This window comes from Adiantum capillus-veneris, chromosome 19 (genome assembly GCF_014529385.1).
Source record: "Adiantum capillus-veneris isolate H3 chromosome 19, ASM1452938v2, whole genome shotgun sequence".
Lineage (NCBI taxonomy): Eukaryota > Viridiplantae > Streptophyta > Polypodiopsida > Polypodiales > Pteridaceae > Adiantum > Adiantum capillus-veneris.
In genome coordinates, this window is record NC_140949.1 from 78,379,797 (window position 1) to 78,451,885 (window position 72,089).

Consider the following 72,089-nt stretch of genomic DNA (forward strand, 5'->3'; position numbering starts at 1 on the left):
TCTAAAAATCAGATCTACCATTAGAGGCCTACCATTAGGTGAAATTTTAACTCACAAAGGGGCCCTTTAAGGAGTTTGACTTTACCTCTCTCTACCAAAACGGGCGAAGGTAGGGATAGAGAAGGAGAGAAAGAGAGGGAGGTAGGGGGAGAGGTAGAGAAGGCATGGGAAGAGGAGAGAGGTCGAGAAATAAGTAAAGAAGGTAGAGGGATAGAGAAAGAGGTAGAGAAGGTAGAGGGAGAGGAGAGAGGTAGAGGGTGGAGGAAGAGGTAAAGATAGAGAGGGAGGTAGCTATATATAGATGTGTGTGTGTGCGCGTGCGTGAATGTATATATGTATTGTATGTAATTAAGTTCACTTTTGTATATATGTATGTATATATGTGTGCGGAGAAGATCAACAAAGTATGAAAAAATAGACATCCAAGGAGAGAGGTAGGGGGAGAGAAGGAGGACATGGAAAATAAAGATAGAGAAAAATAAGGAGATAAAGGGAGAGAGGTAGAGGGATGGATATGAGTATATATATAGAGGGAAATAGAGAGAGAGAGAGAGAGAGAGAGAGAGAGAGAGAGAGAGAGAGAGAGAGAGAGAGAGAGAGAGAGAGAGAGAGAGAGAGAGAGAGAGAGAGAGAGATTGTATATATGTTCTAATACCTCTAAACGCATCACTTGGTGTATATATATGTATGTGTGTGTTTTGAATGTATACATAAGTGCATGTGCATGTATGTAGACATTAAGCCAGGGAGCATAGCACTCAATGGTCGAACGTTGTCTCTTGGATATAGTCCCTTGTTAATTGTGGTGTTGCGTTTTTGATCCACTAATGCATGGATTACCGCATCGTATCCTTGGTTTTACCACAATTGAGAGTGTGATGACATTTAAAGAGGGTGCTATAGACTGTTGGTACTACTAGCCCCTACTTAGGTCTAATATTACATGTGTATGTATGTATATATTTATATGTGTGTTTATATATGCTAAAACTTGTATGTAAACATATAGGTAGGTATGTAGACAAGGTATATAAATCCCTAAACCCCTAAACGTATCTTTTGTAGATGTCGGGTGAAAGACCATCTAGTGAGGAGCATCCATCACATTCCTCCTTTAGTTGGTTCATGTCCCACATGGGCGCTCATCCAGGGTATTCATCACCTCCATTGGACCCTAGTTTTGAGGCAGTATGCCATCACAATGTTCTAAAGTTTATTTGTAATTAGTTTTTTGTGAGCAAGGGTATATATTTATTTTTTTTAATTTGCAAGCATGGCTCTCATATAACTATGGGATTGCTGGCCCATCCACACAAGACCCCCCCCACAATCGATACATGATCTAGATTACAATGTGTATTGTCTCTACGCGAGGAGTACGTGCGTTCGACACAGGGATTGTTTGGTCACTATAGTGCACATCAGCTTACGACCATGGGTCTTCCGCAGGGGTCCACGCCATCATGGGGGAGCCAAGGAGGGACTCTGTGGTCCAAAGCATCCCACCGACGGCACCTCCTTTTATCTTGGCTTCCTATCATCCCACTTCCTTCCATGTGAGGGCCCTACACCATTACAGGGATCCACCCCCCTCGCATCTCAGTGCCATACACCATTACAGTCGGCTCCTGCTTTGCCCGAGCATCGCCGAAAGTCCGCAAGTGGTTAGCGAGGGTCTTCTAGTAGCACAAGACGGCATTCATCTCAGGGTAGCGCTGGTAGGTGGAGCGGCGGGGGGTCTTGTTGCGAAGCTTGTTTTGGTGGGGGAGAGCGAACTCACTTGTTTTGGAGCGTGCCTCTCCAACTGCAAAGAACGAGGATATGGATACGCCTGTGCTAGAAACGCATGGGCTATTCTACAAGGTAAAATATGGTGGAGAGGTTGACTTTGCGACTGCACAAGGTAGGACATTTCGGTGTCACCTACAGATTCTTATACACTCGACGTTGGAGAGGGGGAATGGGGGAACTCGCCTGGCACAAACACAAGGGACTCTCCATAGCTCAGGGTATCCACAACACCCCTATCCTCTCGGAAAACACCTTCAAAAATACTCTTTACACTAGCAGACCAGCGCCTGCACAATTTCCACTATTCACACACTCCACAAACCCACCACACAAAGCATACCTACTGCCACGGTCTGTCTCCACCCTTAGACACGCTCACAGCCGCTCAATCTCACTCTCTCACGCAAAACACCGTCGATCCGGGGGGGTACACACTTCCACACTGTCGGCACCGAGAGGAAACATAAAAGCAGGAGAAAGAGAAGGGGGGAAGGGGAAACAACAGCAAAGGGGGCAACGGTGGCTTGATTGCACTTCAAAAGGCATGTACACTGGTTTGCTCTGCCATCACCATGGCCATTTTCAAGAAAAAGTTACAAAGGGGTTAGCTTGTCAGAGAACTCCGCTTTGCAGGCTTCAAACGGCACCAAAAAAGCCCCTAATTTGATTAAAATTTTGACTTTTATGGGGGGGACTTTCAACTTTAGAAACTATACTTCAATTGGTCCATTTGGCACCTTGATTTGGCATCTTTTGGAAGGGGTAGCCGCTTTGCTTTTTTCCTCTGCTCTCTCTTTCTCTCTTTGCACTTGGGGGGGGGGGGCATTAGCGAGCTTGCTAGCCCCTAGGCTTTTTTATTTTTATTTTTTCCTCATTAGTTTTACTCCTTTGGGGCTACCCAAACTTTGCACTACCCTTTTGGCTCCTCTTAGACCCTTGGCCACCTTTTGTCCGGCTCGGTTGACCTACCCTTCACCAACCTCTTCTCTCTCTATTTCTCTCTCCCCTCCTTCTTCTTAGTCCGGCTTCCACCAGTCCACCTAGCTTCTTTTTGGTCCTACCATGCCCGACCTTGGAAAGGATTGCTTGACTTTGCACCTGGCGTCCCTTTAGGCATGCTTGCCTTTGCCTTTGCTTTTGCTCACCCACCAAATTGCCCTCTCTTGGCCGGGTTTGAAATGGGGCCCGCCCTTTTCACTTGCCCCTTGTACTCCTGGCAGCTCTTGGGCTTTCTCTCTCTTTCTCTCTATGCGGGACTGACCCCTTAACCATGCACCAAAGAGGGGGGCCATTAGCGAGGTCGCTATTGCCTCCCCCATATAGCCTTCAAAAAGAACCCTCCAAGGGTCGTGGGAACGGGCCCCCGTCGGGCGGCCACGTCATCATCCCGATCACCACCATTCGCGCGAGCGGGCGCTACCGTGCACCACCCACTAGGCCAAAACACCGTCGGCCTTCTCCCTCGCGGCTCTGTGCGCCATCCAGCCCCACCAACGCAGAGCCACAGCAGCGCCCGCCACTGTCACGGGGTGAGGGAACTCTCCTCTGTCTCCCCCTTTGTGTCCTAATGGGGGCTCACGGCCCAGTTTATAAAGTGCACGCCATTCAGGCCTTGCTGTGCATGTGGAACCATAAAGCCTGCCACATGGCATCTGGTTGGAGTTTGACCTTTGAAGGCTTCCAACTTCCTCAAAAACCCCCCCATTTTAACTAAAAAACACCTCTTTTTTGCTTGCATTGAATGGTCTGCCATATCCTGCTCAGTTGGCTTATGCACCGGCCGTCGAACTTGACCAAAAACCTGCGTTACAATCTTCAAGCTCACATACCAACCCCGCAAGGGGACTTTAACCCGACCTCGATCAGTGCACCCCAAACTGGGAAAAAGCATATGACTCTAATTTTTGTTATTTATATTTTCCAAAATACAATTCATCTCTGATTTATTTTGTGCAAGACAAAAATAAAGGTGCTCAATATTTTGGGTGGCCCAAATGAACACCTTTATTTTTGTAAAGGTGTTGGGCGATAATATCAGCAGGCAGTAATAATCGCAATAATATTGTTGGGATTCAGGCCAGCTGGCCGAACATCACACTTACTACTAACCCATCTACTAACTTAACTATATATATACTTATTCTTTAATATAAGTGAATAAGGAGCTGCAACAAGATAACATTGTTGTGCGCTCCACCCAACAGGAGGTCTCTTTCTCTCTCTCAGCTCTGGCACTTGCACTCACACACGTTTCTAGTCGGCACCTTCAACTAGTATTAGAGCAAGGTAATCTGATTCAAATCTAAAACGATTCAGTTCTGTGCTTGCCGTTTTTGCGTCCGCACATGCACGCACTTTCAAGAGTGCAAACATGGTTCCGACTTCAACATCAGCAAATTCAACATTCCGAGAGCATTTCCAGTAGATATCATGAAGTTTTACCCCCCTTTTGAAGTTGTTCGTGCAGTCAAAATCTTCATCCGAGCTATAGTTCAGGAGCTGTATTTTTTAGCTCTACTTTTGCTATAGGTACAGGTACAGGTATAGGACACAGGTTCAGGTTGTTCAAAAGCTATTTTGGGATTGTATATAGTCGTTTCATGGCTGTTATGTGCTATTGAGATGGTGTTTATGGGCTGATTAGGAGCACTTTCCGGCATCGACATTGTCTCGAGTTTGTCAGGCATCCATCTCCTCACAGGTTCTTGCATACATACAGGACATCCAGGTTCCTTACAGATTGTAGTGTCTTGCATCACACCGGTGAGAGTATTTTATGTGTATGTGCATTTCTTGGCACTTTTGACAGTGCTTGGGCTCTTTTGAGAGCAGTTTTTCTCCCCGCAGGAATCCGATTGCTTCTTACAGATATGTTGGCGCCTGTTTTGAGCGCATATACTGCATCTTGCAGTATTTTTATACATTGTAAGTACGTTGAGCTGAGGATACTACCATATGTACCTTCTTGTGGAGCCGATTAGGCTTGATTTTGGCAGTCCCGACCGTTTTTGAGACTCGGTTCGGAGGCCCTTTCTGAGATTGGGCTAGTTTTTTGAGTCTGCATAGCCTACTATGAGGGTCGTGGTGAGGTTTTATTGAGCTAGGGGATTCTTAGATCTTGAGATCCTTTCGGTGATGCAGGTTACTCGAGTACCCATTTTGTATCCTCGCCATAGGTTATGTATAGAGTGGGGTATGTGCTTATTGACTCCGTGTTGGCAGTTAATGGTTAGTAGGTGACTAGTTTATGCACAGTTTGTGTTTTCTATGCGTCTATCTTATGCTCTGAGAGCGTTATCTTGACACCTTTTGGATAATATTTGTTGTTCCTCGTGCAAAGGAGACTCTACCGGATTTTCTCGGGAGTCTATTTTATGCGTTATTGGTCTCTGGTGACAGTTTTGGATTGACATTCTATTAGTTTTTCTGGGGAAACTTTGCCGAATTTTTCCCAGAATTGCCAGTGTTTATCGTCATATAGTCTTTGGCTTGTAACTATGTCATCCAGCGGCCGTGAGAAGGATATTTATAACATCCAAAAATTTGATGGGACAAACTTTGATATCTAGAACGAGAAAATTCAAGATTTTCTCATATACAAAGGCCAGGTGGATCCTATCATGGAGCGCCAAGAGGGCGAGTATACAAATATTGAGTGGTAGAAGCTTGATGCTAATCTACCATTCGTTTTCATTTAACTGATCTGTGTACTTAACTATAGTTGGAAAGAGGACTGCTAGAGATGTATGGGATAAGTTATGTTCTAGCTATGAGAACAAAAGTACCACTAATAAGGTTTTCTTGATGAAGAAGGTGTTTGACCTTTTTATGAAGGAAGAGGGCACTATTTCTACTCACATTAATGAGTTCAATATCATTTTCACTCAGTTGACCACTCCGGGTTTGGTCTTCGGTGAGGAAATTAAATGTATCTTTTTGCTATGCAGTTTACCCTCATCTTGGGATACATTTTGTACTGCGATTAGCAACTTAGCACCTAGTACTAGTCTAGTGTACAATGACGTCCTTGGGAGTCTATTTACTGAGGAGATTTGCAAGAAATCCCTCAAAGGCAAGAAGGATGGTGATGCGTATGTTGCTAGTGATAGACAGAGGGGTCGCACTCAAAGTCGTGCCAAAATCAAGGACCGTGGGGGCTCACGCAGTAAGTTTCGGGGTTCTATGCACAATGTTGAGTGCTATCACAACCATTAAAAAGGGCATGTGAAGAAGGATTGCAAGAAATGGCAGCAAAGCAAAAAGGATAAACAATAGAGTGACACTTCTAAGTCTGATGATTCAAACAAGAGCAAAGCAAAGTTGGAGGAGATCAATGTAATTGAGTCTCCAAATGCTCCTATTGTAGAGACTCTTCCAACAATTGATAGACCACTTGCCTATGATGTATTGGTCTTCATAGCAGATCTACCTATCGAGGCTCTTGTTATACATGATGCACAATATGCACATAATTGGATTGTGGATTCTGGTGCGAGTTTCCATGTGACACCGCATAGAGAATGGTTCTCTTCTTACTCTTATTCTCATGGCAAGTTTGTTGGAATCAGGGTTGCAGAGAAATGTACACAGCTTGGAGAAGACAAAGGAAGCTCAAGGCACACAATAGAGAGTGTGTTACTTAGTGTGAAATGGAAAGATAGATAGCCCTAGAGTGATGGCCGTATATACAATGCTCGGGGGGAAAAACCTCCTAAAGAGGGAAAAAATGCCCCAACGGTCCTAGTGTGTTCTCACACATCACTACCACATATATATGGTAACAAATCCCCCTGGAGTGATGCGGTGAATGAGAGCTGGCACATGAGTAAAGGGAAGTGCCATACCTAGAGGAAACGATTAGTCCACAAAGGGGAGTAAGCCCAAAGCTTTGCGGAAAGCTTCAAGCTTCTCACGAGACAATGCCTTTGTGAAAATATTTGCAAGGTTGTCCTGTGTTGGCACATAAGCCAAGCTCATCTCTCTTGCTGAGAGCCTCTCCTTGACATAGAGGTAATGCACCTCAATGTACTTTGTGCGAGCATGAAAAATTGGGTTCCTCGCAACTGCCAATGACTGACTTTCAGTGTAGATAGTGTTGGCAGTGTCTTGTCCAACACCCAAATCAACCATAAGGCGTCTAAGACATACACACTCAACCATAGCTGCGAAGACTGCCTTGTACTCAGCCTCACAAAAACTGAAGTGGCCATAGTAGGTTGCTTCTTGCTCAACTATGATCTACATGAGCTGCCAAGCATGAAACAAAACCAACCCAATCTGAGTCCGAAAAAGCATGTAAGTCTGGCGGCAATGATCCCCCCTTGGCATAAAACAAGCCAAGATGTAAAGTGCCACTAAGGTAGCGAAAAATCCTCTTGACAGCCTGCCAATGCTTAGACCCTGGGCTATGCATAAATCTGCTGACATGTGAGACTGCAAACTGAATATCTGGCCTCGTGTTGCATACATAAATGAGGCATCCAATAGAAGTTTGGTAAAGAGTGACATTTGCAGGATCACCAGCATCATGTAGACTCAATTTCAAACGTGTTTCCATGGGAGTGGCAATAGGTTTGCAATCCTAAAGTTCAAACTTACATAGCAATGTCTTTATGTAACTTTTCTGACACAAGGCAATACCAACATCACACTGCTTAAATTGTATGCCCAAGTAATGATGCAACAGCCCCAAATCTTTCATCTTGAAAGTAGCATTCAAATCAGTCTTAAATTCAGCAATATGTCTCTCATTTGGTCCAGTGATCAGCAAATCATCTACATAAAGAACCACAATGAGAAGTACATCACCCTCATGCTTTACATACAATGTGCTTTCTGTTGGACTGTTACGAAAGCCTTGTTTGACCAAATGAGTGCCAGCTTTCTCATACCAAGCACAAGGAGATTGCTTCAGCCCATACAAAACCTTGTTACATTTGCACACTTTGTCCTCTTGTCCTTTTATGACAAAACCGTGAGGCTGCGTTACATAAACTTCCTCAAATATTTCACCATTCAAGAAAGCAGTAACAATGTTTGATTGATGTACATCCAACCAAAATGAGCTGCCAATGCACATAGAAAACGCACAGTAGTCATACGACCAGTGGGAGAAAAAGTCTCTTCATAATCTATGTATTTTTGCTGTGAATAACCCATTGCAACAAGTCGAGCCTTATGGCGATTGATCTCACCATCCAGCTTGTGTTTCAACTTGTAAACCCACTTCGTACCAATGGCCTTTTTTCCAAGAGGAAAATCACATAAAGTCCATGTGTCATTTTCCATAAGTGCATCATATTTTGATTGCATGGCAGGCATCCAATTTTTGGAATTTTGTGTTTCATCGAATGACAGAGGTTCCTCAACATCATGTAAGCTAGACACAGCCAAAGAATAACAATCTGATGCATAAGATGCATGGCGAGATCCTGAACGAGTACGACTAGACAAAGGTGCATCCAATTTACTATCACGCAAAGTGTGCACCAGCCATTTTGGCATACCTCTAGCCTGCTCATTTTCAACCCTTTCCTCATTAAGTACATCATGTACATTGGCATCAATAATAGGCTGATCTATAACATTTTCGAAAACCCCCATAGGTTGTACAAATGTGGTAAAGCTTGACTCTTGACCATACATCTTGCCATTTCCGTAACAGACCTGTTTTTCCTCTCAGCAACACCATTTTGCTGAGGTGCATACGACACCGTACATTAGTGTTTTATCAGACGACTAGCCAGAAATGCATTAAATTCATGAGACAAATACTCCCCCCCTTGATCGGAATGGAGGGTGCCCATAGTACATTTCGATACATTTTCAGCCATAGCAAGAAATTGATTGAAGCACATAAAAACTTTGAGCTTCGCTTTAAGCAAAAATACCCATGCATGCCTGGAGTAATCATCAATGAAAGTCACGAAGTACAAGTAATTACCCAAGGATGGAGTTTGCATGGGCTCACAAACATCACTATGCACAAGGTGCAACCTGCATGTGGCCCTAACTGAACCATCCTTTAAAAACATAGAACGCTGTATTTTACCCAAAATACAACCTTCACAAACATGTTTGATAGGTGCTTCAAGAGGCGTCAAAGAAGCAACCATATCAGATTTTTGCAAACGGAGCAAACTGACAAAATTCAGATGCCCAAAACGTGCATGCCAAAGTTTTGTATCTGAAATAGCCCTTGAATCTGCAACTGCATTTGCAAAATTTTGTCCACACTTATCATACAAAGTGAGATTATATAGCCCACGACATAAAAGGCCAGATGCAACAATTTCATCACCAAAACTGAGATCATGAACTGTACATCTGTCATCCACAAATTTGACTACAAGTCCAAGTCTAGCAAGTGCAGATACATACAAAAGATTCTTCTTGATCCCAGGTACATAAAGTGCATCAACAAGTCTGAAAGAACTGCCATATGCAGCAATAAGCAATAACAGACAAAAGATTCTTCTTGATCCCAGGTACATAAAGTGCATCAACAAGTCTGAAAGAACTGCCATCTGCAGCAATAAGCACAATCTTTCCAACCCCCTGAACCAGATAAGAGGCATTGTTGGCACAAGTGTCTGAATTCCCATGAGGGATAGACTCAAGAGAAGTGAACAATTCACGATGTGAGGTAATGTGCTTCGTAGCACCGTTGTCAAAATACCACACATATGAATCTGCAGCAACTAACAAGCATGCATCAAGATTGTAAGTGCACTCTACACTAAAAGCCCATTTTGCATCAACATCAGCCTCACAATCTCCTTTTACAAAAGACTCAACAATGGCTGCATTTGTAGTGGAACCAGCATTTGCAGTGGCACCACCCTCTTTCTTCTTAGACTCTTTGGCCTTCAACTTAGGACACTGCTTGATCAAATGATAATTAGCTCTACAATAATGGCAACGCATCTTCTTTTTGCCTTTATCACCAAAATTTCCAAATGAATTTTTGCCAGCAGAAGCATTAGGAACAAAAGTTTTGCCACTCGCAGCAGAGCCATAAGAAGTGGCTGCATTGCTGTTACCACCCTTTCTTTAAGAAGCAATAAAAGCATGTTCAATTGCACGCTGCCTAGTCTTGTGTTTTTTGGAAAGTGACTCTTGGAACAGCAATGTGCATAATGCATCAAACTTGACAATTTTAGGATTTCCTTGGGTCATTAGGCTCCAAGTACTAGCAAAATTCTATTATGAATCTAGTAAGGCATCAAGAACAGTTTGCACAAGGGAACTGTTTGAAATGACTTCACCTGCAGAAATAAATTGCTCATTGATATCCTTGACACCAGCAAGGAAAGTGTCCATATCATCTTTCTCATGCATAATCTTTGATTCCAGCTCTTTACGTAGCAAAGCAATTTTAGCCTCCCATTGCCGCTTGCATAAAGACCTGCTAGAATATCCCAAGCCTGTTTTGTAGATTTTGCTGAACGAATGTGAGGAACAATGGTGCGCTTCACAGACAATGTAAGCAATGCATGAGCCTGTGCATCCTTTACATCTCAACAAGCTTGTTCTGCCGTAGGCAAAACAACTCTAATAGCAGCAATCCTTGCAGCAAGACCTGCAACATCCTTAACATTGCCCGACATCCTCAGAACCAGGACGTACATCAATGCCCTGCACAATATTCCAAACGCCCTTTGACACAACAACATGTTGCATTATGTAAGCCCATATAGGGTAATTGTCCCCATCCAACCTGTCCTCAGTAGCAAACATCTTGAACACATCCGTGTTGTTGTCAGCCATGGTAAATGCTGCACCTGATGTGAAAACTACCCGAAAAGAGGAGAAAGAAAGTGGGAACAACACTTGCTATATAGCACAAACCGTAGAAGACTGTAAGGCACTTGTTATGCAAAAAAAGACACTGGCGGAAATTCTGCACAAAATGACAAAATAGCCTGTGTAATACTGCATATAGTGGAAACGGAGGCCGAAATGAGCCCAAATCAGAAATCTGAGCAAACTAAGCTCTATGAGCCTCCCGGAAATTTTTTTTGACCTGTGAATGCTCGCCAAAGCTCACTGAAATGGGAGAAAGTGAGCAGGCGTGTGCTAGAGATGCTGGCGACTAAGCCCGGGAGGACGCAACCTTCTCTAATACCAATTGTTGGAATTAGGGTTGTAGAGAAACGCACACAGCTTGGAGAAGACCAAGGAAGCTCAAGGCACACAATAGAGAGTGTGTTACTTAGTGTGCAATGGAAAGATAGATAGCCCTAGAGTAATGGGTGTATATATAATGCTCGGGGAAAAAAACCTCTTAAAAAGGAAAAAAATGCCCCGGCGGTCCTAGTGTGTTCACACACATCACTACCACATGTATATGGTAACAAAGGTGAGACTTGGTGATGCTTATGAACTAGACATTGAGGGTGTCAGAAACGTGAAATTGTATCTGAAGAATGGCACGCAATTTACTTTATGCAATGTCAGACATGTGCCCAAGTTGACTAAGAGCTTGACATTTGTTGGCCAGCTTGATGATTTGGGCTACAACACCACATCTGGAAATGGTTCGTGGATAGTACACAAAGGTAATCTTGTTGTACTCAGAGGTCATAAGCATGATACCTTGTATTCCATGCATGCGTCAAATGTCGGTCATGATTACATTTCTATAGCCGAGCTGTCGTCTACTGAGTTGTGGCATTGCTGGCTAGGTCATATTAGCCAAAAAGGAATGAGAACCCTGACTCGCTTTGGCTACTTGCGTGTCTTGTCGCATGGTGACTTTCCTACTTGTGAACACTGTATTTATGGAGAACAAACTAGGTATATGCACTTACCATTAGGTCAAAAGAGAATTGAACCTCTAGATTTAGTACATAGTGCTGTTTGTGGTCCTATGTCAACTAGATCGATCTCTAGGGGGGGGCTAGTTACTTTGGGACATTCATAGATGACTCTAATAGAAAGGTGTGGGAATATCCTTTGAAACATAAGGATCAAGTTCTCTCTGTTTTCTAGAAAGTATTGGCGCTCGTTGAGAATCAGACTGGCAAGAAACGCAAGAGGTTGCGGACTGACAAAAGTGGAGAGTATGCCTCCAAGGAGTTTGAGAATTTCTGTGCACGAAGGGGGATTAAGAGGCAGTTTACTACACCATACACACCAACTCAGAATGGAGTTGCTGAGTGCATGAATCATACGATTCAAGAGAGAGTCACAACCATGCTTTCTATGGCTAATCTTACACATGGCTTTTGGGAAGAAGCGGTCTTGACAACAGTGCACATCATAAATCCTTCACCTAATACGCCATTGAATAATGAGATTCTAGAAGATTTATGGTCTGAACGTAAGTCCCACTATGACCATCTACGTGTCTTTGGTTGTGAAGCTTATGCTCACGTGCCCAAACAACTTAGGCAGAAGTTAGAGCCAAAGTCAGAGAAATGATCTTCATTGGATATGGTGCAGATGGAGAGATGGGATATCGCCTCTGGCACCTAGAATCTTGTAAAGTCATCCGTAGTTCACATGTAATCTTCAATGAGTCAAAAATGCATAAGAAACCTATCAAAGAAATAGAGGTTTGCAAAGTTACTTTTGAGGATGTTGCCTGAGAGACAGTGAAATCAAAGCAGGGTGCTAGTGATGAACCTTCCACTAGCAACGCTCCAGGGGGGGTGGATAGTAGTAGTCAAGGACTAAGACGATCTACTAGAGTCTCTCGTCCACCTAAGAGTTTCAAACCAGGTGTTTATTACATGAGCCAAACTGCTACCAAGAGGCTATGATGGCGAATGACAAGCTGAAGTGGGACCAAGCTATGCAGTCTAAGTATACCTCGATTATGGCTAATGACACTTGGGACTTGGTAGAACTATCGAATGATGCAAAAGCTTTACCTTGAAAATGGGTTTACAAGAAGAAGTTTACCTCAGGTGATCCCAATCCGAAGTACAAGGCTAGACTTGTAGCCAAAGGGTTCAAGCAGCAAAAGGGAGTCGATTTTGATGAAATCTTCTCACCTGTGCTCAAGATGACGACGCTTTGAACCATACTTGGTCTTGTGGCGATTGAGGACATGGAGCTTGTCCAAATGGATGTGAAGACAACTTTCCTTCATGGGGATCTAGATGAGGATGTTTTACATGCAGCAGCCTTCCTGAAGGGTTTATTCAGGAGGATGCAAGACGTTAGGAGCTAGTTTCTAGGCTCAAGAAGGCACTTTGTGGCTTAAAGCAGGGTTCAAGGCAGTGATATCATAATTTTGATGCATGTATGAGGTCTCAAGGGTATAAGAGGAGCGAAGAGGATCACTGATTGTACACAAGACAGCTAGATGATGGTTCGATGATCATTCTAGTTCTTTACGCTGATGACATGCTTATAGCTGGGAAATCCACTTAGGAGATTGCCAACTTGAAGAAAACACTTTGCAACAATTTTGCAATGAAATATTTGGGGGATGCTAAACACTTTCTTGGCATACAAATTGAACGGGATCGCAAGGGTCGTATTCTTGAGTTATGTCGGGAAACATACATCAATAAATTTTTGCAGGGTTTCAATATGCAAGGGGGAAAAGCATTGAATACCCCAATGTAGACATTCTTGAAACTTAACAAGGAAGATGCACCCAAATTTGATGCCGAGCTAATAGAAATGGTTAAGGTACGATATTCCTCGGTAGTGGGTAGTCTCATGTATGCTATGGTGGCCACAAGGCCAGACATTGCTTTTGCAGTGGGAGTGGTGAGCCGATATATGGAAAATCATGGAAGGAAGCATTGGGAAGCAGTGAAGCACATTCTTAGGTACCTCAAAGGTACGGTCGGCAAGTGTTTACGCTTCAGAACGGTGATGCATCCACCGTGGGCTATGCGGATGCAGACTCTGCGGATTGCGTCGACAATAGGAGATCGACATCTGGCTATGTCTTCATATTTGCTAGAGCAGCAGTATCTTGGAGGTCATGTCTTCAAGATTGTACGTCGTCTTCCACTACAAAAGCTGAATACGTTGCGTTGTCTGATGTAAGCAAACAGGCTGTATGGTTATCTTGCTTGGTCAAAATCTTGGGATTGATGAGACTCCAGCAATATATTGTGATAGTCAGAGTGCTCTTGCATTGGCAAGGAAGCCCATGTTTCACTCCAAATCGAAACACATTGAAGTCAGGTATCATCTCGTGAGAGATTTCTTGGCCAAAAAACTCATTAATTTGATCAAGGTACACACTGACGACGACAACCCAACATATGCTTTGATGAAAGGCTTAGCTTTGGAGTGGTTTACACGTTGCAGTGAGTTGATGGGTATAGGCTGAAGCTTAGATTGCTTCACGGTTATACATACAAGGTCACTTGGGTTGCGTTGGCCTTCAACTGGGAGTTTGTTGGGATTCAAGCCAACTGGCCGGACATCCCACTTATTAGTAACCCATCTACTAACTTAACTATATATACTTATTCTTTAATATAAGTGAATAAGGAGCTGCAATGGGATAATGTTGTCGTGCGCTCCACCCAACCCGAGGTCTCTCTCTCTCTCTCTCTCAGCTCTCTCGCACTTGCACTCGCACACGCTTTCCATCGGCACCTTCAAATATTACCGAAGATATTACCGTTACTATTGCTCATGAACCATTGCCGCGCCTGTACCCGGTCTTATTACTGCTCCCGACTTTTTTTCTTTCTCTATTTTGGCAATATAGGTGGTTCTAGAGTTTTTCTCTTATAGTGAAAGTGAAGGAGGAGGTGTTGACGATGTTGCCCAGGATGCAAAAACCTGCTTTAATAGTGAAAATGAAAGAGGAGGTGTTGGCGATGTTGCCCAGGATGCAAAAATTGTTGGAATTAGGGTTACAGAGAAACACACACAGCTTGGAGAAGATGAAGGAAGCTCAAGGCACACAATAGAGAGTGTGTTACTTACTGTGCTATGGAAAGATAGATAGCACTAGAGTGATGGCCATATATACAATGCTCGGGGGGAAAACCCTCCTAAAGAGGGAAAAAATGCCCCGACGGTCCTAGTTTGTTCACACACATCACTACCACATTTATATGGTAACAAATCCCCCCTAGAGTGATGCGGTGAACGAGAGCTGGCATATGAGTAAAGGAAAGTGCCATGCCCTGAGGACATGACCAGTCCACAAAGGGGAGTAAGCCAAAAGCTTTGCGGAAAGCTTCAAGCTTCTCATGAGACAATGCCTTTGTGAAAAGATCTGCAAGGTTGTCCTGTGTTGGCACATAAGCCAAGCTGATATCTCTTGCTACCCTGACATAGTGGTAATGCACCTCAATGTGCTTTGTGTGAGCAGGAAAAACTGGGTTCCTCGCAACTACCAATGCGCTCTGATTGTTAGTGTAGATAGTGTTGGTAGTGTCCTGTTCAACACCCAAATCAGCCATAAGGCGTCTGAGCCATACACACTCAATCGTAGCTGTGAAGACTGCCCTGTACTCAGCCTCACAACTCGAAGTGGCCACAATAGGTTTCTTCTTGCTCAACCATGATACATGAACTGCCAAGCATGAAACAAAAACCACTTGTGGACACTCGCGTGTCAAAACAACCAGCACAATCGGAGTCCGAAAAAGCATGTAAGTTTGGCGGCAATGATCCCCCCTTGGGATAAAACAAGCCAAGATATAGTGCCACTAAGGTAGCGGAAAATCCTCTTGATAGCCTGCCAATGCTTAGACCTTGGGCTATGCATAAATCTGCTGACCTGTGAGACTGCAAACAGAATATCTGGAGGGAACTAACAACAGTTTGGTAAAGAGTGACATCAGCAGGATCGCCAGCATCATGTAGGCTCAACTTCAAACCTGTTTCCATGGGAGTGGCAATAGGTTTGCAATCCTCAAGTCCAAACTTACATAGCAATGTCTCTATGTAACTTTTTTGACACAAGGCAATACCACCATCACACTGCTTAAATTGTATGCCCAAATAATGATGCAACAACCCCAAATCTTTCATCTTGAAAGTAGCATTCAAATCAGCCTTGAATTTAGCAATATGTCTCTCATTTCGTCCAGTGATCGGCAAATCATCTACATAAAGAACCACAATGAGACGTACATCACCCTCACGCTTTACACACAATGTGCTTTCTATTGGACTGTTATGAAAACCTTGTTTGACCAAATGAGTGTGAGCTTTCTCATACCAAGCATGAGGAGATTGCTTCAACCCATACAAAGACTTGTTACATTTGCGCACTTTGTCCTCTTGTCCTTTTTTGACAAAACCATGAGGTTGTGTTACATAAACTTCCTCAAATATGTCACCATTCAAGAAAGCAGTAACAATGTCTGATTGATATACATCCCAACCAAAATGACCTGCCAATGCACATAGAAAACGCACAGTAGTCATACGACAAGTGGGAGCAAAAGTCTCTTCATAATCTATGCCTTTTTGCTGTGCATAACCCTTTGCAACAAGTCGAGCCTTATGGTGATCGATCTCACCATCCGGCTTGCGTTTCAACTTATTAACCCACTTCTTACCAATGGCCTTTTTTCCAGGAGGCAAATCACATAAAGTCCATGTGTCATTTTCTATAAGTGCATCATATTCTGATTGCATGGCAGCCATCCAATTTTTTGAATTCTGTGCTTCATCAGAGGACAGAGGCTCCTCAACATCATGTAAGCTAGACATAGCCAAAGCATAACAATCTGATGCATAAGATGCATGGCGAGAGCTTGAACGAGTACGACTAGGCAAAGGTGCATTTAATTTACTGTCACGCGAAGTGTGCACCAGCCATTTTGGCATACATCTAGCCTGTTCATCTTCAGCCCTTTCCTCATCAAGTACATCATGTACATCTGCATCAGTCATAGGCTGATCTAAAACATTTCCAGAAACCCCCATAGGCTGTACATTTGCCTCATTGGAACTTACATTCGTATTTCCACCACTGAAAAGAGGCAACACAGTGTCATAAATGTCGTGTGAGCTTACATTATTGTCTCTAGTACATGACAGCAAGGGCTGAACAGAATCTTCCACAAACACTACATCCTTGTAACCTTTGCTTTCAGCACTATAACCAACAAAAATACATTTGACAGCCTTATCATCCAATTTTCTGCGCTGTGTTTGTGGCACCAAAGCATATGCCAAACAACCAAAAACACGCATGTGCTCAATAGAAGGCTTTCTATCATGCCATGCTTCATATGGAGTAATAGACTGCAAAGCTTTCATAGGACACCTGTTTAGTACATAAGTGGAACACATGATGGCCTCAAGCCAAAAAGAATGTAGCAAAGCGTGACTTTTGACCATACATCATGCCATTTCCGTAAGTGACTAGTTTTTACTCTCAGCAACACCATTTTGCTGAGGTGTATAAGGCACTGTACATTGGTGTTTTATCCCACGACTAGCCAGAAATGAATTGAATTCATGAGACACCTCCCCCCTCTATCCGAACGGAGGGTGCCCATAATACATTTCGAGACATTTTCAGCCATAGCCAGAAATTGTTTGAAGTACATAAAAACTTCGGACTTCGCTTTAAGCGGAAATACTCATGCATGCCTGGAACAATCATCAATGAAAGTCGCGAAGTAAAGGTAATTACCCAAGGATGGAGTTTGCATGGGCCCACAAACATCACTATGCACAAGCTGCAACTTGTATGTGGCCGGAACGGAACCATCCTTTGGAAACTTAGAACGTTGCATCTTACCCAAAATGCAGCCTTCCCGAACATGTTTGACAGGTGCTTCAAGAGGCGGCAAAGAAGCAACCATAGAAGATTTCTGCAAACGCAGCAAGCTGGCAAAATTCAGATGACCAAAACGTGCATGCCAAAGTTTTGCATCTGAAATAGCCCTTGAATCTGCAACAGCATTTGCAAAATTTTGTCCACACTTGTCATACAAAGTGAGCTTATACAACCCACGGTAGAAAAGGCCAGATGCAACAATTTCATCACCAAAACTAAGATCATGAAATGTACATCTGTCATCCACAAATTTGACTACAAGTCCAAGTCTAGCAAGTGCGGATACAGACAAGAGATTCTTCTTGATCCTAGGTACATAAAGTGCATCAACAAGTGTGAAGGAACTGCCATTTGCAGCAGTAAGCACAATCTTTCCAACTCCCTAAACCGGATAAGAGGCATTGTTGGCACAAGTGACTGAATTCCCATGAGAGACAGACTCGAGAGAGGTGAACAATTCACGATGTGAGGTAATGTGCTTTGATTAAGTACTACACTAATGCAACAATAAGAAGAAGGACTTGGTCGGATGAGAATGTTCTCTAAAAGCTCATTGACTCAACTTTACATATCAAAATATTTAGATTTTTTACACACTTGAAAGTTTAATATTTGTAGAGACATCCCTCTCTCTTGTAAAGATCGAGAATGCACAAACACACTTGTTTAGTTATATCTTCATAGAGATGTGACATGCAACAAGGCCAAAGAACATGGTGCATCGTCAAAAGAAGACGTGTATCTTGAAGACGCTCTAAAGGAAAACATTGTGGTATAATGACACACATGGACAAATATTGCATGACCAAATGTCAAACACCAACATATGTATCAACTCAATATAGCATACATGGACAATATATAACCAAGTGCCATATTGAGATGATGCCCTTTCACCTAGATTATCCACGCATATAATATAACGCCACAAAAGATAACACATTCCCTTAACACGACATAGTAAGTCAAATTAATGACCTAATGCCGAGGGAATACACACACACACACACACACACACACAAACACATAATGTAGTTTGATTAAACAATTCAATTTTTTCATCTTCAACACACACATATACACGCAGAGAGAGAGAGAGAGAGAGAGAGAGAGAGAGAGGGAGAGAGATTTGGTCATCAAGGGGTTGAGTAAAGAGGGACCACTTGAAAATTTTAAAATGACGACCTTATATGAGATTGATATAGCATCAAGAAGATTGATTTCATTTCAAAAACACTTTCGATTTTATGTAAGATAGAGAGAGAGAGAGAGAGAGAGAGAGAGAGAGAGAGAGGATTTTCATCATGGTGTTGATGACATGAGTTGGATATAGCATTCCAAAAATCTTGAGAATACTTTTGAATTCTATTTAGAAGAAATTTTAGAGAGAGAGAGAGAGAGAGAGAGAGAGAGAGAGAGAGAGAGAGAGAGAGAGAGACATATTTTCAAACAAAGGAAGAACAGGGAGAGATCAAGATACAAATTTTTATCTTTCAAGCATTATGAGCTTCGAAGTGCTGCAAAGGTCACAATGGTGGAAAGAAACCTACGTCTAATCCCACATACATTTTTTTAGAGGTTTTTTTTTTTTAAAGTGAGAAACATACAAATGCTAGAGACTTTCAACGTAAAAAACTAAAAAAAAATTCAATTTAAACTATCACGCATGGCAGCTCACCACTGCTTCACGAAAGACCTAGGTATGAAATCCCACCTACTCTTTTTTTTTTGTAAGGTGATAAAACACACGGCCTGCACCTTGCTTTAAATTAAACGCTTCTAAAGAGAAACTTCATCAATAATCATGGGTCCATAATCCGTTGCATTAATCTCAACTATTTAAATATAAATTAATTTTACTTCACTGCTTTAGAACGCCAACGCGGCTCTACACCTTGTTTAAAAATGACATCGTCTACACATCTAAACTAATTTAGTGCCATCCCCATCCTTCGGTATCTTCTAACTAGATTGTGTGTGTGTGTGTGTGTGTGTGTGTGTGCACGCGCGTGCTAGGGCTATAGAAATACATTTTCCCTAACGGAACAAAACAAGAGCAAACTTGAAATTCTACTGTTTTTCACGTCAAAATGTGAAGCTTTTGCAAGTATTTACACTAAAATGTGTGTGTAGGTTATAATATATATATATATATATATATATATATATATATATATAGAGAGAGAGAGAGAGAGAGAGAGAGAGAGAGAGAGACAAGAAGAAGAAGAGAGTTTTAACGTAGTAGGAAAATATAGTGAGAGAGAAAGAGAGAGAAATACATTTTCCCTAACGGAAGAAAACAAGAGCAAACTTGAAATTCTAATGTTTTTTCAAGTCAAAATGTGAAGCTTTTGCAAGTGGGGGTACCAGCTGGGATAAATTCAAAAAATATCCCGTTAGCTCAAGGGGGTAAAAAGAGAAGGAAAAGGGAACTGAAAGGAAAGGACAAGGGAGGGCATGTGGAGGTCATGTGCGTCTGTTGCCTTCTCTCTCTCTCTCTCTCTCTCTCTCTCTCTCTCTCTCTCTCTCACACACACACACACACACACACACACACACATGCGGACCTGCGGTTATCCCCCAGAGCCTCAGACAACTCTCTCTCTCTCTCTCTCTCTCTCTCTCGGCCTATTTGCTGGTTCTGTGTGCGCCAAGCAAGGTTGCAACCCCGCCAAGGCCTCTCGATCTCTGTCTGTGTGAAGCCTTGCTGGTGGCTCTAACCGCTTGAGGAAAGCCCGTAGCTATGCAAGTCGACTCTCTGAGGCAGGGGGTAGAGAGAAAGAGTGGGAGAGTCGGGACATGGTCGTTGACTGGTTGCTCCCCAAGGGTAATAGAGGAAGTGGAATATGGTGGGGTAATAAGGGATTTTATTTAAACGGGTGCCAGTAGGACTAGTAGATAGCAAGTATCTACACTAAAATTTGTGTGCAAGTTAAAATATTTTCACGTCAAAATGTGAAGCTTTTGCAAGTATCTACACTAAAATTTGTGTGCAGGTTATATATATATATATATATATATAGAGAGAGAGAGAGAGAGAGAGAGAGAGAGAGAGAGAGAGAGAGAGGGGACCTTCAGCTGAAACTGCTTTGTCGACCTGGCTTGGGGATAGAACGGCCGCCCTTCTTGTCTCCTACCTCTTGATTCACAGGGAGAATCTTTGGCATTGGCTCCACAACCTCTTCCTCTTTATCTTCTCTTTATCTTGCTTGTATTCTAGCACCCGTGACCCGACTCCCCCTCCTCTCTCTCTCTCTCTCTCTCTCTCTCTCTCTGGTTCTGCGTAGCAGGTTTCTCTGTCTCTCTCTCAAAGCGCAGCAGGTCTCTCTCTCTCTCTCTCTCTCTCTCGCAGCGTGCAGGAACGCTCTCGCTGTCTCTCGCTCTCGCATCGTGCAGGAACGCAGCGCTGCTCTCCTTAATACCGCTCTGCTCAGGGAATATCGTCGGAGGGGTGGTTGCAGCTCGGCGGTCGCTGAGTTGGCGGCGACGGCGGCGACTGAGCAGGGAGAGATGGAGGAGAGGACACGTGTCCCTCGCTCCACCCGCCTTAAAGAAGGTATTAGATAGACTAGATTAGATATTAGATATTAGATAGATAGCTTGCTAACTGTGGTGGCCCGTGGGCGTCCTTCTGTGCGCAGCTTGCTTTCACCCTTTTCCAAGCAGTGCAACCCCCAGCGATTCTCAGCGGATGGCAGCTTTGCAGGTACCACCGTAACTTGAGCTCATTGTTTTAAAGCATGTTTAGGTCCCTGCTCACGACCAAGGACAGGTAAATTTGTGTGCAGAAAAGAGAAGCAAAACAGGCCAGAGCATCTCTGCGACATTTGCATAAACTGTAATTGGTTCAAAAAGGCTTAATCCAATGAGAAGCGCCATAGGCTAGAAAGTAATTATTGGAATCTAGGCATTACCAGACTCCAGCAATGGGATGGGGAGCGGAGGGGAGGAGGATGGGGAGCCCTCTGAGGGTGGCCTTGCTTTTCATGACTGCCAGAAGCCCCAGACCTCAGAGAATCGGATGATGAAAATTTGAAAGCCAGAAGCGAAAATGGTGAGCATGAGCGGTTTCATGTGCGGCTTCATGGTGAGCATGAGCAATCATGTATTCAGTATGTTTAAGGTTTCATGGTTTCATGTGCGGCTTTGATTACCTAGCGTAACCTCGCCTGTGACACCTTGCCCATTACAAGCTTACATACTCTTGTCTTTTCTTTTGTTGTCTGCTAAACACTGCAAGCTGTTGCTTGCGTGCCAGGTGAGTTATCGTGAAAGCAAAAGCTCTAGCAATGGGGACCTTGCTATTGCTAATTGCGGTGCCAATTCCTCCTGCGCAGAGCCTGTCTGTATGTTTTCTCAAGCCCGTGCAATCTCAGGGAAAGGGCACACGCAGCAGCTTGATATCCTCATGCAACAAGGGCAGACCCAGATGCTGACCATGAGGAACACCTGGAAGCCTTAAGTGGGAGCTTTAAAGCAACAAGCTACAAGCTGGCTTGCACCCCCTCCTGTCTCATTAGGTCTGTCTCTGCTTGCCTTACGGTAAGCATTGTTATATAGATGTTGAAAATTGCTTCGATTTATAATGGAGGCATATGTTCTCAGTCAACACAGCAAAACTCTGATAAGATCTTGTCTTCATCAATTATTAAGAATATAGCATTCAGGTCGGTCATCTTTCTTTGGACCATATGCAACAATAGTGCATACATAATTTATGCATTTGATGTGCTGACCAGCATGCATACTTCTGTGAAAGCATGATTTTGATCATCTATATGCTTTGCAGGCTAGCTCATTGATCAGAGTGGAGTGCCTTGTTGAATCTTAATTAGCTGTGGCCGGGATGGAGCCCTTCAGTCAAGAGTACTTCAAGGAGGAATACGCAGGTGATATGCGGAACACCGCGAACACATCTCATTTGACAATGGGATCCGGCAAAGCCAGGAGTTCTTATTTTCCTTGCAGTTCCCGCAAGGATATTGGTGGCAAGAGCTTGAAGCCAATACAACCATCACCTCACAGACCATCATCCTCTACAAGATGTTTGGCATCGACCACCGAAAGCCCGTGCAGAAAATGGGCAACTACCTTAAGCTGCGGCAGTGTGATTATGGTGGGTGGGAGCTTTACTATGGAGATGGAGGCCATCTTAGTGCCACTATAGAAGCCTACATAGCATTGTCTCTTCTCCATGTCCCAAAAACAGATCCTGTTCGTCAAAAAGCTTACACGTACATCATCAGCCGAGGAGGTATCTCTAAAGCCTGCAGCTTCACCAAGATTTTGCTAGCTTCAATAGGTATCTATGATTGGAAAGACACTCCTTCTCTGCCTCCATGGGTTGTGCTCTTCTCTGGCTGGTTTCCCTTCATCTTATACAACATGGCGTGCGGGGCGCGCGGGTGTGTAGTGCCTTTGATGATCATTTGCGACAAAAAGCGCGTGGTTAAGCTGAAGCCAGAGGTGTCCTTTGATGAGCTTTATGCTGAGGGAAGGAAGAATGTGCGGTTCGGCTTTACTTTTGGGGGGGAGTTGGACTGACAAGCTCTTTGTAGGGATAGACTATACCTTCAAGGCGATGGAGAAGATGGGGCTCGTACAATTCCGGCGATGGGGAAGCAGAGAGGTGGGTGCTAAAGAGGCAACATGTAACAAACTTGGATAATCCAAGTCAAGAATCTACCGCGACATGACATGACAGAAATTCACTTCAAAATAGTTCACAATTAGATTGACACGGCCCGGTAGAGTTCCGTGCCGAGAGGTATTGGCCCCAAAGACTAGCGCTCCTTTTGTTATTTCATTTTGTATTAATTCTGTGCTCAACGTACAAGGGAGTGGGAGGGTTCTCACTCGCAGACTGCGTCCAGATGCTCTGCAGAGTGGGAGCCCAAACCACTTATTTATTTGTTTACAAGGGATGCAAAGAGCAAAGCTCCAAAAGCTGTCAATTTTAAAAGCTTTTAAAATAAAGCAAATAGCCCTAAAATCTTCAAAAGCTGCCAAAATCTTGCGTAGATTCTGTCTGCTTTTTCCATACAGTATTCAATGCAAAAAGCGGGTGTCCGTATACTCAGCCACATCAGCAAGTGAACGCCGCAAAATCCGTTGTAATTTTGAAAATCCGTACCAGGTATCAACGCATTTGGCGGGCCTGCTTTTTTTGGGTGCGTGTGTGGGTGCTCTGTTTCCCCATGTCCAGGCCATGCCACAGCACCAGTTTGTGACATATCCTCCTCTTGAAAGCATTGTAATCGTCCTCGATTACGCCTGCAAAACAGACAGAGGCCATAAACTGTCTTAGCAAACACAGAGTGTTAGTACCAATGCACTAGGAACAACACATCTAGCACATGTACCAATTGACAGTCACGTCACTTGACATCACATGACAAATCACATTCAACAATTCATTCGGATCTCAGACCATGATTAATCGACAATGTATTTAGCAATCGCATCTAGATCTACTCGGGACCTCATAGATGTCCGATTAACTAATCCTTATTGCAATCACATCTATCGAGATCTTTCAGACCGAATGCTACAGTCATTTCGTCTATCAGTTCCTGCACTTAGACAAGTCAAGAACAAATCAGTATCAGATTATCGGCAATTCCAATTCGTAAAGTCATTACAGCAGAATACTATCAACCCACAGTATCCTTGAAACTCAAAAGAGACATCAGTGACTTTAGTATCAAAAATCACAGCAGTCTGTTCACAAAGGCTTCCCTCTTGTGTATACCTGCAGCACCAAATTCCGATCAAGCTGAGTTCGGGGTTCAATTTGGAATCGACTATGCTAAACCAAATGTTTCAAGGTAAAGATTCACAATTTGAGGAGTATCTGCTAGGTTCTCCTCCTCCATCCACTTCGCATCCAATGCGGGATGGTTCTTGAATTTAACCAAGATTTATCGCTTTACCTTTTATCTCTCAGTCTTTATGTGCCAATATCTGTTTTGGAATGAGTATCTCCTCGTTTTCCTCCACTTTGGGTTGCTCATCAGGCTTCCCATCATCGAGCACATCGCCTTTAAAAGGCTTCAAGAGACTCATATGAAAAGCATTGTGAATTCTCCAAGTATCGGGCAGCTTCAGTCTAAAGGTTTGACAGGCGTAAAGCATAGGGATTATTACAACCTTTACCTATACCCATCTGCCCCTGGGAAAGTATTGCAATGGATTTCATTTTGATCTCCCGAGAACACAGTGGGCCCGATGGTATATGGAGTGTTATTGATAGATTTAGCAAGCAAGTTCATTTCATTCCAGTGAAGAAAACAATCAAGCCGGATCACTTAGCGAGATCGTTTGTGGCCAGATCTTCATTACATGGCATGCCTGAGACAATTGTCTTCGATAGAGACCCCAGATTCACGAGTTTGTTCTGGAAGGCTATTTGGGAGAACATTGGCACGCGGTTGCAGTTCTCGTCATCTTTCCACCCGCAGACAAATGGGCAATTTGAGATTGCAAATTCAGTGGTACTGAATTTATTGAAGTCTTACATTTTGGATCAGAAGACTCAATGGAAAAATTATTTACCTTTGGTGGAATTTGCCTACAATAACACGATCACTCTTTAACAGGGAAGGCGCCATTTGAGATTATTGAAGGTGCTACGAAGGTTCCATCCTTCCTGAGCACGATAGATAAGATTTTTGAAGCCGATCAGTACATGCGGGACTTGGACACAGCTTTTGCCAAGGTCCGGGAGGCTTTGCAAAAATCTCAAGAAAGATAGAAATAGGAAGTAGATCGACATTGTCGCGATTTGAAACTAAAGGAGAATGATTGGGTGCTCTTACGTTTTAACAAGACACGCTTGAGAAAGAAAAAGGGAAAGGAGAAACCTTCTAACATACTAAGCAATTGCGTATAAAAATCGTCCACCTCCTTCTTGAGTCTCAGCCAAAAGAAGTATCTCTCTACACCTTTCAAGGTGGTAGCAATGCCGCAATGACCCGTAAATGGTGGACAGTGGCATTCGGTTAGAATCTTTTCCCTCAACGGTTGTGTAACGCACAACATCGTTTTCTTCATCAAGTAGCCATCCCAAATGGAATATCTCGCTACTATCTTCCCATTCTGTATCCGAGTGAAAATATTTGCAAAATCCTTATCTGTCATACTGATCGACCATATCCTCGAAGCTCCTATGATACATCGCGGAAATAGCGAGAACCAACGGCTCCCGAGACAAAGCATTTGCCATCAAATTCTTTTGTCGTTGCACATGGACAATCTGGAAGTGAAGCTGTGACTCACCCACCGCATCTGCTTTTCCGATAGCTGCTTTTGTGACAAAAAGTAGCGTAAAGTCTGATGATTTGTCATAAAAATACGGAAGCGTAAACTGACTTTTAATTGTACTTCAAATACTCAAGAGAATTAGAGAGAGAGAGAGAGAGAGAGAGAGAGAGAGAGAGAGAGAGAGAGAGAGAGAGAGAGAGAAAGCTTGAAACTTCATTGGGGACCAGAAGATGGGGTGGTCCCCCCCATAAAGAGAATATCTTTATTACTAAGAGAGAATCTTTACAAGTACAAGAACGGGGCGAAAGCCCGTCCTCTATTCTTTCTTGGCCTTTTTTTGCTTTTGACTGAGAGAGTAGAAGAATTGCTCTCTGACTACTGAGAGGATCTATCCTCTTCTACGAGATTTTGGGAAGCTCTCGTAGGGGAGAGTCTACCTTCCTCTCACACGAATGAGGGTCTATCTTCCGCTAACTGTGCCACTTTGGATGTAATCATTCCTGCAATCAACTAACCACTGAAACATGCAAAAAACACACACACACACACACACACACACACACACACACACACGCTTACTGTAATTTTTTGCACATAACCAAAAATTGTTACCCGAGCGCGTTCCAATGCCAAAATGGAGGTCCTTTTCGCGATGGAAATGCTCTAAACTTGGTGTATGTGTAGAGTAGGTAGTGGGGAATGAGATTCTATTAAGACTTTGCTGAAATTCACCCTAATACAAGTGATTAGGGGTTGAAAACAGGGAATTTGCAGCAACTAGACAAGGGAGAAAGAGAGTTTTCTACTACTTTACGCGATGAAACTTCTCCCAAAGCTGCATGCAGCCATGAGAGGCCTCGTTTTAGGTGATGGGTTCTCAGAGGCTCCACATACACCACAAGGTGCTGCTCTCAAGCTTCAATGGAGAGATTCACTGCTTAGAGAATGGTCAACTTGGGGGGGGGGGGGGGGGGGGGGGGGGATAGTGCATTGCCAACCTGGCAAGATCTGCTCGTTTATAGCCTCCCAGAAGAGGGGGCGCTAGCATGAAGAGAGGGAGTGTGGGAGAGAGAGAGATTGCATGGGAAAGTGTGCCAAGTGGCACATTTACTTAATAATTTAAAAACCATTCAACTTTTGACTTTAAAAGTCCTATGCTAATTAATGAAATGTGCAATTAAGTGCACAATTGCACACATAGATGTAACCAATTAAATTGTTAGCTGCTCCCCAGCGCAATGCCGTACCGACACTGCTCTGGCATTACCTGTTCGCACTTGTCCGGCCATTTGGTCCAAAGCAAATCATTTAATAATACTTTTAACTAACTTGTCCTAAGGCCGTAAAATAATCAGGCCTTAGGGTTATTATTCTAAGGACCCCATCTTATTCCTGGGCTTGCACTAGCGCGCGTAATTTTCTGAGCCTGAAATCTGAGGCTACTATCTACCCCTTCATTGAAGACCCGATTTCCCAATCGCTAGGGCTTCAGGCTATTTTCTGCTAGGGTCTCCTTGAGGTGCACTGGCCCAAACTTGGGCGCACATGAGGTCCCAGAACTGCTAAATCTATTCTGATGTGCACACAACTAATTAGATAATTCTTTTCTCGTAAATAAATTAATTATCTGACTTAGTTACATCCCTCTTGGTTCTAAACAGTTGACCTCAATTGTAGAGCGTCAACATAACTGTGTAAGATGTCTGGGTAGTCCTTAAGATCAGACTCAGTCATCCACTTTGCATCTAAAGGAGTGTAATTCTTGAACTTGACTAAATACTTTCGATGTAGACTCCCCGACTTGAGTTCTCTCTCCGAGTGGTGTATTATCTGTTCAGGTTGAAGGATTTCCTCAGTCTCTTCGACTTCTAGAGGATCTTCTTGTGCTGGCGCCACTGGAGGAGGTCCAACATATGGTCGGAGGAGACTGACATGAAAAGCATTATGGATGCGCCAATTAGAAGGCAAACCCAATCTGAAAGTCACGTCATTGACTTTATCTGTAATTTTGAAAAGGCCGTAAAATCTATGGGAAAGTTTGACACCTTTCCCTCTGCTGACCCGCTTTTTCAATCTAGCTTTCTCAAACCGAAGCAGGATATATTGTCCTTTTTCAACTTTGAGATTCCTTCTGTGCTTGTCTGCTTTTCTCTTCTGTTGCTCTTTAGTACGAAGTCGCTTGCTATACTTGTTGATGGGAAATATCAATATTACGCACAAATTCATCTGCGGCGAAGATGTTTTCTTTGGTCACCATAATAGGAAGTAAGAGTTGCTTCTCATAAATAATTTCAAAGGGAGCTTTACCAGTTGAGGAATGTATGGTATTATTATATGTAAACTCAACTATTGGTAAGTACTGTTTCCATTCGGATTGTCGTTCCAAAACATAGCACTTGAGGAGATCTAAAACAATGGCATTAGCGATTTCGCTTTGACCATCTGTCTGAGGATGATAAGCTGATGAAAAATCAAGCTTAGTTCCCAAGTTTTCGAACAATGCCTGCCAAAATAGACTAGTCATGCGGGGATCTCTATCGCTGACAATACTCTTTGGCAATCCATGGTGTTTAAAAATCTGAGCTAGAAATATTCTAGCCATGTGATCAGCTTTGATCGTCTTCTTGATTGGAAGGAAATGTGCTTGCTTACTGAATATGTCTACTATAGTCGAGATTGCATCATTTCCCATTCTTGGATCTAGGAAGATCCGTAATAAAATCCATGGCAATACTTTTCCATGGCGTGTTAGGCACAGGGAGCGGCTGAAGCTTGCCATAAACTTTATGTCTGTCATATTTTACTTTTTGGCAGACTAAATACTCACATACATGTTTTTCATTGTCCGCACGGAGTGTTGGCCAAAAGAAATACCTTTCGAGGGCACTAGTGGTGGAAGCAATTCCTCGATGCCCTGCATAACGAGAATTATGTGCTTCATCCATCACCTTCTGTCGTAAGGGCTGAGCTATGCATATTGCTTGTTGACGATAGAGTGTATTATCCCTAATGGAATAAGGTGGCCTTGAGTGATCGACTTGAAGATCTGCCCTAATTGTGGCGAAGTCTCGATCTTGAGGATACATCTCGCTGAGAGATTCTAGTTCCTCATGATAAATTGTTATTAGTGCATTTATCTTTGGACGCTTAGAGAGAGCATCTGCAACTACATTCTTCGTTCCAGAAGTGTGTAAAATCTGAAAATCGAACATTGAAAGAAAGTTGGCCCATCTCATCCGCTTTTCTGATAACTTTCTCTGTGTGAGAAAGTAGCGAAGACTTTGATGATCTGTCTTGATAATAAAATCAGCTCCTAACAGATAGTGTTTCCAAATGGAAAGAGCATGAATTACTGCCATTAACTCTTTCTTGTATATGGAAACATGCAACTCTGCATCTTTAAGGCGCTGACTTTCGTAAGCTATGGCGTGATCCTCTTGGTTCAAATAGCTCCTACACAATCTCTAGATGCATCACAGTATACCTCGAAAGGTTTGCGAAGATCAGGGACGGTGAGAACAGGTCCGTGACTGAGTAGATACTTAAGCTTTTCAAAAGCTTGTTTTTGTCCAGACCCCCAATGGAATGGAATCCGCTTCTTTGTCAGGTTATGAAGGGGACCTGCTATCGTGGCAAAGGCTTGAATGAAACGCCGATAATAGGAACAGAGGCCAAGGAAACCCAGTACATCATGTACTGTAGTTGGCGTAGGCCATTCTACAACTGCTTGAATCTTATCAGGGTCCATTCTCACTTGGTTGTGAGATACTATATGGCCCAAATAGTGGATTTCTTTTAAAAAGAACTCACTCTTCTTAGCATTCACAAATAATTTGTGTTTGCGTAATTCTTCAAACACTAATGCGAGATGCTTATAGTGTTCGTCTTCCGTCTCTGAGAAGATTAAGACGTCATCAAAGAAAACGCCTGTAAAGCTTCTATATGAGTGGAAGATTCTATCCATCATTTTGTTGAATGTAGCTGGTGCATTAGTGAGTCCAAAAGGCATCACTTGAAATTCATACAACCCGAAGGTTGTTCTAAATGAAGTCTTATGCACATCCTGAGGAGCTATGCGGATTTGATGATAACCGCTCTTCAAGTCTATACGACTAAAGACACTTGCTTCTTGTAACTTTCCAAGAATGTCGTCAATCCGAGGGATTGGAAATCGATTCTTGATTGTGATCTTGTTTAAAGATCTATAGTCTATGCACATGCGGAATGTGCCATCCTTTTTCTGTACTAGTAAGACAGGTGAACAATATGGAGAAGTACTAGGCCTTATTAAGCCCTTCTCCAAAAGTTCGTTAACCTGCTTGAGAATTTCCTCTTGCTGCATTAGACTAACTCGATAAGGGGGCTGATTTGGAGGAGAACTTCTTGGGATCAAATCAATTGTATGATCCTCAGGTCGAGGAGGTGGGAGTTCATTTGGAAGTTCATCTGCAAAACAATCTTTATAACTTTCTAATAACTTAAGTCTTTTTTGCTCTAAAGAGGAAGAAAGTTGTGAAGTAGACACATCTCTCTCTCTTGCAAAAATCAAGTACGCTGAAACACACTTTTTCATTACTTTCTTGATGGCAATGTGATTGGCGATAGGGATACGCCAATCACCTGCATCGGCAAGTACAAGATACTCCTTTCCTTTATGAGCAAAGGATAAGGTTTTCTGAACATAGTCAGGAATGGGATGCATCTTGTAGTGCCAAGGCATTCCCAAGATAACATTGCATCCTTCAAGTGAAACTAGTAAGAAAGACTCTTGATCTTTGTAGTTGTCGACCTTTAGATTCAACTTTCCTATGATTGGAGTAGAGTTAGAGTTCTGCCCTTTGAAAGCAGATTGTGCTTGAATAGAAACTCTAAAACGATTGGGCTGTAAGTTCAGGTCATCAGCTAGCTTTGTAGAGATGAAGTTGTCTGTACTGCCAGGCTTAAACAAAATAAGAGCCCGTTGGTTGTTGATACTACCCCATGCTTTGAGAAGAGCTCTTTCTTTTCCATCCTTGGTTGTATTTCCTTGTACATCTGGGACTGCATTGGAAGAGGGTGGTTGTGGAGGTTTGGTAGGACAATCACCCTTCGTATGACCAACTTGTCCGCACTTGAAGCATCTTCCTTCACTAATGTAGGTTCACAACTCAGTAGGAGAGAGATATCTCCCTTTCTTGGGCTGATTTGGCTTTGCTTCTACTTCGAAGGCGGTTCTTTTCTTCTTTTGCGAAGAAGTCGAGGTAGGCTGCTCATGGAGAGCCTTTTGTTTGGCATGGTAATTGCTTTGCTCCATCTTCCTGGGAGTACCCTTATCATGTATTCCATCAGCTATGCGGGCTGATTCCATAAGTATCTGCAAGTTACCTCGAGGGTAAAGCTTCATAGCCTTTTGCAAGAATTCATGCAAACCTGCTTCAAACCATCGCATCTTTTCCAAATCGTCAGTCTTCTTGAATGGAGTGACTTTCAAGAGAACGTCCCAAAACCTATCCACATAGCGTGGAACAATTTCGTTCTCCGACTGTGAAAGTCGATCCCATTCTTTCTTTACCTCTTCCTCATAGTCTGGAGGAAGGAACTGTGCGTAGAACTCCTTCTTGAACGCAGTCCAATCTTGGGGTTTGCGATCTTCCAGGATAAGGGTTAACCACCAACTGCTGGCGGTTCCTTTCAGGTACATACTGACATGGCGTAGCTTGGATCTTTCTTTAAAATTCTCTTCAGCAAATGCAACTTCGAATTGGCGGATGAAAGTCAAAGCTTTGTCATTATCACGTCGTCCATTGTAGGTGTCGAATTTCACATCTTTCTCTCCCGACTTGAATGTTTTCTGCCTGTGGTGCTTCTTCTTATGATGCTCCTTCTTTCTGTGCTTAGACTCCTTGTGGACAAGAGTCCTTTCCCTTGAATGCACTTCTTGTTGCAACGGGTCGTCCAGAAACATGTCCTCCGGAGCAACTATGTCATCTAGATCCTTCATGAAAGAGAACTGAGGGGAATCAGGGGGATCTTGCTCTTGAACCTTTGGATTAAACCGCACATGACGTTCTAGAGGTTTCCTCTGCCTCTCGTGCATACGGGAGGTTCCAATCAAAGGATCTTTCCTTGGTTCTGGCGCCTTTGGGTTCTGTGGGATTTCTCCCGATCCCATCGGCATTTTCTCCTTCCCTTTCTCAAGAGTATGGAGAATCTTTTGGACTTATGGATGGGAGAGAGCTTTTTGCAACTCTTCCACCTACTGTTGAAGGAGAGAGAACTCTATCTCGCATCCTCCCATTTCTGCAGTCTGCCAAGAGTCGTCAATCCCTTAAGGAAGAGAGAGATGACCTTGCTCTGATACCACTGTCACAAAAATACGTGAGCGTAAACTAAATTTTAATTGTACTTCAAATACTCAAGAGAATTAGAGAGAGAGAGAAAGCTTGACACTTCATTGGGGACCAGAAGATGGGCTGCCCCCCCCCATAAAGAGAATATCTTTATTACTAAGGGAGAATCTTTACAAGCACAGGAACGGGGCGAAAGCCCGCCTCTCTTCTTTCTTGGCCTTTTTCTGCTTCTGACTGAGAGAGTAGAAGAACTGCTCTCTGACTACTGAGAGGATCTATCCTCTTCTGCGAGATTTTGGGAAGCTCTCGTAGGGGAGAGTCTACCTTCCACAAAACTCATCGGAAGCTCTCACGAATGAGGGTCTATCTTCCGCTAATTGTGCCACTTTGGATGTAATCATTCCTGCAATCAACCAACCACTGAAACATGCAAAAAAAACACACACACACACACGCTTGCTGTAATTTTTTGCACATAACTAGAAATTGTTACAAAATGGAGGTCCTTTTCGCGATGGAAATGCTCCAAACTTGGTGTATGTGTAGAGTAGGTAGTGGGAAATGAGATTCTATTAAGACTTTGCTGAAATTCACCCTAATACAAGTGATTAGGGGCTGAAAACAGGGAATTTGCAGCAGCTAGACAAGGAAGAAAGAGAGTTTTCTACTACTTTATGCGATGAAACTTCTCCCAAAGTTGCACGCAACCATGAGAGGCATTGTTCTAGGTGATGGTGATAGCCGACTTTCGAAAATCAAAGAAAAAAAAGAAAAAAAAAAACTCATTCCCCCTCCCCCCCCCCCCCCCCCCCCCCCCCCCCCCCCCCCCCCCCAACTCTCAGTACCCCCCGTAGCTTATTCCCCCTCCCACCCGACGAGCATTGGATAAATAACACCCCCCCCTCCCCTCTCCCTCCCCCCCCCCCCCCCCCCCCCCCCCCCCCCCCCCCCCCCCCCCCCCCCCCCCCTCTCCTAATATCCTCTCTCCCAATTTACCCCCACTCTCAAATCCCCGGCCAGGCGGAAGCTTTGAAACCCCCCCCCCCCCCCCCCCGACCCCTCTCTCGTGCTCCCTCGGTGTGAGCCGCATGGACCCCCCCCCCCCCCCCCTCCGCTTTCCGTATTCCTACACTCACCCTTTACATTCCCCCCCCCCTTTTTGGCCCGCCAATATTCCTTCCTCGACCCCTCACCCTCTTCCCCACCCGCTCGCCTCACCTTCCCTTGGCCTCATTCCCCTCCCTCGGCCTCATTCCCCCCCCCTCTTGGCCGATGATATATTCACTCACTCCCACCCATTGACTTGTTTCCCTCCCCTCGTCCTCAAGCTCCCATGCAAGACAGTAGAACCCCCCCTTCTCTCTCTCACCCACACATCTCCCCTACCCCACTCCCAAGCCTCACCCCTCCCTCTCCCTCATCTCTCTCTCTCTCTCTCTCTCTCTCTTATCCACACCTCACCCCTCCCTCTCCCTCACAATCTCTCTCTCTCTCTCTCTCTCTCTCTCTCTCTCTCTCTCTCTCTCTCTCTCTCTCTCTCTCTCTGAGCTCAGTCCGCGGACACCGCTCTCTCTCTCACTCGGGCGCTTAGGCCACGCATGAGGAATCCTCTCTCTCTCTCTCTCTCTCTCTCTCTCTCTCTCTCTCTCTCTCTCTCTCTCTCTCTCTCTCTCTCCTCTTCTTACGGACAGCAACAATAGGACCACACACTCTCTCTCTCTAACCATACACACACACACACACACACACACACAATCACCCCCCTCCCCTCTCTCCCTTCGGCATTGTGCGCTCAGTCCGCAGGACCACCCACTCTTCCACCCGGGCGCTCACGCACCGCAGCAGGCCATCCATACATACACACACAATATACACACACCCACACACACACACACACTCTCTCTCTACCACTACCCCATCCCCCCCCTCCCCCTCCCCTCCCCTCCGCCTCGCGCAGTAGAAAGCAGGCCATCCGCCATCAACAAAATAAAGCCCACCTTCCCACGCACATTTTTCGCACATACATACATACACATACACACACACCCGCCCTCATGCACGAACACATACACACACACGCATATACGCACCGCACCAAAAATACAAAGGAGGAGAAACGACTACGACATCGACGAATAAAGAAGAAGGATCCAAAGCACGCGCTGCCAACAACAAAAAGAGAAAATGGACCAAAGGCATGCCCCGGCTGACTCCGAAAAGAAGTACGCACGACACCGACGCCCCAACAGCACACCATTCGCCGGCAACACGCAACTACGACGCCATCCCAGTAATTTATAGGTTATTTTCATCATTATCTTTAGTATTCACCCGAGCCATTGTAAATTTTTATTTTTTGTAAATATCCTCTCTCTAGGTTATGGTCACAAAGGCCCACCTAGAGATTCCCATCTTTTAATAACCTCCCAAAACAAAGCAAGGGTCAACCACACCGGGCCCACCACTTGCTTTGTCTCCCCGATTAAGATTACCCTAACCACACTGGGATTACCATAATCCAAGCAGCCAACACCTATAAATTGGCACTGAGAGGTCACTATCGGGGGGGGGGGCAATTCATGAGGAGCCAAGCATTTGGTAGAGGGTAGTGGGAAGGATTGACACTATCACCATCACACGGAGGGGGGCTTGTATGTTGGGTTTGCCTTGGGAATTGCATCATGCGAAGGGAACCACATCCATCTCTCGACTCCAATGGTCGATGCACACACGTATGCACGCTCTTGGTCGTAAGTATTCACAATCATTGAGTCGTCTTAGAGAACGCACCAAGTAGGTTGCACCACCTCCTCTCCCTACCTCTCTACCACCACGGCATGCCGCTTTGTAAATATTGCAGAAATAATTCACCATCACATCCCCAAGGGTTTTCATCATTTGCAAATCTCTCTCTCTCTCTCTCTCTCTCTCTCTCTCTCTCGGTGTGTAGGTTTGCGGTGTTCATATCATCGTGGTTTTGCGTCCTAGCCGCTCAAAGCTAGGTGGTGCCTCCTGTTCACTTTACCATGGCAGGCTCGAGGCACGCCATTCGGCCCCGGCGCTTTAGAGGCCGTCGGGGTTCGGGGTCTGCTTTGTGTCCGTCATTTGGTGCCCCCACGGAGGAGGGCTTTTCTAAGACCCTTCAGTTTACAATGATGAAAGTGACACACACTATCAATCATGGACGAGTGGCTGAAGAAATTTTTTAACTGGAGGACGGAAGAAGAGGAGACAAAGGAGGCACTAGCCGCCTTCATTGAGATGCTACTGCGAGGCTGCAGTGTCGTCAGTATTCAAGAGGTAAATTCTTCATCTCGTGTCGCTCATTCTAACTATAAATCGGAAGCATCAGGTGGGAGATTGGTGAAGTGCCATCATTGTTGTCAACCAAGGCACACTGTCAACGAGTGCCAGCAACGAAGGCAGCGGAAGGGCTAAAGTCATCTACATCGACATTCATCGCAAAGAAATCATTCACGTCAAGGAAGGGAAGCAAACGGTGAGACCTCTTTTCCCTAAAGAAGCTGCAGTCAAAGATATAACTCCAAAGTGGCCTAAAGGGGTTGCTCGAGCCAAAGGCAAGGAGAAGATAAGCCCGTCTGGAAACACATGACCCCGAAGGGAGAAACATTTGACCAAGCAAGTGCTTCAAGCTCAAAAATCCGGGTTGTACCCACTTTGTCAAAGAAGAAGTCATCCGAAGCTAAGCGGCGGAAGGTCGCCTACCGATTTGCACGACGCATGCGAGTGCTACCAATCCACTTCGACAATCCAGAAGAAGAAGTGGTAAGAAGATTCCCATGTCCTAGAGAAGAGTGGTTCGGTTACTGCTCTCGTTGTTTTGGGAAGCGAGTGGAGGACCTTCCTCCTCTCCCTGTACAACTTATCCTGAAGAAGCTCTCTACCACGGGAGAAACCCAGTGGGCTAGAGACGAGCTGCAATTGAATGGAGTAGAATTCATGCAACATGCCGATTACGGAAATTACCTGCAATTGCTGTTAGCCAAGAGGTTGGGACTCGGGAGTGGTCAGACGCATCGCCATCACCCCGTACGTGCTGACCAACGAAGGAAAGGTGGAGCCCATGAAAGGCGACGACCTCTTGTGGATGTGCCGACTCATCAACACTGGCACGGTAAGAGTATAAGTAAGTATTCCACCCTCTGTGCATGATGGAAAACGGGCCGACGGCATTCCCGTTCAGATTCCTGCAGCACATGCATATGAATATCTATGTAGATAGGAAAGTCTTCTACCAACAGAAGATCGTATACCTATTTGGTGCGGCGATACTAGGAGAAATCCTCAATTCCCCGAACCCTATCATTCTCCCCGTATTAGATTACCATCATTTCTTTAATGTCTCTATTTTTATCCTGTTTTGACCTATCCATCCACCCTTGTAAAAAGCCGCTATGAGCCGCTACTGTTGATGTAAAAGAAAAGAAAAGAAAAGGTTTGTAATTTCCTGAGTCACCACCATGGCAAGTGTTTCTTTCCCCACATTCAGTGGAAAGAAGGGAGAGAATCTCACCACTGAATTTTTGGATGATTTCGACATTGCTTGTGTCGTCTCCAACAAAGATACGACGTTTCACGACTTAGAATTTTTCCTCTACTGATGAAAGTAGAGGCCAAGTCTTGGTATAATGCATTTCCCCAGGCTACCAAGAATGCATGGGATGTGTTAAGGGATGATTTTGTAAAGAGGTTTGGTGGAGGCACAACCTCGGAGAAGCTATGGCAGCTACTGACAGAATTAAAGCAGGGAGGCCTGCTAGAGTATGCCACCTACGAGTCAAAGTTTGTGGACTTATGGGAGAGATGGGTTGCCACACTGGAGGAAGGTGAAGGAACGCCTAATTTCCTAAAGAAGGACCATTTCATTGCTGGTCTATGAGCGCCGCTTAGAGAGAAGGTGAAGGGAAGGTTTCCTGCAACATATGAGTTGGCAGTTGAAGTAGCCCGCCTTAAAGATAAGAAGCTGCAAATGCAAGCAAGAGTAAACGAGTCAGAGGAAACAAGCTTGGCCCGACCAACCCTAGTGACTGCAACAGCCAATCATAGAGTCCAACCGTAGGAGGAATTAGAAGAACAACAAGACCTGCTGAGTCGCATCACCACCCAACTAGAGAGTTTATCTGTGCATCTGGTGCAGCAAGGGCATGCATCTGGTAGAAACCAAGAACAAGGAAGGGGAGAACGAAGGCAGAACCCAGAGTACCACTGTTACAACTACGGGGAAGATGGCCATGGAATGTACTACTGCCCACACCAAGGAGGTAGAATTTCAATAGAGGGGGAATGTTGAGATGTCGAGCTCTACACCTTGAGCTGGCATCCACTACGGGTCTTGGCCGCTTACGGCATTTACTCACTGGCGTGTTATGTGACCGACACGGAGGATCTCTGCCAGTGATTCTACAGCTGGACTACACTTATAGTGCCAGCCTAGTACGCTTCTAGTGAGTTCACACTTAGTGACCGCATGTACATATGTGCTACTTTTCAGTTTTAGCACTTAGTCATTTTGTACTCTCTTTTTTGTGAAGAAGAAGAAGAAGCTTTCCATCTCTGTGTGCTTTGTGCTTGTCTTGTGTAGCTCTCTTGCATCCTCATTCTTTACATGGTATCAGAGCCTGGTGCAGTATACAGAGATTTACTGTACAAGTACAGTGGTTGTATGTACGCTTGATTGTGGACACTCGTTGAGTGTAGAAAGCGTTACAAGAACCACGATAGCAGGTTCAACAGATTTGCAGGTTTTTGCAGATTGCAGCTATTTTGTCTTAGTGCTTCAAGATGTCTGACGGTTTCAGTCAGATTGTTACTGAGAAGCTTGAGAAAAATAACTACCCTGCATGGAAGTTCAGAATAATAAATTTCCTAAAAGGAAAAGGTTATTGGGACTATGTAGAAGGAGACAATGAAAAGGAACTAGAGATTCCCGAGGCAAATGCTACAGCAGAACAAAGGAAAGCTTTGAGGGACTGGCAACAAGGCCAGAGCAAAGTGATGTATTGGCTGTCTATGAGCATCACAGATGGCATGATGGGCTATCTACAGGATGCTGAAACCCCCGCCATTGCATGGAGAAACTTAGGCAGAGTGTTCGAGGTGAACACCAAGGCCAGGAAGCTTCAACTAAAGTCGGAGCTAAATCACGTTAAGAGGAACAACCTCTCAATCAATGATTATGCCTTGAAGATCAAGAGTATCATTGAGGCTCTTGGATCTATTAAAGTCTCAGTGGAAGACGATGACATTGTCCGTGCATGCTTGGATGGTCTAGGAGATGAGTATGTACATTTTAGGTCTTCCATGAATACAAGAGACGACATTCCCGTGTTCCAAGATTTGATTTCTATGCTTATTCTTGAGGAGAAGAACCTTGACACATCTTCTTCTCATGGCAGAAATAATTCTGAACAGGCCTTCTATTCTAACTCCAACAGAGGTAGAGGTAGAGGTCGTGGTCGAGGCCCAAGGGGTTGCAGGGGCCAATTTCTGGAAGGTCAATCAAATCAAAACAATACAGGTGGCAGGGGAAACCAGTCTCAAGGCAGGGGGAGTCAAAGAGGTCGTGGTGCAGGATCAAGCAGGCAGCAACATACTCCAGATAGTAGAGAATGTTGGACTTGTGGTGAAAGAGGTCACATGTCACGTGACTGTCCAAAGGGAAAAGCAACTAGAAAGAGAGAACAGGGCAACTATGCATCTACTAGCAGAGATGCAGATGACAGCAAAAACGAGCACATGTTTGTTATGCAGCATGTAATGAATACAATGACTGCAGAGAATTCCACCCAAGATGATGTTTGGTATGTGGATTCAGGTGCCTCTAATCACATGACGTCTCGTGGAGAGTGGTTTAGAGATATGCGCGAACCAGATGTGTCAGGCTATGTGCAGACAGGAGATGATACAGCTCACCCCATTGCTCATGTAGGGGACATACCTCTAAATAAGAAGAGTGGGAAATCAAAGTACTTAGCAGATGTACTTCATGTCCCAAACATTACAAAGAATCTTGTTTCTGTTGGACAAATGGTTGAGCAGGGTTTGCAGGTTCGCTTCAATCCAAATGGCTGTTATGTAGAAGATTTCCAGAATGGCTGTAAGCTGATCACAGAGGGCAAATGTGTGGGCAGAATGTTTACGCTGAATGTAGACATGCCTGAGGTAAAAGCTGCATTATTTGCACAGGGCACAGGTGTTGTGGCTGATGTTGACATTTGGCACAAACGCATTGGCCATGTCAATGAGCAGAGATTGCGCAACATGCAATCAAAACAGATTGTAAAAGGTTTGCCCAAATTCAAGGTGGATGGTATGCATAAAGTGTGTGCAGCATGCCAGTTTGGAAAACAGTCAAAGGGCTCATTTCCACATGAGCGCAATGTATGTAAAAGGCCACTTGAGGTGGTGCACACAGATGTTTGGGGTCCAACCGATACTGCAAGTATACATGGTTGCAGGTATTATGTCTCTTTCATTGATGACCATACAAGGAAAGTATGGGTCTACTTCATGCGTAACAAAAGTGAAGTGTTTGGTCACTTTCAAGACTTCAAAGTCATGATTGAGAAGGAGACAGATATGCAAATCAAGACATTGAGGTCAGATGGAGGGGGAGAGTACTTCTCCAATGATTTTTCAGATTTTCTGCGAATGCATGGTATACACAGGCAGTTTACATGCAGATATACTCCACAGCAGAATGGGGTCGCAGAAAGAAAAAACAGGCACATTGCAGAGGTTGCACGTGCATTGATGAATGAGAAGAACATGCCTCATCATTTCTGGGTTGAAGCTGTAAATACAGCTGTGTACATTATGAACAGGACACCTACAGCTGCGGTGCATGATGTAACACCTGAGGAAAAGTTTACAGGTACAAAGCCTGATTTGGCACACTTGAAAGTGTTTGGCTGCATAGCTTACGTGCATGTACCAGATGAGTTGCGTAGGAAATTGGATCCTAAAGCAGAGAAATGTATTCTTGTGGGATATTCCCTTGAACAAAAGGGGTACAGGTGCTACAATCCTACTCCACGAGAATTACGAGTGAGCAGAGATATAGTCTTTGATGAGATGAGCAGCTGGTACAGTAATGCACATGGCACTATTGGGGCTGATGTAAAAGATGATGTGGTTGTACAAAATGTGAGGCCACAGTCACAGGTTTTGAGTGGACCACAAGAGTCCTCTTCTCGTGGCTCTGTTGAGAAACCATGGAATGGTAGACTACGTATGCAGGTTACTCCACCAACAGGTACAGGGAATGTATCACGAAAAGGAAAGGAAAAGGTTGATGAACCTCCCTTTATGGTTGATGCATCATCAGGTTTTTCACATGTAGACATGGATTCAGATGGTTCTGAACAAAGTCTTGATGAGGAATTTGGAATTCCGGCTGTCAGGACACCTGGTGTAAGGAAAGTACAAGAAGATGCTAGAGGGCAAAGGAGTGACCAAGGACCGCGCAGATCTAATAGAGTCAGAAATCCAGTTCAGAAATTGACTTATGATGGGTATCTAGCGCATCACCAAGCCTACATGGCTATGGTGATACAGGATGTGGAGCCCACATGTTTTGAGGATGCAGTTGGAAATGTGCATTGGGATGATGCAATGAATGAAGAGATGGCTGCATTGGAAGCAAATGACACATGGGAGTTGGTGCCATTGCCAAGTGGCAAGAAAGCTATTGGCTGTAAATGGGTGTATAAAACCAAGCATAAGGCTGATGGTAACATTGAGCGTCACAAGGCAAGGCTGGTCGCAAAGGGTTATGCACAGACGTATGGCATAGACTATGAGGAGACCTTTGCTCCAGTGGCAAAGATGACGACTGTGAGAGCTGTCATAGCAGTGGCTGCATCTAGAGGATGGATTATGCATCAAATGGATGTAAAGAATTCCTTCTTGAATGGTGAGTTGCAAGAGGAAGTGTATATGGATCAGCCACCTGGTTATGTCGATCCAGGTTACCCAGATTATGTATGCAGACTTCTCAAAGCTTTGTATGGGTTGAAGCAGGGCTCTAGAGCATGGTATGACAGGATTGCCAAGTATCTTGTCAGTATTGGTTTTAGGAGAGCTCATGCTGATCATTCACTCTATGTACGTGAGAGTGATGTGGGGATTGTGGTCATTACCATATATGTAGATGACCTTATTATTGTTGGTGACAATGCTATGGAGATTGACCATGTGAAGGGTCTTCTCAAACAGGAGTTTGAAATGAAAGATTTGGGCGAGTTGCGCTACTTTCTTGGCATTGAGGTGATCAGGACTCCAGAGGGTGTATGGCTGTCACAGAGACAATATGCTTTGGACATGTTGTCAAAGTATGGTATGGCTGATTGTAAGCCGATTTCCATTCCCTTGGATGTGAATGCAAAGCTGAGTGCAGAGAAGGGTGATGTTGTTGAGGATGTCAATATGTACAGGAAGATGGTGGGTAGTCTAATCTACTTGACTATCACAAGGCCAGACTTGAGCTACACAGTAGGCTTGGAGAGTCAGTTCATGCAGCTTCCGAGGAAGCCACATTTGGATGGAGTACGACGCACACTTAGGTATGTGCAAGGGACTCTTGACTACGCATTGTTCTATGCAGCAGATGCACCATTAGCATTGTATGGGTATACAGATGCAGATTGGGCAGGTAGCATTGTTGATAGGAGATCTACGAGTGGCTTCATGTTCTCTTTTGGGAGTGCTGCTATTACTTGGAGCAGCAAAAAGCAGCCTACGGTTGCTTTATCGAGCACAGAGGCCGAGTACAGAGGTGCAGCAGTTGCGGCGTGCGAGGTAGCTTGGCTACGCACATTACTTGAGGACTTGGGAGTGCAGGTGGACCAACAGATTGTCATTCATTGTGACAACCTCAGCAGCATGCAGTTGGCTAGGAACCCAGTGTCCATGCTAGGACCAAACACATAGAGGTCCATTACCACTACGTTCGAGAGCGAGTGTTGGCAGGCGACATCGACTTGGTCTACGTCAGCACAGAGGAGCAGATAGCGGATATCTTTACCAAGGCCCTCGGAGCTGAGAAGCTTCGACGTTTCTGGACTATGCTTGGACTCTGCGACATGCAGAGCTCGAGGGGGAGTGTTGAGATGTCGAGCTCTACACCTTGAGCTGGCATCCACTACGGGTCTTGGCCGCTTACGGCATTTACTCACTGGCGTGTTATGTGACCGACACGGAGGATCTCTGCCAGTGATTCTACAGCTGGACTACACTTATAGTGCCAGCCTAGTACGCTTCTAGTGAGTTCACACTTAGTGACCGCATGTACATATGTGCTACTTTTCAGTTTTAGCACTTAGTCATTTTGTACTCTCTTTTTTGTGAAGAAGAAGAAGAAGCTTTCCATCTCTGTGTGCTTTGCGCTTGTCTTGTGTAGCTCTCTTGCATCCTCATTCTTTACAGGGAAGATAGAATCAGATCTCTCTGCCAAGAGCAAGACCACCACCACCTAGGCAGCCATGACCAATCCCACCGGTCCAAATCCTTCGACCACTTGTACAACAGCAACCACCACCCCAACCTCTCATTCCGCCACTACCCCCACCACCTGCTGTGAACCAAGCGGTGAGTGTTATTAGCTTGGAGGCTAAAGGGAAGGCGAAGGTAGAAGAGTCAGTCGAGAGAAGCACAAAGGAAAAGCGAAGGTAGAAGAAGTGTATGCTATGGGAGTGAAGCGTGCGAGGCACGAGGATGCATTTCAAAGAGAAGAGAAGATGAAAGGGAAGGCCGAGTCTAGCAAACAAGCAGTTAAACCGCGACGGAAGATAGACATCGTGGACTTCTCACTAGGTGAGTATGCAAAACCCTATGACTTAGTTCAGGATGTGTTAATGCAGGGCCCGAAGATAACTTGGCCCCAATTACTCCACCTTGAACCTAGAATGAGGAGGCAATGGAAGAAAATGGTAAGTACCAGGAAATCAAGACCCAGGATATCTGGGGCTATCTCTGGGACGGATCTCGACGACATCCTGCCAACCATGGACGCTCACGTCAAGGGGCAACGTATTCAAACATCTACATAGATGGTGGCACGCAAATATGCGTCATGAGTGAAAAGATGATGCACCATCTAGGTCTAGAGGTAAGTAGGCCGGCACCCTGCCGAGCCAAGATGGAAAACAATGTAAGAGTGAAATGCGTAGGCATTGTAAATGCAGTCAAAGTAAAAGCATTCAATACAGAAGTGGAGGTAGATCTCTTCTTCATGCCACACAAAGGGGAGGGCTACCCCATCATTCTTGGAAGGCCTTGGCTTATGGATATGGAAGCTAAACAAGACTGGAGCACCGGAATGATCTAGATGAAGGATGATAAAGGGAAGTCCATATTCTACTACATGAGGACTGGAAAGTAGCGCAACATGATCTTGGAGGCTTCAGAAGACGAGTCCACCAGCGACTACTCGTCTACCTCAAGAGAAGAGACGACCACCACCGACGGAAGTGACAGTAGCATCGAAGTAATGGGAGTCATTCTTAAAGACCCAAACAGATTAACACAATCTGAAGCAACCTTCGGCAAACCAAGAGGGATCATCAGGTATGCAGTCCTTGGAGGATGCAGGTAAGCTACAAAAAATGCTCTCAAATGAGTTAACCAATGAAGAAAGAAAGGAGTACGTCTCCATGTTAGGTAACTTCACTACTTTGTTCATTGATGGCTATGATAAGATCACAGTGTCGGGGGATAATTGTGCGAAAGGTGAGCCGGGAAGGCACCGGGCCCCTGGCTGTGAGAGGTGCGGAAAACAAGGTGTACTAAATACAATTTATCGACAGCAGTATTTACAAGAGACAATCCATTTAATCCCCAGTTAATTGAAAAAATCCATGATTAATCGATCACGAATGGAGCTTAAATGCTCTTTACAAGAAGAAATCCTGGCTAAAACCAGGTGCTAAACAAGAAAATTGATGGAATCCTACTTACTCTGCCTTCTGCTTCCTGATTCGAATGGACACTATTAACAATTTGAGATTAGGCTTTGTTCCGTCTATGGAGACTCGGATATGGAGATTAAGAAAATCTCGATTATGAATGGCTTAAGGCTATGGAGATTAAGAAAATGGAGCTTCGGTTATCCAGAGCTTAAGACTATAGAGCTTCAGAGCATATTAGGCGGCTAGAAGAGCATAAGATTACGAAGAGGATTAGATTAAGGGCATCGAGCTTATAGGGCTTAATTCGGCTTAAGAACTTAGGATTAGAGGATTATCACCAGCTTATGAGGAGCTTCCGAGCTTAAGGAGATTCAAGATATGACTTAAGAAGATAGAGCTTAAGAGCTTCTTAAGCGGCTAATAGAGCTTCCCCGAAGATGGAGCTTAAGAGAGTACCCTCAAATTACGAGGAGGAGCTCAAGAAGATAGATTAAGAGCTTAACTAACCTTTGCTTCCGATAGTTCGAGAGCTTTCTCTTTTCCTTTGCTTAAGGAGAGAGAGCTTTAGTAGCCCGATTTCTCATGAGCTCCCAAGGCCTTGGCTTAGAGCACCTTCCTCCTGAGAGTATTGATCGCCAGAGAAGATGATCCCCTCCTCAGGGTTGTTTTGTTCCTTTTATATTAGCCTCCCCTTTGTTGCATGGGGCATGCTTTTCTAAAAATGGCCGGCACCCATTAGCGATGTCGCTAATGGGTCTGGCCTCTTGCTGATGTGGCAGGTCGTCGGATGCCCAGCACGGTTTGCAGCGGCAGTAGCACCAAAGCTATTCGTGCCGGAATTGCAGTCATTTCTCGCTTCTGCGTTGTGTGCACCCGATGACTGTAGAGCCTAGCGCGAGTCTCTCTCTCCCTGCGTAGCTCGCGGTGTTCGCCCCTGGCTTATTCCATGCATTGCTTGGCTTTCCTTGTTTTTACACACAAAAGCCCTATTTTTTTAATTGAGCGGCCATTGGCCTTTGTCCCTTGGGCGGCCCTTGGCCTTTGTTGGGCAGCATGTTTAGCATACATGCCGACCAAGGCAAGGCCAAGCATTGGGCGGCCAGATTTAGCATACATGCCAATCGAGCAATTCCAAGCAGTACAAATTTCTTCAGCAGTCCTTGACTAACAATATCATCGTGAATTTTTTATTGTCCACTTTGATATCTCGAATAATGCCAAAATAACCCAACTCAATCGCATCGGCAACTGACACCGACCTTAATCCAGATTATCCAATCAACCTGGACTGTATCTGACGAGCCGTAAATTCATAGAATGCATACAAAACCTATAGGGCTGTAAATTCTCAGATGGCACACTGCCTAAGCTGACCTGACTGGCTCGGACCCGGCCCCCGGTGAATATTTAACGGCTCATATCTTGGCAACCGTAACTCCGATTGCTGATCTAAAAAGACCGACGCGCTCCACAAAGTGAGCACTTCAGGCCTGTGCATTCATTTCATTTCTGTCACCTCAGCTGTAGTTGCCCAATCCGGTACAGATCTGCATTAACTCAAACTTCAAAGTGCCATAACTTCTTCACCGTAGCTCCAATCGACGAGCCGTAAAGACAGGCCGGTAGAGCACTTCAAGCACTACAGTTGTAGATCAAAATATCTCATCTGTGGTCACTACAAGCATACTCATTTTTGGCGTCGTTGAGGCATGTGTTGGCCCTTCTAAGCCGCATCTGGCATACATTAATCATTAAGCTTGGCTTGTTATCAAGCCCTGATCACTGCTCAGTTAATGTGTAGTCTTCAAAGAAGCTTAGCTTTCATTTCTTTGCTCTTTTTCTCATCATGGCAGCGGAGCTGCACGACATTCACCCCCTCTGAACCTGCACAGCCTCCGGTCTGTGCCAATTGCACTTAATCAGCTTCATTAAAATCATCATCAGACATATCATCTGACGCATGCATAACATGATCCTCTGGAGGTGGATCTGAATGAGAATCTTTAAGAACAATCTCGCCTTCTCGCTTCTTGAACAACTTGATTCTTTTTCCTGCAATAGGCACTTTAAGCATAGTACCATCTAGTTCACACAATTGATATGTCGCATTATCAAAAACATGTTGCACCACATATGGTCCAAACCACCGTTTCACCATTTTCCGCATAGCAGAGTATTGGTTCTCCAAGCTACTGTCATAGACAAGTACCCAGTCACCTTCCTTGATAGCCTGTGGTCGTAGTCTATGCTTTCCATCAAATGCTGCCTTGTTCTTCAATCTTGCCTCATTAAGCTTCTCTTTAGCCTGCTCAATATCCTCTTGACGCCTCTCAAGCTGCCGAATATGTAGAGCAAGCAAGTCTTCAGTGGACATACCTTCTTCCCATGGCATTATGGTCCAAGTTGTAACTGCTTCCTCTGTAGGCATGACGGGTTTCTGCCCATGCATCAATTCGAATGGCATAAATCCTGTAACTGAATTGTGAGTAGTGCGATCAGCCCACAAAGAAAATGGCAAGAGTTTAGGCCAATCACCAATATGTCCTTCACACGCCTTTGCTAAAGCTTTAACAATAGGCGGATGTCCCCTTTCACTCTTCCCATTACCTTCTGGATTATATGTTGTGGTGAGGGCGAGTTTAATGCCCATACAAGAAAAAAACTCTCGAGCTGCATCTGCATCCAGTTCTCCTCTATCTGCAGTAATTCTGCCAACACATCCATACCTAGAGATAACATCTTCAAGCAAGAACTTGCATACTGAACTGGTAGCTTTAGTACGCAAAGCTCTGCCTTCCACCTGATTAGTAAGATCTTCCCTGGCAAGAACAACATATCTCATCTGCCACACTCCTATTGGCATTGTAATAAGGTCCACCACCCACTTGTAGTGCATAGCCAGTGGATAGGTGGGATGCAACCCATCTCTATGTCGCACATTAGAGTACTGTTGACATATTAAGCATGATTCCACAAATTGAACCACATCTTTATACATACCTCTCCACCAATATCGGTCTTTAATTTTGACAAAGGTTGCCCAGACTCCTCTGTGTCCAGCCCATAGACTTTCATGAAACTCTTTAATCACCTGATGTTGGGTTGCTTTGTCGCAAATAACTCGTTGTGGTACCCCTCCTGGGCGCTTCGGTTGCTTCCATAAATTCCCGTCTTTCAGGAAATAGCCATAGGCCTTTTTCCTGATCTTCTTGAATTCTTGATCACTCCATCCTTCTTGTCTAGTGAGAGTACTTAGGTAGCGGCCAATCATAAGCCACTCTCCATCATAACACTCTTCAAAAAAGACTTCAAAAACATGAGAAATACTACCACAGTTGGCATGTAGATAAGAAGACGTGTAGAACTTCAAGCCAACATCATCACTCGTGGTCAACATCTCTTCTTCATCTTCAAATCTGGCTCTCGATAACATATCTGCAACAGGGTTATCTCTACCTGCAATATGACAAAATTCAGGGTTAAGAGACTTGATATACGCTATCCATCGTAGCATGGCAATGTCCGGAGTAGAGCAATTTGCAATCATTCCTATTAGTGGCAAGCAATCTGTCTCTACCACAACGGTAGCTCCAATAAAGTATTCTTTATCGGTCCTTAGAGCAGTAGCAATGCCCCAAAGTTCCCTCTTAACCTGTGGATATCCTCGTTGACGAGCATTGAGCACCTTGGCTCCAAATCTCACTGCATACCTATGTCCTTCAGCATCATCTTGACCTATAGCCCATCCAATTCCTGTCGGGCTAGTGTCGATTGTTAAAATAACTAGCCTGTCGCATTTATAATCAACTTTCCTCAAGGTCGGAGCCTCAAGAAGCATCTTCTTTAATTTCTTAATAGCTTGTGTGTGAACTTCTTCCCATACAAACCTCTTACCTTTTCGTAGCAATTGATACAACACCTCTGCAACATGGGCAAAGTGTGGCAGCCAAATACGATAGAACACACATGCGCCTAAGAATCGACAAACCTTAGTAACTGAACCACATGTGTCCTTCATCTTTTGGATTGTTTCAACTTTTGCAGGACTTGGCCTTCTTCCTTCAGAACTGCACATGTGTCCCACAATTAAGACCTCCTTAGCTCCAAAAGTCGATTTTTGACCTGAAAGTGTTAAGTTAACTTCTTCAAGCCTTGATAATATAGCATCACAGTCAGAAATATGTTGAGCAACAAACTGTCTGCACCCCCTCTGGTCTTTTGCTTCATCTTTTGAGCCTTCTTCACAGCCCTTAATTGGTAGATCATCAATGAAAGGCATGGTAACATGTGGGATAAAGTCCCTTAATACCTTATTCATGCCGTTCATCATATGAGCTACTGAATTAGTAGCACCCTATGGTAGAGTGCACATCCTTACCAAACCAAGAGGAGTACGCATTGTAGTAAGATCCCTGCTCTCCAAAGCTAACTGGAATTGATCATATCCTGAATAAAGATCGCCCATGGAGTAAATAGATCTACCTGCAAAGGCCTCAGCAAATTCATCCACAATTGGACAAGTACCCACATTGCGGATTGTTACCTTGTTAACCAGTTGCATATCCTGAATGAACCTTAATGTGACATTTTTCTTCGGAACAGTAAACCATCGATTAGAATACGGAGCACATGACGGCTCCAAAATTCCCATTTGAATCTTTTCATTGAGCAAATTGATGATCTTTGGCAAGTGAGCTTTAGGAACTGGAATAGGACGCAAGCTCCATGGCATGTGTGGAACAGTGAAAATAACCATCGGTTAAACAACACTCGGATCCACACACCCTATCTCATTTGGCTCAAAAGCGAAAACTTGACCATGTTTTTCAAGCATACCTTGAAAACATTTGATCTCCTCTTCATTGAGGAAACCGTCTTCACCAACCTTCAGCTGCTGTAGTGTCTCCTTAGTAAACTTATGCCCTATGTTCTTCGGATCTCTGAGTATAGGCTGTCGAGAAGCCTCCTTGATCATTCCATCGCTTCCTTCTGGCAGCGGTGTAGCCACTGGCCTCACTTTCTTTGCAACAGTTTTGTATTTGGTCTCTACCTGTGCTTCAACAGTTTCACCTGAATCATCTTCAATATGCATAAATACTTCATATGAACTTAACTCATCGTACATGTCCATTGAATGAACCTTGACTGCTTCAGTTACACTTTGTAACCTGTTTTGCCTGATCTCTTCAAGCACTGACATAGTATCTTCATAAGATACCTCTTCAAAGACTCCTGAAATCACATCATCAGATTCAAGCACATCACAACCCTGCAATTCACTTTGAATACCTGAGACATATTGTTTTTCTCACTTCGGAAAATCATTAAATTTTCTGAAAGAGATTGAACCTTCATATGTTAATCCCAAAAACCCCGAAGAGAAAGCTTCTCTTTGCGAGAACTTCTCCTCACTTGTACCACCATAGTCCCGCTTTATAATGGCACTCCGAGAAAATCCTATGTTCTCTAAACTCCTTGCGTATCTTCGGCATTGGATGATCCCGTAGACTGTCCTGATTCCTAGCATGGTCAACACATACAGTCAAGAATTGCACGGCTTTCTTACCATCACGGCTCCGAACCCTGGCATAGGCCGAGCCATCATCTAGCACTTTGGTTTCCATTCGCACAGCCGTAATGTATGGTTGCCCCAAAATTAAAGGATAAGAGGAATGCTCCTGTATAAAGAAATTTTGCTCATCATAGACATCCCCTACAGTTACCTTAACATTGGCACATGCACCATAGAGGTCGCCTGGAAGCATATTGGTAGCTCGAATCCGCCAACCATGGTCCACATCAATAGGCCATTTCCCCTTTTTGTGCAAGCTTTTAGCCATCAAATTGATCTCTGATCCATGATCTATGAGTGCTAAGACCGGTTCTTCGATGTCGCCAAGCTTTACAACAGTTTCGATTGTTGCTCTTGCCCAATGAGTCCTTGAAAAGTGACTCCTTGGTATGCTTTCCCTATCTTCATCTTCATTGAAATGTACATGCCTTACCTCAGGTACGGTTGGATTTGACACCACCACAGACCTCGACTCTTCTTCTTCTTCTAGATTCGCCAAATACTCTTCATAGTCGTCTAGAATTGCTTCAATGTGGCGTACCGCCTGGCTTTTCACTGACTCCAGCTCCTGTTCACTTGGTATCTGCCGCTTTCTTTTTATGATATCTATTATCTCCTCATGAAACTCACGTTTGGCAATCCCCAATTTATCACCCAATGTGAGCTCCACCTTGCTATTCAAAATTCGCTCTTCAAAGAATTTCTTTAAATCTGTAGCTAATTCAATGTCAGACTTGAGCTTATAAGAGGGTCCCCTGGGTTTACCTTGCTTTTTGTCCTTAGGTGCATCCTCCATCACCACTTCAGGAGCGGGCTTTGAAGCAGGACTTTCTTCTTTCTTGTTGTTGAACCTCGTTGTCCTCTTCGATGTCCCAGGAGCTTCTTCATCTCTTTTCCGATTCTCCTCCACCATAGCCTCATTAGCTTGAGACTTCGCAATGAATGCATACACTGAGAGGGAATCCACTGGATCAGTCCACCCTGTGGTTTCTCGAATTGAATTCCCTACTTGCCGCAGCTTCCCATAAGTTACCTGTCCAGTTTCTGTTGTCTTCAAAGCATAAGGCCATAATTGACCCTTGGTACCAGCACCATCTTCATCACCCTTCCCGCAGACTTGCAGCCCATAAGTAGCTGCCTCCACAAGAGCAACATTATGTTGAATCTCATCAACTATCTTCTTCATGCCGCCCCTACCGAAGTTCAGGCGGTGCATCTCACCTGTTGCCCTAAGGTGTATCTTCTTGTCCTTCCAGAACACCACATTCTTTTTATATGCTTCGTCAAATTCATCACACTCCTTAACATACTTGTGGTCTTCACTATCACACCACATGCATCGATCCCAGCCTTTGCGTGGTGGCTGCTACCTAGGCTCCGATGTAGACCCCTTTGCAACTAGACCATCAAATTTAACAGCTTTAAAATTCAAATTCAATTCTTGAATACCTTTCACCAATTCGTCAAGAACTGGCTCCTCCACTCTGGGTATTGCCGAGGTTGTTTTCTCTTTAGGTTCCTCCTCCGTAACATCCATGATGTCAGCCACGATCATCTTGTCAACTCTCATCTGTCGTTTCACAATCATGTTGACTGCTTCGGTGACTACCTTCCAGTCGGATGTTAAGCCCAATTCTCCACTTGGATCCTCTAGCAACTGCACTAAACTCTTTTGAAGTCGAGGATCAGCAGCCTGAATAAACAACTCAATCTTCTGATCCCTCATTGAACATTGCTCTGTCGAAGACAGTTGCTCAAATTTCTTCTCAAATTCCCACATTAACTCTCGTGCAGACAGATTTTTGTTCTTCTTCTGCACCCACTTCATGAAACTTTGCCTGGTTACTCTTTGAGAATCCTCGAGGAAGTACTCCTCCTGAAGCGCCTTCTTGAAATCCTGCCAATTTGCACCTTGAAGCACGTGAATTTCTTTAATTCGACTCCTAAGTTCCGGCTCAGCAATCAAATGGAACCCTTCTACTGCAATCTGATCATCAATTCCATTCTCTTCCATTGCCTGTTCATAGATATTATAGAATTTGCTAATATCTCGGCCTTCAAATCGATGTAATTTCTCGGTAACTGTGTGCCGAGCTTTACGGATCCTCTCTTGCAAATTGTATTGCTGTTGAGCAGCCTGCTGTTGTTGCATGTAAGCAGCAAATTGCTGTATCATTTGCTGCATGACAGCCTCTTGCGGTGTCGACATCCTTCTTCACCACACTGCTCACCCCGGCTCGTTTCGCGCTGGGTTCACCAAGAATGTCGAGGGATAATTGTGCGAAAGGTGAGCCGGGAAGGCACCGGGTCCCTGGCTGTGAGAGGTGCGGAAAACAAGGTGTAGCAGATACAATTTATCGACAACAGTATTTAAAATAGGCAGTCCATTTAATCCCCAGTTAATTGACAAAATCCATGATTAATCGATCACGAATGGAGCTTAAATGCTCTTTACAAGAAGAAATCCTGGCTAAAACCAGGTGCTAAACAAGAAAATTGATGGAATCGTGCTTACTCTGCCTTCTGCTTCCTGATTCGAATGGACACTATTAACAGTTTGAGATTAGGCTGCTTTGTTCCGGCTATGGAGACTCGGATATGGAGATTAAGAAAATCTCGATTATGAATGGCTTAAGGCTATGGAGATTAAGAAAATGGAGCTTCGGTTATCCAGAGCTTAAGAGTATAGAGCTTCAGAGCATATTAGGCGGCTAGAAGAGCATAAGATTACAAAGAGGATTAGATTAAGTGCATCGAGCTTATAGGGCTTAATTCGGCTTAAGAACTTAGGATTAGAGGATTATCACCCGCTTATGAGGAGCTTAAGGAGATTCAAGATATGACTTAAGAAGATAGAGCTTAAGAGCTTCTTAAGCGGCTAATAGAGCTTCCCCGAAGATGGAGCTTAAGAGAGTAGCCTCAGATTACGAGGAGGAGCTCAAGAAGATAGATTAAGAGCTTAACTAACCTTTGCTTCCGATAGTTCGAGAGCTTTCTCTTTTCCTTTGCTTAAGGAGAGAGAGCTTTAGTAGCCCGATTTCTCATGAGCTCCCGAGGCCTTGGCTTAGAGCACCTTCCTCTCGAGAGTATTGATCGCCAGGGAAGATGATCCCCTCCTCAAGGTCGTTTTGTTCCTTTTATATTAGCCTCCCCTTTGTTGCATGGGGCATGCTTTTCTAAAAATGGCCGGCACCCATTAGCGATGTCGCTAATGGGTCCGGCCTCTTGCTGATGTGGCAGGTCGTCGGATGCCCAGCACGTTTTGCAGCGGCAGTAGAACCAAAGCTATTCGCGCCGGCATTTCAGTCATTTCTCGCTTCTGCGTCGTGCGCACCCGATGACTGTAGCGCCCAGCGCGAGTCTCTCTCTCCCTGCGCAGCTCGCGCTGTTCGCCCCTGGCTTATTCTATGCATTGCTTGGCTTTCCTTGTTTTTACACACAAAAGCCTTATTTTTTTAATTGGGCGGCCATTGGCCTTTGTCCCTTGGGCGGCCCTTGGCCTTTGTTGGGCACCATGTTTAGCATACATGCCGACCAAGGCAAGGCCAAGCATTGGATGGCCACATTTAGCATACATGCCAATCGAGCAATGCCAAGCAGTACAAATTTCTTCAGCAGTCCTTGACTAACAACATCATCGTGAATTTTTTATTGTCCATTCCGATATCTCGAATAATGCCAAAATAACCCAACTCAGTTGCATCGGCAACTGACACCGACCTTAATCCAGATTATCCAATCAACCTGGACTGTATCTGACAAGCCGTAAATTCATAGAATGCATACAAAACCTGTAGGGCTGTAAAATTCCCAGATGGCACACTGCCCAAGCCGACCTGACTGGCTCGGAGCCGGCCCCCGGTGAATATTTAACGGCTCATATCTTGGCAACCGTAACTCCGATTGCTGATCTAAAAAGACCGACACGCTCCACAAAGTGAGCACTTCAGGCCCGTGCATTCATTTCATTTCTGTCACCTCAGCTGCAGTTGCCCAATCCGGTACAGATCTGCATTAACTCAAACTTCAAAGTGCCATAACTTCTTCACCGTAGGTCCAATCGACGAGCCGTAAAGACAGGCCGGTAGAGCACTTCAAGCACTACAATTCTAGATCAAAATATCTCATCTGCGGTCACTGCAAGCATACTCATTTTTGGCATCGTTGAGGCATCTGTTGGCCCTTCTAAGCCGCATCTGGCATACATTAATCATTAAGCTTGGCTTGTTATCAAGCCCTGATCACTGCTCACTTAATGTGTAGACTTCAAAGAATCTTAGCTTTCATTTCTCTGCTCCTTTTCTCATCATGGCAGCGGAGCTGCACGACAACAGGAATTACAATAGTGCAACACCACATAAAGCTGAAGGAAGGCAGTAAACCCGTAGTACAAAAGCTCAGAAGACTTGGAGTAATCCAACAAGAGGCAATGCTTAAGAAAGTGAGAAGTTTTCTACAAGCAGGTTTCATCTATCCTGTCGAAGACTCAGAATGGGTTTCCCCAGTAGTAGTAGTCACAAAAGAAAATGGTAAGTGGAGAGTCTGTGTGGATTATAAACCTCTCAATGCAGCCACGAAGAGGGACCACTTTCCCCTCCCATTCCAGGATGAAATACTCAATGAAGTGGCAGGTTACAAACGCTACACAATATGCTACTCAGGATACTTCCAGATTAGCATTGCGAAGGAGGATCAGAAGAAGACAACCTTCATCACACCTTGGGGATGTTTTGCCTACAGAGTGATGCCGTTTGGCCTCACTAACGCCCCGACCACATTTCAACGCTATGTAACTTTTGTTTTCCAACCCTACTTTGGAACATCAATACAGGTTTTCATAGATGATTTTTGCATTTATAGCTCACGAGCCCTTCATTTAAGCAAAGTCTATGATGGCTTAACCAGGCTGCAAACCTTGGGTGGCCAACTCAACGTGGACAAGTGTCACATTGGTGAGAGCAAAGTCACTCTCCTTGGTCATGTAGTTTCAGCAAAAGGAATAGAGGCTGACCCTAGCAAGATTCAGGCTCTGGTATCTTTATCATCACCCACCACCGCCAAGCAGCTGGTTTCTTTTCTTCAGAAGGTAAGATACTTAAGCAGGTTCATTCACCTGCTATCTCAAGTGGTCCTTCCTCTACAACAACTCACCCAGAGGGATGTCTTCTCATGGAGTGAAGAGAACGAGCAGCAGTTTACTGAAGTAAAGCAAATCCTAGCTAAGCTTCCCACTATTTCACCTCCTAGGTGGGACGAGCCATTTTATGTAAACCCTAGTGTGAGAAATGATACACTAGGAGCAGTGCTAATGCAAAAAGATCCCAAAACTTCTTTCATGCACCCTATTTACTTCTCTAGTCGGGTCATGACCCCATCAGAAAAAGGGTTTACCGAAGTAGAACACATGGTTCTGGCACTAATGTTTGCTACCACAAAGTTCCGCTCCTATCTCTTGCCTAGACCCTTTGTAATCCTGACAATGGAGGAGATTTTCCCATATATAATGCGACACATGGATGTCTCATTTAGGATCTCAAAGTGGTTAATTAGACTACAAGAGTTTGACTACACCATGCAAGTAGACAACTCCACCAGGGCTAGTTTAGCGGGAATTCTTACTCATCGCCATTATGAGAAGAAGCTAAAGGTCAACATGAAAGCAAAGGAAGGAACACCAGCGATAGAAAGTCCTAAGCTAGAGAGAGCTCACTCTCTTTTCTTTGACGGAGCATACAAGAGAACAATGGATTAGTCTGTAGGCATGGTCATTTTCAATGAACAGCAAGAAAGAGTATTCTCCATGGGGCAGTTATTACACTCCCACTCCAACAATGAGGCAGAATATGCAGCCCTAATCCTTGGGTTGGAAAAATGTGTTTCACAAAGAATTCAGCGCCTAAATGTGTTCGGCGACGCTTTGCTTTTGATAAGGCAGATAAATGGCACCTAGGAGTGCAAAAATCAGGTTTTACTTGGTCAACTTCGCCAAGTTAAGGACCTCCTAAAGAAGTTTGAAGCAGTGAAACTCTTCCATGTCCCCAGAGCAGAAAATCAAGAGGCAGATGCACTAGCTAAAGAAAGAATACAAGACGTTCCCGTAGGAGCAATCAAATTAAAACTACCCCTCTTCCAAGGTAGTGATGCTATGCCTAATATCATCAGTTTTCTAGATATAGGAGAATGTCCAACAGGACACACCAAAGGCCAAAAACAATGGCTGGTAAGGAAGCCTACTAGGTACCGCCTTATAGACGACCACTTGTATTGTAAGGGCAAAGATCAAATTCTCAGGCGGGTGCCAACCTCCAGTTAAATCACAGAGGTAATTTCAAGTTGCCATGATGGCATTTGTGGCGGTCATTTTGCTCTAGATATCACTAGTAGGAAGATTCTACAGGCAGGATACCTTTGGCCTAGTTTGAACAGGGATGTACACCATTGGTGTAAAACATGTAAGGCTTGTCAAGTGGCCAATGATCGCACGTTAACCTACGAGCCACAAACCCCTATCATTTCATATGGTCCTTTTGAGAAATGGGGAATAGATGCAATCGGTCCTTTACCAAGGGTCCAATCAGGTAAACTGTACATCATAGTGGGTGTAGACTACATGACTCGATGGGCAGAAGCAACAGCCACCACCCGCATTACAGCCCAAGAGGTGGCAAAGTTCATTTTTGAGCATATCGTTTGCCGTTTTGGCACTCCTCTTGAGATAATATCAGATAGAGGACCAGGATTCAGAGGTGATTTGGTGGGAGAACTGATGAAGAAGCTAGGCATCACACATAGGCATTCCACACCATACTACCCACAATGCAATGGTCCGATAGAGAAGGTAAATGGAATGATTTGCAAAATCATCACAAAATAGGTGAACAACCACACAAGGGACTGGGATAAACATCTCATGGCAGCTCTTTGGGCCTACAGAACAACGTTCCGAACATCACTAGGTTTCACTCCTTTCCATCTAGTTTATGGGAAGGAGGAAATTCTACCCATTAAGGTACAAATAGCCAGCTTACGAGTCTTGGCTAGCCAGACACATCGTCCAATTGTAAACCTCCGAAACCACATCTTGGATCTAAAGAGACTCCAACTGGATAGGGAAGAAGCAATCAATCACTATGCAGCACAGGTAGAACGACGCCGGCTCACTTTCAATCAAGGGCTTAAAGAAAAGGGACTGGAGAAAGGCATGTTAGTTCTGCGATACGACAACAGATTTGACACTAGGAAGGATAAGAAATTTCAACCCAGATGGGAAGGGCCATTCATCATCAAGAAACGCTATGACAACGGAAGCTATAAGCTGATGGAAGCAGATGGGAGAATTCACAAGACTGGGGTCAATGGATAGAGGCTGAAAAGGTATTTTCTTAGGTTTGACCCAGAATTCGTGCTAGACATTCTAGAAGAGGGAGAACCCTCTAAATCTACAGCTGAAGAAGCAGAAGAAGGGCTAGAAGCATGAATGCCTCTAACCAAAGGGAGAGGGCTAATGATAGCCGACTTTCGAAAATCAAAGAAAAAAAAGAAAAAAAAAACTCATTCCCCCCCCCCCCCCCCCCCCCAACTCCCCCCCCGTAGCTTATTCCCCCCCCCCCCCCCACCCCCCCCCCTCCTCTCCCTCCCCTACCCCCCCCCCCCCCCCCCCCCCCCTTTTTGGCCCGCCAATATTCCTTCCCCGACCCCTCACCCTCTTCCCCACCCGCTCGCCTCACCTTCCCTCGGCCTCATTCCCCCCCTCTTGGCCCGCTGATATATTCCCTCACTCCCATCCATTGACTTGTTTCCCCGCCCTCGTCCTCAAGCTCCCATGCAAGACAGTAGAATCCCCCCCTCTCTCTCTCACCCACACATCTCCCCTACCCCACTCCCAAGCCTCACCCCTCCCTCTCCCTCATCTCTCTCTCTCTCTCTCTCTCTCTCATCCACACCTCACCTCTCCCTCTCCCTCACAATCTCTCTCTCTCAGCTCAGTCCGCGGACACCGCTCTCTCTCTCTCTCTCTCTCTCTCTCTCTCTCTCTCTCTCTCTCTCTCTCTCTCTCTCTCTCTCTCTCTCTCTCACTCGGGCGCTTAGGCCACGCATGAGGAATCCTCTCTCTCTGTCTCCTTCTCACGGACAACAGCCATAGAACCACTCTCTCTCTCTCTCTCTCTCTCTCTCTCTCTCTCTCTCTCTCTCTCTCTCTCTCTCTCTCTCTCTCTCTCTCACCATACACACACACACACACACAATCACCCCCCCCCTCCCATCTCTCCCTTTGGCGCTGTGCGCTCAGTCCGCAGGACCACCCACTCTCCCACCCGGGCGCTCACGCACCGCAGCAGGCCATCCATACATACACACACAATATACACACACCCACACACACACACACACACACACACACACACCGCACACACACTCTCTCTACCCCTACCCCATCCCCCCCCTTCCTCCGCCTCGCGCAGTAGAAAGCAGGCCATCCGCCATCAACAAAAAAACAAAACAAAAAAAAACTATATATATATATTATACATAAAGCCCCCCTTCCCACGCACGTTTTTCGCACATACATACATATACATACACACACACCCGCCCTCATGCACGAATACATACACACACACACACACACACGCATATACGCACCGCACCAAAAATACAAAGGAGGAGAAACGACTACGACATCGACGAATAAAGAAGAAGGATCCAAAGCACGTGCCGCCAACAACAAAAAGAGAAAATGTGCCGAAGGCATGCCCCGGCCAACTCCGAAAAGAAGTACGCTCTACACCGGCGCACCAGTAGCACACCATTCGCCGGCAACACGCAACCACGACGCCATCCCAGTAATTTATAGGTTATTTTTATCATTATCTTTAGTTTTCACCCGAGCCATTGTAAATTTTTATTTTTTGTAAATATCCTCTCTCTAGGTGATGGTCACAAAGGCCCACCTAGAGATTCCCATCTTTTAATAACCTCCCAAAACAAAGCAAGGGTCAACCACACCGGGCCCACCACTTGCTTTGTCTCCCCGATTAAGATTACCCTAACCACACTGGGATTACCATAATCCAAGCAGCCAACACCTATAAATTGGCACTTAGAGGTCACTATCGGGGGGGGGGGGGGGGGGCAATTCATGAGGAGCCAAGCATTTGGTAGAGGGTAGTGGGAAGGATTGACACTATCACCATCACACGGAGGGGGGCTTGTATGTTGGGTTTGCCTTGGGAATTGCATCATGCGAAGGGAACCACATCCATCTCTCGACTCCAATGGTCGATGCACACGCGTATGCACGCTCTTGGTCGTAAGTATTCACAATCATTGAGTCGTCTTAGAGAACGCACCAAGTAGGTTGCACCACCTCCTCTCCCTACCTCTCTACCACCACGGCATGCCGCTTTGTAAATATTGCATAAATAATTCACCCTCACACCCCCGAGGGTTTTCATCATTTGCAAATCTCTCTCTCTGTCTCTCTCTCTCTCTCTCTCTCTCTCTCTCTCTGTGTGTGTGTGTGTGTGTGTGTGTGTGTGTGTGTGTGTGTGTGTGTGTGTGTGTGTGTGTGTGTAGGTTTGCAGTGTTCATATCATCGTAGTTTTGCGTCCTAGCCGCTCAAAGCTAGGTGGTGCCCCGTTCACTTTACCGTGGCAGGCTCGAGGCGCGCCATTCGGCCCCGACGTTTTAGAGGCCGTCGGGGTTCGGGGTCCGCTTTGCGTCTGTCAATGGGTGCTCAAAGGCTCCACATACACCACAAGGTGCTGCTCTCAAGCTTCAATGGAGAGCTTCACTGCGTAGAGGATGGTCAACTTGGGGGGGGGGGTAGTGCGCTGCCAACCTGGCAAGAGGGGGAGGGGCTGCTCTCTTATAGCCTCCGAGAAGAGGGGCCACTAGCATGAAGAGAGAGAGAGAGAGAGAGAGAGAGAGAGAGAGAGAGAGAGAGAGAGAGAGAGATTTCATGGGAAAATTTGCCAAGTGGCACACTTACTTAATAATTTAAAAACCATTCAACTTTTGACTTTAAAAGTCATATGCTAATTAATGAAATGTGCAATTAAGTACACAACTGCACACATAGATGCAACCAATTAAATTGTTAGCTGCTCCCCAGCGCAATGCCGTACCGACACTGCTCTGGCATTACCTATTCACACTTGTCCGGCCATTTGGTCCAACGCAAATCATTTAAGAATACTTTTAACTAACTTATCCTAAGGCCGTAAAATAATCAGGCCTTGGGGTTATTATTCTAAGGACCCCATCTCATTCCTGTGCTTGCACTAGTGCGCGTATTTTTCTAAGCCTGAAATCTAATGCTATTATCTACCCCTTCATTGAAGACCCGATTTCCCAATCGCTAGGGCTTCAGGGTATTTTTTGCTAGGGTCTCCCTGAGGTGCACTGGCCTAAACTTGGGCGCACATGAGGCCCCAGAATTGCTAAATCTATTCTGAGGTGCACACAACTAATTAGATAATTCTTTTCTCGTAAATAAATTAATTATTTACAAAGTCTGACTTAGTTACATGATTTGTGTAGACCGTAAAATCGGATCCGAGTAGGTAGTGTCGCCACTGAGTAAGAGCGTGGATAACAGCCAAAAGCTCTTTCTCATACATTTGTGCTGTCAATTTCGACCTTGAAAACAATCGGCTCTCATAGGCAATGACATGGCCTTCTTGCATTAAGACCGCACCCAAACTACGACCACAACATCACAATATACTTCAAATGACTTCTGCAAGTCCGGTAAAGTCATTAATCACCAACTTGTGATCTCGTAATGCCTGAAAGAACTGTAGCAGATGCTCTGAATGTTCTGCCTCATCCTTGGAGAAGATAATAATATCATTAAAAAAAGTGCCAACAAATAGTCTATACTCTCGAAAAATCATGTCCATCATTAGGTTAAATGTCGGTGGAGCATTGGTAAGGCCAAAAGGCATCACGAAAAACTCAAATAAACCAAAGGTCGTCCGAAAAGCTGTCTAGTAGACATCTCCCGGCGCGATTCGGATCTGATGATATCCGCTCTTCAAATCGATCCTGTTGAAACAGGAGGATCACTGTAGTCGGTCAAGAATATCATCGATCCTAGGAATCGGAAATTTGTTCTTAATGGTGATTTTAGTGCGAGCTCTATAATTGATGCACATTCTCCAAGATTCGTCTTTCTTCAAAACCACCAACATCGAAGAGTAGTAAGGTGAAGTAATCGACTGGACAGGACCCTTTTCCAAGAGGTCTCACACTTCGTTCATAATTTCTTCATTCTGGGCTCGGCTCATATTGCAAGGTGGCCAGTTCGGTGGTGTGCTTCCAGGTATTAGATTAATGGTATGATCGTCAGTACGAGCTGGTAGCAACTCACCTGGAAGGCCCTTTGAAAAGCAATCGGCATGAGTGGAGAGAAAACCTTGGCGTTCTTTATCAAGTTCCGACATATTTGTCCTATGTTCATCATTCAACTCTTTTGAAAAGATTGAGTTAACAAGCATACTGGATTTCATTAATTTCGAAACGGTCGAAGCGATACAATAGGGACATACTCGCCCTTAAGTTTCACATCAAGTACAATGGTTCGGCCCTTTTCTGTAGTCAAAGTCGCTTTTCTCACCCGATTGTCGACCACGGCGTTGTTCTTATGGTACCACGGAATTCCCAGCAAGACATCACAAGCTTCCAAGGGCATTATGTAGAAGTCCTCGTGCCCCAAATACCCCTGGAAATGCAACCGAAGTTTGCCAATGACAGGTGTAATGGCTACGTCCCTGCCGGGTGCCGCTAGAACTGCCTCTGTTAGTGGTCCCATCCGATCAGGTGTAATCTCGACTTACCCCACAGATGAGATCATGACGCAGAGAACCGAACAAACTTTAAACAATGAAAGTAGAAAGAAGAAGAGCACCCCAGAAAATAAAGACAAGGATGCACGACCCCGGCTCACTCTTCGAGTGTCACAAAATGGTGACGTGGCAAACCCTAACACACATAGACACACTCCCAAAATGGGACAGCAGAACCGGTGTAGCAGGGCAGCCCTGTGAAATGCGAAAGATCTGCTGATGTGGCATTCCGTACAATTGCTGGCGTGGCAGCCCGCAAATCGCGGCGGAAATTACGGAGGCTGAATTCTGCGGGCAGATTTGCTTTTTGGACAGCTTTTGGATACTGCTTTAATTTACGCAAATTGAAAGAGAGAGAAGGAGAACTCTTTTGCTTTATTTTTAGGGCAAGAGAGAGAGAGAACTTGAGAGAGAACAAAAAAAAGCACAAGCTTTTAATTTTCAGCTTTTGAAGCTTTTGGGGCTCTGCTTTTGGCAACCCTTGTACTCTTTAAATAAACAGGCTTTTGGCAACCCTTGTACTCTTTAAATAAACAGGCAGGGCCTCATAACTCAGAGCATCTGGACGCAGAGTCTGAGTGTGAGCGCCTGCCCACAGTCTTGTACTTTGAACACAGATTAATATAAAAAGAAATACCGAAAGGGGCGCCAGACTTTGGGCCAATATCTCTAGGCACGAAACTCCGTCGGGCCAGTTTCAAATCAATTGTGGACTGTGAACTGTTTTGAAGTGGTTACTTGTGCTGTCGCGGTAGATTCTCGACTTGGAGTGTCCAAGTCAGTTACATCGAGAGAGGGCCAACTACATTAAAGAGGGGAAGTGTTTTGGACGCGGAGAAACTGGGCACATGAAACCGGCCCGTAGGGCGGTAGGCTTTGTCTTTCACCCGAAATTCTTTACTTTACTTTAGACACACACACACACAGAGAGAGAGAGAGAGAGAGAGAGAGAGAGAGAGAGAGAGAGAGAGAGAGAGAGAGAGAGAGAGAGAGTACTTTGCAAGAGGAACTTGCAACGAGAAGCAACACTTTACACACACGGCTCGGAAGCTAGAATGCTCCGAGCAGACGCCGACAACCTGTAGGCCCCAAAATTGGCGTCCCTTTTGGTATTTCTTTATACTTGGAGAGGGTAAATTACAAAGTAGAGTCTTGGGAATTCTTTACCTGAATCCAACTAGATACCACATGTTTTGGCCAAATTTCGGCAGCATAACACCCCAAAAATTGCGCGAAACCTATTCCCCTGCTGGAACTCACTTCCACTGGCATAAACCCTCTGATTTCTGTCCAAAAGCAGTAGATTCAGCTCACTGTATTTATTGGTTTTTGCCCTGTTTTCAGCCCTAAATAGTCCCCGAATTGTCCTCTGTCAATAGGACACTGTTTCCAATGGTTCTGGCGTCTGTATGGCTGAAAAATAGTCAAAATACAACGCATAAACAACACTAAAATTGCACCTCTACAGTGAGATTATCACCCTCACCGGTGCCTGCTTTTGGAGTAGCAGTTAGCTACTCCTGTTCTACTCAAGGAGGCTCTTGCCTCAACACAAAAGCATGAAACCACATAGCTGTACATCAGTCAAATGAAGAGCCCTCTTGTGGGGCGTCACATAACCGCACATAGGGGGGAGAGAGAGTAGTGTGTAGTGTGCAGATCATCACTCCTAGCACCACACTATACATAGAGTGAAAAGGAAGCACTCCATAGCTCTTAACCTGTGGACATGAAACTACAAAACGAGCCTCCTAGCTATAAATTCAGCGTTGCCTCTTCATGCATGAAAAAAAGTGCATTAAAATGCGCCACTTGGCACGACTACAAGAATTTTCCCGTTTCGGGGTTGCCGCCTAAAAATCTCCCGAGTCATTACAGAGTTGACTTCGCGGCAGAGTTGTAAAATGTCCCCTTTGTCATTTCGAAGGTAATGACCCGAACACATTTCACGGCCCAAAATAGCAGTTCCCTAATTTTTAGGAGCTGCTTCCGTTGGGCTCCCACTGGTCTTCTAACCATCTATCCTCATTGGGACCGCATCCAAAAGTGCAATCTGGCCCAACTGTCGGATACTTTCTGTTGGTGATCCCACCTTGACTTTATGCCTTTATTGAGTTCTTTTCCTAGTATCCACCAACTTGCTAATTGCGACGGGGGGACCTACATGATTTTGAACTGAGCCAAGACATCCTCTTACTATACGAATTTCAGTGCCGACTCACTTCCCATCTGCGGGTGAAACTACCGTTCACATTGGTCATACTAGAATCTCTCGGAATATGCGTCCAATGTATCCTTCTTGGTCATCCGAAGATGGTTCCAAGTAGTTCGTATGTCGCGTCGTACTCCTGAGTCAGCCATGAAGAAATATAAAGCCTTTTGAATTTCAACCATTTAAGTGGCGCTTTCTTGTTCAATAGCAGAGTGGACCACCAAGTTCGAGCATTTCCCTTGAAGTAAGAGGTAGCCCTTCGAATCTTGGAGTGCTATAAGTAATGTCGTCCAGAGAAAGCTATGTCAAATTGCTGTATGAAGGCCAAAGCCTTCGAAGCATCTCGAAATCCAGAAAATGTGTCGAATTTAATTGACTGTCCACCTTCTTTGAATTCTCGGACTTTCTTGCTTTTATCTTCCAGAAAGTCATACTGGTTGGCTATATAAAAATTCTTCTTCCTCGCATAAAAATTAGCTGTCTTCGGAGTCCGAACTATCCGAAGACGAGTCCTCTGTAGAACTATCCAAAACTGGGTGAGATTTAGACTTCTTTGCCTTTTTTCTTGCCCTTTCCGAAGCGTTGCTTTTTGCTTTGCTTTTTCCCTTTTGTGTCTTCTTCGCTCGAGTCGAAGAGCTAGAAGAACTATCAGAAGAAGAAGAAAAAGTAGAAGAATTGGGTACTCCTTCAAATCACACATGCTTCTTCCGCTTTCTTGCCGAGGCAAAAGTAGATTGACGACCCAAATAACCTGGGAAGTCAGTTCCTTTCTTCTGCTTTTTGTCGTGCTTTTTGCTTTTGTTTTGCGCGTCAAAAACTGGCTAATCCGTGCATTACCTCTTTTAATTCTTGCTCTGTAAAAATCCTTGGAGTAGGAGGTTGTTTGAGCGCCGGTTTGAGGAGTGGCTCTGTGGTTTGCCGCCACTGTGTGTGCACCTCGTCGAAGGAGGTCTAGGTCAAAAAATTTGCAAGTTTAGTGTCCTTCGCAAAATTTATCATCAACTTTGTCGCATCATCGACCAATTTGCGATGTTCCATCTCTTCAAGCTCCACTTGAGTAGGCCGAGGCGGGCCATACTCACGTGAACCTCTCGAGGTCTCTGGCTTTGCTCCTGGTATGGACTCTCTCATCACGAAAGAGTGTCTTGGTGTGTTGTTCACAATTCAACAAGATGCTTTCCGTAGAAAATTTTTTGTCTCTCCTCTCTCAGGATGTGATATGATTTTGGGCATTCGATGGTTTCGTGAGTATAATCCTCTCATTGATTGGGCGGAAAATACGTTCACTCTCAATGCCAAAAGTGACTTTCCCATTGTTTTCGTGGAGAGGAAGTTGTTCATTCTCCCTCTCTCATTGCTAATGTGTAGGTGAAGATTGAACGGATTCAGGAGAAGGAGACTCTCTCTGTCTCTTCTTCTCCAAAGCATGACACACAGGATTTGCATGATGATTTGAATGAAAATATAAGCATGATGATTTGAATGATAATGATGAGCATGATGATTTGCATGATCAAGATGTGATTTCTCACAAGCATGATGATTTGCATGAAGAAGACGTGATTGTTCACAAGGATGATGTGTTAGTTGATGCTTTTTCTAGCGAAGCTAGGTGCATTGTACATTACGCTACTTCTTATCATGGAAGCAGCTATCGGAAAAAGCAAATGTGGTGGGCAAACATCTTGTCACAGTTTAATTTCGGATTGTCCATGTGCAGGGAGAGAAGAAATTGGTGGCAAATACTTTGTCTTGAAAGCCGTTGGTTATGGCTATTTTAGCAATACATCGTAGGGACTTCGAGGATATGGTCGGTCAGTACGCCACAGAACAGATTTTGCAAATGTATTCCGTTGAATACAGAAAGGGGAGATAGTAGCGGACTATTCCATTCGGGATGGCTACTTGATGAAGAAAACCATGTTGTGTGTCACACAGCCGTTGAGGGAAAAGGTTCTAACCGAATGCCACTGTCCGCCTTTTACGGGTCATCGCGGCATTGATACTTCTTTTGGCCGAGACTCAAGAAGGATGTGGACGAGTTTGTGCGAAGTTGCTTGGTATGCCCGAAGATCAAGTTTGACAGGCATAAAGCACACGGATTGTTACAGCCTTTTACCCATACCCACCCGCCCCTGGGATAATATTGCAATGGATTTCATCTCCCGAGAACATAGCGTGGGCACGATTGTTTATTGCCCAGGTCTTCAGATTACATGGCATGCCTGAGACGATTGTCTCCGACAGGGGCCCCAGGTTCACGAGTTTGTTTCAGACGACTATTTGGGAGAACATAGACATGCAGTTGCAGTTCTCGTCATTGTTCCACCCGCAGACTGACGGGCAATCAAAGATTGCTAATTCAGTGGTACTGGATCTATTGAAGTCTTCTTTGTTGGATGAGAAGACTACTTGGGAAGGTTTTTACCTTTGGTGGAATATTCCTACAGAAACACGCTTAACTCTTTGAGGGGAAGGTGTCATTTGAGATTCTTGTATTTGCTACGAAGGTTCCACCCTTCCTTAGCACGAAAGATAAGATTTTTCTTTGAAGCTGACCAATTCACGAGGGACTTGGTCCGGAAGGCTTTGCAGAAATTTCAGGAAAAATAGAAAAAGGTAGCAGATCGCCATTGTCGCGATTTGAAATTGAAGGAGAAGAATTGGGTGCTCTTACATTATGGGAAGGCACGCCCGAGAAAGAAACAAAAAAAGGGAAAGGAGCGGCTTCTTTGAAAGCTTAGCATGAGATAGTGTCGACCTTTCCAGATTTTCCGAAAAGATAAACAATATCTCCTTTGGACTGAAGCTGCCAGAATACTTGGAGGATTCACAATGTTTTTCATGTGAGTCTCTTTAAGCCTTTTGAAGGCAATGTGCCCGATGATGGGAAGCTAGAGGTGCAACTCGAATTGGTCGAAAACGAGCAGATACTCGTTCCAAAACAGAAATTGGCACAGAAAGAAAGAAAGAAAGAAGGTAAAGCGAACTGACGGTTCTTCGTTAAATTCAAGACCTACTTCGCAATGGATGCGAAGCGAATGGAGGAGGAAGACCTAGCAAATATTCCTCGGATTGTGAATCTTCCTTGAAGCTTTTGGTTTAGCATAGTCTACTCCAAATGGAATTCAGAATTCAACCCAAAATTCAGCTTGGCCGGAGATATGGTGCAGTGGGTTTGCACAAGAGGGAAGTTACTCCACTCCTTCGTCAACAAATGCCTCGATTTTTGAATACTAGAGTCACTGATGTCTCTTTGAGCTTCAGGAATAGTGAGAGCTGACAGTATTCTGCTGGATGACTTTATGAAATGGAATCCAGAAAATATGAAACTGACTTGTTCTTGACTTGTGCAGGAACTGATAGACGAAATGACTGCAGCATTTTGGTCTGGATGATCTCGAATAGACATCGTTGCAATAGGGATTAGTCAATCGGGCGTCTATGAGGTTTTGAGTGGATCTGGATGCGATTGCTAACTGCATTGCCGATAAGTCATGGTCTAAGATCCGAATGAATGTTGAATGTGATTTGTCTTGTGATGTCCTGGGATGTGACTGTCGATTGGTACATGTGCTAGATGTGTGTTCCTAGTGTGTTGGTACTAACACTCAGTGTCTGCTAAGATAGTTTATGGCCTCTGTCTGTTTTGCAGGCGTAATCGAGGGCGATTACAATGCTTTCAAGAGGGGGGTATGTCACAAATTGGTGACATGGCTGCCCAGTACACACACACCCCTTCCCTTTGGTTGGGACTGGCATGGTGGCAGAAATGATGACATGGTTGAAATGGGGACCTTGCTGAAATTGCTCACGTGGCACTACAGTACGAAAACCCGGATAAGTGCTGACGTGGCATGTACGGACTCCCGTGATGTGCGACGGAAGTACAGGGCTGATTGTACGGAAATCTCTACGCAAAAAGATGGTTGCTTTTTAGGCTACGCAATTGCAAGAGAGAGATAGAGAGGTGATAAGTGCTGACGTGGCATGTACGGACTCCCGTGATGTGCGGCGGAAGTACAGGGCTGATTGTACTGAAATCTCTACGCAAAAAGCTGGTTGCTTTTTAAGCTACGCAATTGCAAGAGAGAGATAGAGAGAGCCCTTTTGCTTTTTCTACGCAATTGAAGAGAGAGAGAGAGAGAGAGAGCTCTTCTGCTTTAATTTAAAAAGCTATTTTATGGACAGCTTTTAGAAAGAGCTTTTGGAACTTGCTTTCTTTTACAAGCAAGAGAGAGAAAGAGCCTTTGCTTTATTTTTGGGCTTTTGATTTTCAGCTTTTGGCCTCTGCTTTTGGCATCCCTTGAAATCTTTAAATATGTGAGCAGGCCTCTCACAACTCAGAGCATCTGGACGTAGACTCTAAGTGTGAGCGCCTGCCTGCACTCTTGTGCTTTGAACACAAATTAATACAAAAAGAAATACCGAAAGGGGCGCCAGTCTTTGGGGCCAATATCTCTAGGCACGGAACTCCGTCGTCGGGCCAGCGTCGAATCAATTGTGAACTGTGAACTGTTTTGAAGTATTTATTTGTGCTGTCGCGGTAGATTCTTGACTTGGAGCGTTCAAGTCTCTTACACTCACTCTCAGACTCTGCGTCCAGATGCTCTGAGAAGTGGGAGCCCAAGCGACACTTTTAAAGGTTTGCAAGGGATGCCAAAAGCAGAGTCCCATAAGCTGCCAATTAAAAAGCCTTGCAAAATAAAGCAATCGTCTCTCAAGCCATTGCTTGGTAAATAAAGCAACTCAATAATAAAGTAATTTTTCCAAAAGCTCTCTCTCTCTCTCTCTCTCTCTCTCTCTCTCTCTCTCTCGCGTAGAAATCAGTCTCGCAATTGCGTAGGAAAAAGCAGCAATTCCATATGTTGTTGCCACGTCATCTGTCCGTACAGCCTTCCGTGATTTCCGGGGTTCCGTACGGTGGTGCCACGTCAGCATTTCAACCATCTTTCTTGGGACAAGAGTGTGTGTGTATAGGGCAGCCACGTCACCAGTTTGTGACAGGTCTTGCTGAGAAGTGGTAGCGCTAGCTTTTCTTATATATTGCCCGAGTCAAATTGCCCTACCCAGTTTCCCAACAAAGTCACTTCTTAATAATAAGTGAAAAATGGCTAAAATAGGGAAAATAGATTCTGTGCACTGTCAAATGCTCCTCATGGATTCTGATGGTAATGCTGATGATCATGCTGTGTGCAACCAGAGAAAATGCAACTACTCTTAAGTGCTTGGACATGCACGGCTTGCGCACAGGCTCACAAAGGTGCAAGAACACTTCCTAAGCTTGACCTGAACCCTGGACATGAAGTAACTTGTCCACATGTACATAGGGTTAGATGTGCACGTGACACCACCACTACTAGATGACCATTGCCTCTCTTTCACTCTTACCATCCGGGACGTGTTTAGATATGACATTTTTGACGTTTGCCAATGATATCACCGCATCCCGCACATTGTCTTTGTCTTTGAGGATCCATTCCTCTAGCTCTACTATAGGGTTGCTTCGGTATGTTGACTGACATATGTCAAAGATGGAGGTCTTCGTATCATGCATGATTTGGTTCATTGTAAGATCTAGATCTCTTGTACGTGTCAAATCTTTGGGATAGCACAACAATATGTCGATACATTCAGGGTAATTATACTGTCCAGCAGCTAATTCAGTTATCACTTTGCTTGTCGATGTAGCTCCTGGACGTTGCAATAGCAAGCAATCGTTGCAATTCTGTCAATTAACATTGCATTAGATACACCAGTAACCAAGACTGATTATTAATTAAATGGAGTTTTACAACGACAATTCTGATGCCTTTAAATTAGAGAAGCAATCTACTTGAAATTATACAATGTTACAATCCTCTTTTTTTCCATCATATCACTACAAATATTTGTGCATAGGACAAGAATTGAGGGCTGCAGCCAGAATGACGAGTCAAACAGCTCAGATCTACATTTGCGATCACAAACAATTCATAAAACTACATAACATTTTTCATGCATCCTCTCCAACCACAAACATACATGAAACCAACCATGGAACAATAAAAACCTTCAATAAATTGTTACTGTAGTTCTCGGAACAACCAATATATACAGAACATGCGCTCTAATAACACATTGAGAGGTAACACCCTAAGTGGACACTGCACTATGTGCAAGAAATGCTGCTATTTATGACTACAAAACTCGCTTTAAATTACTCTCTGAACTTTTATTCTTGTTTTGAACATATATACATACATGCAACTAAAAGGCGACCTTCAACATGCAGGTCTGCTTCAAGTATTTTGTTTCTACGTACTGAAACATACACCATTAGACCATTTTCTTGTGTGTATGGCTTCAACATCATTAACATTTCCCACGCTCATCAACAATGGCCAAAAGATCTTGACAAAAATGTACAAACAACCCTTGTTCATATATTTGAAGATCCAAACAAAACGGGTTGTAACAAATGCTCACGTGCTGGGACAACTATATGAACCATTATAAGACTTGAGAAGGAACTCTGAGGAGAGTTTACTTTGATTTACAGCTCTGAATGGCATCGGTGGGTCGTCGGGAACTGTGGCTGTCCCTTGAAGATACTGCACAACACTGCTCATGGTTGGCCTCATGGAAGCATCCTCTTGAATGCACCACAAAGCCACCTGAGTACTCATCCGTGCTTGCTCGACATCGACATCATGTTGGATCCTCTCATCAATCCATACTGAGACAAATGAATTCAAATCAGCCTCTTCATTAGAGTATGGATTGAACTCCTGCAACGCTCTCCTTCCTCTTACAATCTCTAGCAATACCATGCCAAAACTGTAGACATCAAACTTGGCACTTAAGTGGCCGAATCCCATCGACCAGAACTCTGGTGCGACATAACCTGGTGTACCCCTAGCATGTGTGTAGACCTTGCTCTCCTCCCTCTTCAAGAGCCGTGCCAGGCCAAAGTCCGCTATTTTGGGACAATACGTACCATCTAACAAGATGTTCTGCGGCTTGATATCACAGTGAATGATACACTTTCTGCACTCTTCATGCATATACGACAACCCTTGAGCGATGCCTAGCGCTATCTTGAATCGCTGCTTCCAATTCAGAACCGGTATACCTGGTTCTTCTCCTGTTGCAAAGAGATATTTGTCTAGAGAACCATTGCTTACATACTCATACACCAGTATTCTCCTTGTTTTGTTAAAGCAATACCCGACCAGTCGTGCAATGTTCATGTGATGTATGTTACCGATGGTAGCCAGCTCATTCAAGAACTGCTCATCAGTATGAACCATCGAAGAGAGCAAAACCTTCACCGCCACCTCGTTTCCATCACAAAGCAGACCTCTGTACACCTGTCCAGATGCTCCTTGCCCGATCTTTGTCCTAAAAGACTGTGTTGCTGCTGACAAGGCTGAATAGGGAATTTCCAATGCATTTTCATTTACACCGTCCAATTTGAGGAGCTTTCGAAGCTTTCGATTTGCAAATACTCCATACCTATGGCGATAGTGGAAGGCAATGCCCACTAAAACCAGGAGAGAGATGGCAGCAACAGATACACCTACAGCAATTGCTTTCATATTTCCTGTGTAAATGGAGAAAAACTCAGCTACATACAACAAAAGACCATTATATTCAGAAACTTCTCAAGTTGAGCTTCTACCTGACTTGCAATCCGTCTGATTTGTTTTGTTGCCACAGTAGCACAGAAATCTCTTGTCTTGCGTGTCATAACCGCAAGTACCACCTGTGCTCTGACAAGCGCTGCAGCTGTCTGCATCTCTGACTGGTCCCCATGCAAACTGGGTATATGGTATCCATGTGGAGACATTGTCATTTCCAGGTGGGATGACAAATCTGGTGCGAAACTCACAGCCATAGACGCTTTCAAAAGGCGACAGTTGAAGTTTCTGGTCTGGAATGTATTCCAAGCAAGACCCGGTAGAAGAGAAGTTGCAGAACTCTAAGTATTTGATGCAGGATGAGGAGAAGTTGGTCAAGACACCCGAGGTTGGCGGCTGCATTCCATCTGTGACACTGCAGTTGAAAAACAAGTAGCTGTCCTGATAGTAGGTAAGGTCCGCATCTTGAAAGGCGTACAAGTCTGATGAGATGAAGTTATTTGTGGCGGATGAAGAGGCCTCCAGAAGTTGGCAGGTGTAATTGGTCTTGGGCCGTGTATCCAAGAGAACGGTGCCACCATAACCATAGCTGCCCGTATGTGGGTTGCTGTAATTTGGATTAGAGGTAATGCTTACGATGTAATAGCTAGCAGTGTACCCGCCTGTTGTGATGTTCCATTGAGGGGGTGAAAAGGAGCAATCCAAGAGGAAGCCCGGGGAGCCACACCCCGGGGTCACGCCAAAGGGATATGGTAAAGCTGAGATGGTAGAGCATGATAATGGGCATGTGAGGCC

The 72,089-nt window shown here is 44.6% G+C and overlaps 2 protein-coding genes and 1 pseudogene across 2 annotated transcripts in view; 2 read left to right on the forward strand and 1 right to left on the reverse strand.

Annotated features, from left to right (window-relative positions):
• Positions 1 to 20,882: 20,882 nt before the first annotated feature.
• On the forward strand, positions 20,883 to 22,390 carry LOC147434279 (uncharacterized). The gene is made up of 4 exons (XM_086490833.1): positions 20,883 to 21,077; positions 21,163 to 21,227; positions 21,780 to 22,063; positions 22,311 to 22,390. The coding sequence occupies exons 1-3, from the start codon at positions 21,032 to 21,034 to the stop codon at positions 21,981 to 21,983; spliced, it is 315 nt and encodes a 104-aa protein (XP_086346959.1). The 5' UTR covers positions 20,883 to 21,031; the 3' UTR covers positions 21,984 to 22,063; positions 22,311 to 22,390.
• Positions 22,391 to 22,414: 24 nt separating this feature from the next.
• Positions 22,415 to 23,524, forward strand: LOC147434280 (dammaradiene synthase pseudogene; annotated as a pseudogene).
• Positions 23,525 to 70,045: 46,521 nt separating this feature from the next.
• LOC147434281 (rust resistance kinase Lr10-like) overlaps positions 70,046 to 72,089 on the reverse strand; it is a 2,346-nt gene continuing 302 nt past the window's right edge. Inside the window, exons 1-2 of the mRNA XM_086490834.1 lie at positions 71,336 to 72,089; positions 70,046 to 71,257 (exon numbers count right to left, since the gene is read on the reverse strand). The exon at positions 71,336 to 72,089 is cut by the window's right edge and continues 302 nt beyond it. Of these exons, the coding sequence (XP_086346960.1) occupies positions 70,137 to 71,257; positions 71,336 to 72,089 (1,875 nt within the window). The 3' untranslated portion in view covers positions 70,046 to 70,136. The remainder of the gene's footprint in view (positions 71,258 to 71,335) is intronic.

Bases quoted from the DNA above. Each gene is read 5' to 3' on its own strand.
- LOC147434279 (XM_086490833.1), top strand. From the start codon at position 21,032: ATGGAGGAGAGGACACGTGTCCCTCGCTCCACCCGCCTTAAAGAAG. The intron at 21,078-21,162 runs GTATTAGATAGA...TTCTGTGCGCAG, and splicing joins CTCCACCCGCCTTAAAGAAG to CTTGCTTTCACCCTTTTCCA. The intron at 21,228-21,779 runs GTACCACCGTAA...CTTGCGTGCCAG, and splicing joins AGCGGATGGCAGCTTTGCAG to GTGAGTTATCGTGAAAGCAA.